Source organism: Triticum dicoccoides, chromosome 6A (assembly GCF_002162155.2).
Source record: "Triticum dicoccoides isolate Atlit2015 ecotype Zavitan chromosome 6A, WEW_v2.0, whole genome shotgun sequence".
Classification (NCBI taxonomy): Eukaryota; Viridiplantae; Streptophyta; class Magnoliopsida; order Poales; family Poaceae; genus Triticum; species Triticum dicoccoides.
In genome coordinates, this window is record NC_041390.1 from 490,091,682 (window position 1) to 490,163,770 (window position 72,089).

Here is a 72,089-nt window from a genome sequence, read left to right on the forward strand (position 1 = left end):
GGCTGCCAAAAATAAAACCTCGGACGGGAGGTCCATAGGCCGGTCGATACATGACGGCCCTAAGAAAATACAAACAGGCCTATGGACCTCCCATCCGAGGACGTGGGCTGCGCATGTTAAAAATGAAAGCCTAGACAGGGCAGCCCAAAACCACGTCCAACACTTGCCAAAACTTCGTCCCTTGTTTTCTCTGTGTTTCGCACACTCGACATTGTGTGGGCATTTTGAATGTGCATCATATGAAGATGTGCTATGCATGAATGTTGATCAACATGATGTTAACTGGCTGGTAGTTCCATTTTCGACCATGAATAAAACTTCCAACATGATGTTAACCCTGTTTGAAAAGGCCGTGTTAATATAAATGCTCTGCCTCTGAAAGTTGTAGTTTCTTATCTGAAACTGAACTTGCAGTTTCTTATCTGAAACTGAAACTTGCAGTTTCTTCTCTGAGAATCACATTGTCTGCACTTTTATACTCCTATGAAACTACATTTTAAGTGTTAAAAATAGATATCTAGAATTCATAAAATACTTCATATGCTCAATACTGCAAATCTGAAGTTCAAAAGACATACATATCTGAAAGTACTCTCAAAATACACAACACAAAACACAATTCACAACCTGCAAATACTGACAACCCTAAGCTCCTCCTGACAATTCACAACCTGCCCGACTATTGGGCTGGGGGGCAGCCCCCTCCTATTCCTCGGTGGCAGATAGCCGCCCTGTGAGACGATGTGAACGGCGAGGGAGACGATGGCGGGGAAGCATCATCGGGCCAACTGTGTTTCTCCTCTTGCAGTTGGGTTCGGTCGACGAAGACTCCACCGGCTCGCTCTGGTAGGACACCCTCACAAACGACACCCTATAGATGCTCGATCCTTCAATCTCTGGTGGATGCTCCATCTGGGATCGATACTCCCACCACCGCTCCCTCACGAACGGATTCGGTGAATCTCTTTGCTCCATGGCCCAGAGGAGCAGCTCTATGTACTCCGGCGCGACTCCTTCCGGGAGTATCGCCGCCTTTTCGCTCTGTTGCAGATATTTGGCCATGGATGTCGCTGTCACCGCTAGTTGGTTCTTGTTGTCAAACCAAGACTATATCTCCAACATCCTAGCTAGCTTCACGGGGTCGCCGTCTGCGATCCTCACGTATCGGTTGTACTCCTCCATCGATCTACTTCTCCACAGCACCTTCACTCGCAGGCGGTGGTTTTTGAATGGAAGAGGAGAGGAGCAGCGCTGGTTTTGGATTAGAACGGGAGAGGAGCGACGCTGGTTTTGGAGTGGAACAGGAGAGGAGGGGCGGTGGTTTTGAAATGGAAGAGGAGAGGAGCGGCGGTGGTTTAAGAGGAGAAGAGCGGAAGAGCGGCGCTGGTCTTGGAAGTATTTTTTGTTGTTTCACGTATTTTGGGTCAAAGTTTGACCACATACTATATTTGACAAGCAAAATGTGAATGCATGTCACCAAATTGATTTTGATTTTGATCCAGTCAGAGCGCGCCGGCCCTCTCGTCCAATCCTAAATCGCTGCCGCACGCTCCTCTCCTCTTCTCCATTGCAAAACCACCTCCTCTCCTCTCCATCATCTTCATTCCAAAACCACCATCTCGCCTCTCCCTCTTCTCTATTGCAAGACCATCGTCTCTCCTCCGTTTTCTAGACACTTTGCTCCATGGTGCGGGTGTAATCCATGGATACAAAATTAGTATACTGTATACTATTTAAAAGTCAAGGGCGGGGCTTTTCCTGCGCGGTAGGCGGTGGGGCAGTTCCGCCTAGTCGATTCGACAGAGACACGAGAAGACGAGGGAGTAGGCTGCTACAAATGTAGGGCTGTGTGATTTGACAGCGAGTTACTGCTGGACAGGCGGGGCCCCGTGATTTGACTTGCCATTATCATTTTAACTGCGACGCTACGACCGGCGTGAGTCTCCCAGATTCCTGACCACCTCCATACATGTGCCTCTCCCAATGCTCCACCATGTAGTAGAGGATGGCTCTTGCATGAGAGCCCACTTCTCCACTTTTTCCTTGCCTCTCTTTCCTCCACATATGCAAAATGCCATGTAAAGCGCACTATTGTACTTAGTTTTACTTGCTCCTACAGGTGCTTAAGCTTGCCACATAAGCATAAAGTCTGATGTGGCAGTTAATCAAGAAGAGAGAGACTAGTTTGGTGACCCAAGGAATAAATGGTGCTAAGCGCGTGTACCTAGGTGAAAAGACAATTTTGAGTCTATAGCTAATTAAATGAAGCAAACTTAGCAACACCATTTCATTGGAAGAGGTCACTCCTTGGCAAATGCAATAAATACACACGCTTAGCACCGTTTGTTCCTTGAGTACGAAGAACGAGATAGAGAGGAGTAAAAAAATACACTTATAGCTAACCTTGTGTAGTATGAGTGACTAAGCGATGACTATGTATGACATGCCAACATCAGATAACCTAACGCACCGTGTTAAATCTCCAAGGGTGCGACCGCGCGAGCGACACGACGGTCGTGGTAGGCGCTACCATGATACGGGCTGCTGGCAGCCCTTGGATCTGAGATCAAACGGTCACATGCTAAGTTGCTGAAAATTTGCAGAATAACCCTCCAAGATAGGATATTCACCCATAGGTCTAGAATCACGCCATGCAACCGTTCGATCTCAGATCCAAGGGCTCTCGGAAGCCCGTATCATGGGAGAATGGAAAGCCACTACCCTGCCGTTCGCACGCTGGTAGTTCGCTCCTACTCGTCCCCGCACGTCCTTCAATACTATGGTGGTTCGCTCCTAGTCGTCCCGTCCATTCACATTACGGAAGTTCCACTAATCCTAACCCTCCTCCCAAATCCATGGCGTCCCAAATCTCCACGATCGGCGGTGAGTACAAGGTTAGAACCATCACCAGCGATGAGTTCGACGTCATCGACACCCGTTCTTCCGCGACGGTGAAAGGATGCCTTTCTCGCTTCAAACGCATGTTCGAAGACTCAGATGATGAGTGGGTCGCTGGGCTAGATGTTGAGTACACCACAGTCCTGGGATGAGAGAAGGATCTAAAGGACGAAGAGAGGAAGAAGCCCGCCGTGATCTAGGTTTGCGTGCATGACTTATGCTTGGTCTACCACATATGCCATGCCGACATTGAGTGCTAGGATTTTAAGGACTTCCTCGAGAGCAACCTAGTCAAATTCATTACTGCAGACTTTGGTAATGACAAAGAAGTCCTGCATCGGATAGGCCTCGTTGTAGGCAACACCTTCGACCTCCAGAAGAATCGGCTGGTCTCCTCTTGTCAGTCTTCAATGCTAACCTTGGCAGGAGCCATGGTTCATCCTTCGTACGGTAAACTAGAGAAACCTCAATACACGTTTCATCGTCATGCATGGCAGCGGAATGTACTAGATATAGACCACATCCACTACGCTGCAATGGATGGCTACCTTTGCTTCAATATCTACAAGGGTTGGATGAATAGCAACAACCAAGTGTGCGGTTCAAGCAAAGAAGTATCGGCCAAGAGGAACAGGGACAAGGACGAAGTCAAGGATGTGGACGAGGACTCCGAGTAAGGTGGCAGTGTCATTGCTCATGGTGGTTCTAATGCAGTGTCTACCGGAATAGTTGCAAAGTTTAATTTCAGGTGTGCTTAATTTAATTTGAGGGGTGTGTTGTGCTGATCCCCCAGCAGAACTATGTTATGTTTCTTCTCGTTACTTTAACTCTTCAGTACGTACATACTAGTATTTCTTACATTTCATCTTTTAGTGGTATAGTACTACCACTCATTTCTTCACATTATATACGTACAATATATATGGCCAACATCATATAGCCAGCAATTTAGTTGTCAAAGAATTTCAGGGTGCTTAGTCTTGTCAAAGAATTCCAGGATTCTTAGAGGGTGCTTGGATCCAAGGGACTTATTTTAGTCTGACTAAAAATAGTCTCTTTAAGAGGCTAAAGTTCCAAGCACCCCTGACTAAAGAGGGGCTAAAACTAGTCTTGAGACTAATTTTTTTTTTAGTCAGGGGTACCCCTACTAAAATGTGGATTAGTCCTCTACTCATTTAACTCCTCTCCTTTAACACAGGCGAGTTCTGGATTGGAGGGTTTGGAGGATAATAAATGCTCATTAACTTGATTTTAGCCTTTTTAGTATTTGGATCCAAGCATGGGTGAGACTAGCATGTTTTAGTCCCACTACTTTTAGTCATGGGACTAAAACGTATCCAAGCACCCTCTTAGTTTTATTTGAGGGGTGGGTTGTGCTGGACACCATTATTGTGACTAGCCTTTTTAATAGTACTATATGCATAAATTGGCGACGAGCGCTCTCTATATGTACCACCTTTTTTTAATTTCAAGTTTTGCTCCATGGCGCAATTCATCGATACTACTGTTGTACAAAAGTATACATTTTTTAAAAGGCTAGAGGGCGGGGCAATCTAGCTTGGTCGGTTTCATGAGAGGCGAGGGCCTTTGTGATTTGACGGCTCATTACTGCTGGAAGGCGGGGCCTTGTGATTTGACTGCTCGTATAAATGCGCCGACGACCTGATCGAGGAGGAGCAAAGAACCGTGCGGTATACTCAAGTTTTCCACTGGAGTAGTACTGCGACAGAGGAGCACGAAACACGGCAGCCCAGTGCCATATGGCGATAAAAATGATCTAATTTGCTAGTCATCTCATTGTTAGAATTCTTCTATTCATTCCCTCAAAAAAACATTGTTCTATTCATGCCTCACAGAGAACGTGACACGTGCGGCGAAACACCCGAAGCAAAAGATGAAACACAAGAGCAAAAGAAGAAGGAAGATTATCACCCCAAATGATCTAATTCGCCGCGGAGTCGTAACTGCTTCTTCATCGCCTCCACGACCTCCATCTCCTTGCGCGTCTCCTCCGGCATCTTCATCATTGTGTCCATGACGCAGCATTTCTCGACGCGAGCCTTCATCATCTGTTCCACGGCCATATTACGTACCTTGACAGCAGCCGGGTGCTCGATGCGGAGCTTCGCCAACTCTTCCTTCTGTTCCATGGCGAGGGCCTGCAGCATCTTCATCGAGGAACTACTATTCTCATGCAGCTTCTTCCAGCCGGCGTTCTTCTCCTTCAACAGGTCGATCTCGTGGCAGAGCTTCGCATTGTCCTCCCGAAGTCGCAGGATTTCGCCGGACGACTTCTTCTCCGAGGCAATGCTCTTCTTCAGCAGCATCACCAAGCCGGCGGTCAACTCCCCCTGCTGATTGAGCTCAGCGGGCATGTCGTCGAGGCTCTCCTTCAAGAACTCCATCAAGCCTTGGATGAACTCCTTCTGCTTATTGAGCTGACCGGGCATGCTGTCGAGGGATAATGACTCCAGCTCCGCCGGCTCGGCATGTTCGCCTCCGCGGCTAGGGCCCTCCTGGGAGCCATCGCCTTCCCGTGAGAGATCTTTCAAGGTCTCTGCGTGGCGGCGAGCCCTCTTTTTTCCCCGCAGCCTTGGTTGCCGCTCCCTTGTTACGAGTAGTTCTCGACCTAGAGCTCTGCTCACCGGCCATGGCAACGACGGACGAAGAAGAGGCACTTATGAGGAGGAAAGGTTGAGTGATTTTCGGTTAGGTAGTTCCCGTTTTTATAACCTAGTACTAGCACTAGTACTAATACCTGCATAGTGGGAACACGTTCAGGTTTGGTACATACTACTAGTAGGTGTGAGCAGGCTTTCGAATGTGATGGGAACAAGGTAAAGATTAATTGATGGTTTTGGTTTCGAGGCCCGAAACGGCTCCCGATGAGTTTAGCGAAACATAAATTTCAAGTACTACACTGCTCAAATGCGTAAATATTATCTTACTGTCAAAAATTGGCACAAAATACGAAGGAGACCAATGGAAGTACTACTAGCAACCCACGATTTAACTACTCGCATGCGCGTAGTGGAGTAATAATGTCTTTCTTCCGCCCTCACGTCCACTCAATTTGCATGCGCTGTATTAATTGACCATCAATGAAGTGAACGACTTTACACGCGTCAAATTATCACATGGGGTGGATCTTGGTACAAAATTGCGTCCGCCCATGTACCCGTGTGTGCATGCGAGGAATGAGTGCGTGCATGGCGTGCGTGACATCTTCGCTTCGTGCATGTACCGCCAGTATGGCTCAGGGAGGACGAGTACATTCTTATGGAACCAGCAGCACGTCACTGTGATCAATCCATGCAAGGAGGTCGCGACAACGCCTACACATGTGCCACGTGGCCTCATGAACTGTAAGAGAGACACTGTGTAGCGTGCCATTGGTATTCTAATTTACGTGTTTTGCACATACTTGAAGTACTAGTAAGGTACACGTGCATTGCACGCATCAGATTTTGCAACCAAATTATGAATAAATACCACACTATAGCATGTAAGCTCTGAGTCATATATGCCTGATGTAGCCCTTTGTTTAATTCTTATAGTTCATCTCATTCAAAATCAATTAGTTTTTATAAAAAAGCTAAGAATGCGGGAATAGGGAAAACATGGGATTATAGTGGAATGTCGTCTTGAATCCTACAGGATTGTACGAGTGTTTGATTGTGCATAAAAAAACATAGAATTCTTTCAAAGAGGTTTGAGTGGATGGGATGTTTCCTATGAAATCTAGTGCAAATGAATCATATGGAAAAATTCCTATGGTTTACAATCCTACGAATCAAACAACTAAGATAGGAAAAATTCCTAATGATTAGAATCCTCCAAAATTCCTTTGAGAATCCTTTGAATCAAAGAAGACCTTAATCTATTTTATGATTCATGGAATTGTGCGTTGTAAAGCATAAATTAAAAACAAATAATGGAAATTCAACGAGAAAAAAGTTTGGGCAGTTATGATACGGAAGATTCTAGAACAAAAGAGAACCACCGTTGTTTTGAGCTTTGTGCATTATGCTTAAGTTCAACCATGGAGTCTGCTAGATTGTACATGTGGCAAAATCCGGTGGGGGGCTAGAAGATGATGCGAGGGGCCGAGTGGAGGGAGACTATGAAGGAATGCACAAGTGCGAGATCGATATTTAGAGAGAGAGAGAGGGCGAACATGTGCGCTGATGCGCGCAGTGGCGGAGCCATGAAAAATAAATGAGCTATGGGGCCAAGCATTGCTAATCCTTTACGAGGGTCAATTCATGAACTTAAACCATTTTTAGCAGCAATTGTCTAATGATCACGTTCATATTAGGCTTGATATATAGTGATGCTAGGGGGAGGGGGCAGGGCCCTTACTGCCCCCTGTCTTCGCCATTGTGCACGCGTCTGAGAGATGAAGCGGAAGGCATGGATGATGAGAGGGGGACGTTGGGTACATAATTAATGTGGGTGTATTAGCTATATATGTTAATCCTATATAGAGAGGTATAGATTGATCGATGTGGACGTGGGAAAGAGGGTGAGATCTCACTGGATATATCGATTGATCGGTTTGTGTGGAAAACTATGAAAGACCTAGCTATATACACACATACATAGAGGAACATCGATCGTTGCGCCTGCACGCGTGAGAGATAAAGAATGCCCGATATGATGGAGAGGGGGATGTGTGTTGGTGTGTGCCTTCATGGGAGACCGACCTGAAGAAAAAGATTGCATGCGTGCGATGGATAATGCCGACTGGTAGTGTGTGTGCATGCATGCACGAGAGAAGGTTAGTGGTGCAATTATAAAGAGAAGACTATTGTGTGGGTGTAAAAGAATAGCTGAATAGGTGAGGTCACAATCAATGTAAAGTTGAATTCAAATATTTGAATAAGAGATCCTGATGTTTGAAACCCATGCATGCATGAATATAACGGAGATCTGTGCGGTGTGGTTTGGAAACGAGCATGTTGTAATGTATACACATTGAACAAGGTCAGACTAATTTGAATTTGAGATACCGATGGCAGACATCATTTGGGCACGTCGCATCCGTGCATGGACACACTATTCTAATTGGAGATGATGGGCGGCTTTTGCATCACATATATATCTATACCCCTATATATATTATATTTTATATGTTTTTTATATTGTGTGCGGGTAACTTTAACTTTGAAAGATGGTCGTTGGATGAGGCGAATCCGATGGTCCAAAGATGGCAAATTTGAGCACTACTGGCCGTTGGATATCATCTAGATTCCACCAGATTTCACCACATGTATAATCTAGAAGACTCCATGGTTGAACTTAAGCATAATACACAAACATCAAAACACAAGCACTTCTTATTTGTTCTAGAATCTTCCGTATCAGAATTGCCCAAATGTTTTCTACATGATTTGCCATTATTTGTTTTTACTTTATGTCTTACGACGCACAATTCCATGAATCTTAAAATAGATTAGCTTTCTTATAAAAACTAGATGATTTTGAATGAAATGAACTATAAGAATTAAATGAACATCTACATCATGCATATATGATTCAAATCTTGTATGCTATAATGTGGTATTTATTCATAATTTGGTTGCCAAATCTCATGCGTGCAATGCACGTGTACCTTACTCTAGTCTAAATGGTGTTTGTGTGTGTGTTGTGCGTGTTGAGGTGCAAATTGTCTTTTTTTGGGTACACGTTAAGCTCGTTCTTCCGAAATTTCAAGTCGTGCCTTGTTATGCCGAAACTTCAAGCTAGCGTCTCTGTCTATCGTGCTGGGAAACTCCCGCCTCTTTAACCCGCGCCTTGTTAGCCCGAAATATTTAAGATATATCTTTGTCTCGTTGTGCTCCGACAACTCCCTCCATCTCAACCCGCGCCTTGCTATTCCGAAATTACAACGCGCGCGAAAACTCCCACCTCTTGTGAAATCCCGACACGCGAAATGCCCGTGGTACCCCTGAACCGAAAGAACCACCTCAAATCGGTGGGGGTACTTTTGTAACTTACCCCACATTTCGGACAAGCGCGTCTCTAAGCCATGGTTCCCCACTGGCATCCCATCCGCCCACCCATTCATACACCGAGGCCGCAAAAACCCACGACGAAACCCCACACCAAGCTCTGTCCACCACCCAGCCGGAGCCTCTTCCCCGATGACGTTGTCCACAGCAACACCTCGACGTCCCTCATGCACCGTACCGGATGAGGATCCTTCGTCGATCTCATCGTCCCGCCGGTTTCGCCACCCCGTCCTCCACCTTCAAGGAGCTGCCCCGATGTTCCCCTCGTCTTTCGCGCCACCTCCATTCCCACACCATCGTCTTCACCTGCACCATTGGAAGAGCATCATCATCACCGTTTCCTCGGATGAAGCTACGGCCTAATCGGCGCCACCAAAGAGGTTGTACACTAATCGCTGCATTTTGTTCTTGATTCGATCTCACGGTGCTGCCGGCGCTCGGTCCCGAGCCGACACAGCGCGGCTCCATCCACAGCGGCGTCCCCGGCCACTTCCTCCACGACATCACTCCCTCGGCGGCGGCGTCCACATCAGTGGGACCTGCGGCTGCTTTAGTTCTCGCTCACGCTGCTGCTCTGCTCTTGCTCTCGGTCCCCTGCCTGGTCTGCTCTTGCTATTGCTCTTGCTCGCGCTGCTGCTCTCGCTCTTGCTCTTGCTTGCGATGCTGCTCCGATTTAGCTACACTTCACTCCGATGCCGCCGGGGTGAAGGAAGAACCAGCCGCAGCGGGGATGGGGGCTCGCCGAAGAGGTACCCACTATCTATCTTAGGGTTCAGGATGGGGCGGTGGTCGCCGACGGTGGCGGGGCGTTGGTGGGGCGGTGGCGTGGGGATCGCCGGAGAAAAAGCTCGGCACGGGGGGCCTAGAGGGATGGCCGGGGTGGCGGCAGACTGGCGGTGGGGAGTGTTTTTGGGGCGGGCGAGGTGGCGCACCGCCGGCTGCGGGCGGCGGGGGGTTGCTGTTTGGCCGGCTCAGGGGGGTGGAGGTTGAAGATGAACCGCAGGCCCTTGATTTCGTATCCAATGACTGCAAAATCGACTGACCAGAGATGAAAAAGTTAGTCGACCGACGTGTAGCCTCACCTTGCTAGTGCGTTCAGTTTCGACAGCAAAATTCAGTTTTGACAGCAAAATTCAGTTTCGACAGTTAAGTTCAGTTTCGATAGTTAAGTTCAGTTTCGACAGTTAAATTCAGTTTCGACAGTTAAGTTCAGAGATGAGCGGCTGATGTATTTTACATCTAGCACTTTGTGTTTATGTATTTTACGTCATGTATTGGAGATGCTATTAGAATTCCACTCTGGTTAACGTTGTTCGTTGTCTCTCTTGTCCTGCTTCAGCCTCGGCGTCGTACAACTCACTGGAGCTGCTCCAACGATGAAACCATCCATCACAGCGGAGCAGTACCTCGAGCTCCATCTCCAGACGCCTAAGATCTTCTTTCACTTCACAGCTAAGTGATGCGACTCCTTTGGTGCCGCTTGAAATTGAGCACACATGCAAACACTAAGCATAATATCTGGCCTAGATGCACATAGATAAAGTAAAGAACCAATCATGGAGCGGTATACCTTTTGATCGAACTCTTTACCATTGTCGTCGGGACCCAGATGATGTTTGGCTGGCATTGGTGTCGTGAAGCCTTTGCAGTCTTGCATATCAAACTTCTTCAGGCAGTCTTTGCGATACTTTTCTTGAGATATGAAGATGCCGTTATGTTGTTGTCGTATTTGAGGACCGAGGAAGAACTTCAGCTCTCCCTTCATAGACATCTGATATTGCTCTTGCATCATATATCCAAACTCTTCACTGTACTTCTGATTGGTGCAGCCGAAGATAATGTCATCCACATATATTTGGCACACAAACAGTTCACCATCATATGTCTTCGTGAAGAGAGTGGGGTCTAGGGAACCAGGTATGAAGCCTTTGCTCTTCAGGAAGTATTTGAGTGTGTCATACCAGGCCCAAGGGGCTTGTTTGAGGCCATACAGTGCCTTGTTGAGCTTGTATACCATGTCAGGATGTTTTGGATCTTCAAAGCCAGGCGGTTGTGCAACATACACTTCTTCTTCAATCTTGCCATTGAGAAAAGCACTCTTCACATCCATTTGATATAGAAGTATGTTATGATGATTTGCATAGGCCAGCAGTATGCATATGGCTTCAAGTCTAGCCACAGGAGCAAATGTTTCATCGAAGTCAATGCCTTCCACTTGAGTATATCCTTGAGCAACGAGACAAGCTTTGTTTCTGACAACTTGACCATGCTCATCTTGCTTGTTGCCGTATATCCGTTTGGTGCCTATTATATTGTGCTTCCGTGGATCAGGACGCTTAACCAGTTCCCATACATTATTCAGCTCAAACTGTTGAAGCTCTTCTTGCATAGCTTGAATCCATTCAGGTTCCATGAAGGCTTCTTCAACTTTCTTGGGTTCTGTTATTGAGACGAATGCAAAGTGCCCACAGAAATTTGCTAGCTGAGTTGCCCTTGAACGAGTGAGTGGACCAGGAGCATTGATGCTATCAATTATTCTTTCAATCTGCACTTCATTGGCAACGCGAGGATGTACAGGGCGAAGATTTTGCTCTTGCTGATCATTGTCGTTGTTAGAAGGAATGTCTTCAGGCTGAGCATTGTCTTCATGTTGATCAGGTGCTGAGATGATAAGTTCTTCTTCAGGATGAGCTTTAGAAGGTATAATTTCTCCAGTTCCCATTAGCTTGATTGACTCACTGGATGGAAATTCATCTAGTACATTTGGCAGTTGCTCTCTTTGTGAACCGTTGGTCTCATCGAACCGCACATCCACTGTTTCAACCACTTTGTAATGAAAGAGATTGAAGACTCTGTAGGAGTGCGAATCCTTTCCATATCCAAGCATAAAACCCTCATGAGCTTTTGGTGCAAACTTTGAGGTGTGATGTGGGTCCTTGATCCAGCACCTTGCGCCAAATACTCTGAAGTAACTGACATTTGGCTTCTTGCCAGTAAGGAGCTCATAAGATGTCTTGTTCAGAAGCTTGTGAAGATAAACACGATTGATTGTATGACATGCAGTATCAATGGCTTCAGGCCAGAATTTTCTTGGGGTCTTGTATTCATCTAGCATCGTTCTGGCCATCTCAATGAGTGTTCTATTCTTGCGTTCGACGACGCCATTCTGCTTTGGCGTGTACGGGGTTGAGAATTCATGTGTGATGCCCAAGGTATCAAGATATGTATCAAGGCTAGTGTTCTTGAATTCAGTGCCATTGTCACTTCTGATGTGCTTTATCTTGGCGCCATAATTGTTCATAGCTCGATTGGCGAAGCGTCTGAAGACATCCTGCACTTCAGTCTTGTAAAGGATTATGTGCACCCAAGTATATCTAGAATAATCATCAACAATGACAAAGCCATAGAGACAAGCAGTAGTAGTAAGAGTTGAGTAATGAGTGGGACCGAAAAGATCCATGTGAAGCAGTTCGAAGGGTCGAGTAGTGGTCATGATTGTCTTCGAGGGATGTTTGGCCCTTGTCATCTTCCCTGCTTCACAGGCACCGCATAAGTGATCTTTCTTGAACTTGACGCCCTCGATGCCTATGACATGCTTCTTCTTTGCCAGGGTGTGGAGGTTCCTCATGCCAGCATGCCCAAGCCTCCGATGCCAGAGCCAGCATTCTGAAGCTTTTGCTAGAAGACATACGGCAAGCTGTGGTCCTGCTGAGAAATCTACCACATACAAGTCATCTTTTCGATACCCTTCAAATACTAGAGACTTGTCAGATTCCATTAGTACAAGGCAATGATATTTTCCAAATATTACGATCATGTTCAAATAGCAAAGCATTGAGACAGACATTAAGTTGAAGCCAAGGGATTCAACAAGCATGACTTTATCCATGTGTTGATCCCTTGAGATTGCAACTCTACCTAGACCCAATACCTTACTTTTACCAGTGTCAGCAAATGTGATGTGGCTCTTGTCGGATGGACGTAAGGTTGAGTCCATAAGAAGGCTTCTTTTTCCAGTCATGTGATTAGTACACCCACTATCAATAATCCATTCTGAAGACGCTGGTGTCGTACCCTACAGTGCAGTTAGGGGGATAGGCTTCACCAAGAGCATTGTGAAGCAAAAACATTTGATGAACCAATGGGTTATGAAAGCTTAGATCCAGATTAGGACAAATAGGGAGAGTAGCAAGCGATTCAGGAACGAAGTACATAGTAAGACCATTCGGGCATTTGATCTTGCGCCCTACAAGATGTTTAAGGTCCCCAGCAATAGCGTCAGACGATTTTGGTTTTCTGCTGGAGACCTTTCCCTGCAAAAGAGAGTTAAGATTTCTTAGCCACCCACATCTTCAAGGGTGGCTCACAAGCAATAAGTCTAAGTGCAGCATCTGAGAATTTTGGCTTTGGAGCCCTAGCAAATAGTCTTGCAGGCGGACAATAGTACTCATAAGAATAAGCAGAATAGTTCTTGGTCTTATGAACATGGCGGTTTGTTGTACTGCTCTCATATTCATATGCCTGAGTATGGTTTCCCTACAAAACATTTGTGTTAGTGCGACTCAGGTGAGTCCTCTGTCTGTATGAAGCCTTTGGACCGTATGAAGCCTTTGGTCTGAGGATTGTCTTCTTGACGTGAGGTGTCATGATGACATTCACAGGAAGATCCTCCAGACACCTTTTCAGAACCTAGATCTTCTTCATAGGCGGTCCATTCCTGCAGTTAGTACCAATGTACCTGGCAAACACTTCACCATTCTGATTCTTAAACAGTATATAGTTTGCATCAAAGGATTCATCAATGATAATGGGGTTAGCACAAGTGAAGCCAGATAGATTGGATGGATCTGCTGAAGGTTCCTTTGCAGCAACCCACATGGTTTTGGGGTACTGCTCAGGTTTCCAGTAAGAGCCATCAGCATTCATTTTCCTTATGAACCCAACACCCTCTTTCCTCGGGTTTCGGTTCAGAATCTGCTTTTTGAGGACATCACATAGTGTCTGATGCCCTTTAAGACTTTTGTACATCCCTGTTTCAAGCAATGTCTTCAACCTAGCATTCTCATCAGCAATAGCAGTGGTATCCTCAGCAGAGGGGTTAGTTACCACATCAACAGTTGAAGATATTGCAACAGTAGTAGCAGTAGAACATTTAGCAACAGAAGTAGCATTATCACGCTCAATGCATTTAAGACATGGTGGTTCAAATCCTTCCTGAGCGCAACTGATCTGTTTGGTGCGAAGTGACTCGTTTTCCTTTTGAAGATCTTCATGAGCCGCTCTCAATTTCTCAAGATCTTGCTTTCTTTGAAGATAATCATAGGAAAGCTTTTCATGAGTTGTTGAGAGAGTTTCATGACGACTTTCAAGTTCCTGATACTTAACGTGAAGATTTTTTATGTCTTCAATTAAGGATTCAGATCGAGTCATTTCAGCACCTAACAGATCATCGCTTTTGTCTAACAGTTTTTGAATATGTTCCATAGCTTTCTGTTGTTCAGTTGCAATTTTAGCAAGTGTTTTGTAGCTGGGTTTTGAACCACAATTAGAGTCATCGTCACTAGATGTTTGATAGTGAGTAGTGCGTGTGTTTACCTTGGCACCGCGTGGCATGAAGCAGTAGGTAGAAGCGGAGTAGTCCTTGTCATTTGCATCGGTGTCAGTGATGAAGTCATTGTCTTCAGTGTTGAAGATGGACTTGGCAACGTATGCTGTAGCCAGACTTGCGACGCCTGAATCGGACTCCTCCTCAGACTCTACCTCCGCCTCCTCAGAAGCGGACTCCTCCTCTAAATCCATTTCCTTGCCAACAAACACACGTGCCTTGCCAGATGAGCTCTTCTTGTGTGATGAAGACTTTAAGGAAGACTTGGAAGAAGACTTTGAGTATTTATTCTTCTTCTTGTCGTCAGAGTCATATTCCTTGCTCTTCTTCTTCTTTTTGTTCTCATTGTCCCACTGTGGACACTCAGAGATGAAGTGGCCAAGTTTCTTGCACTTGTGACATGTTTTCTTCTTGTAGTCATGAGCAGAAGCTTCATCATTCCTTGAGCTTGATCGGGAAGACTTTCTGAAGCCTTTCTTCTTGGTGAATTTTTGGAACTTCTTGACAAGCATAGCAAGTTCCCTTCCAATGTCTTCAGGATCATCAGAACTGCTGTCAGATTCTTCTTCAGATGAGGAGACAACTTTTGCCTTCAAGGCACGAGTTCGCCCATAGTTTGGACCGTAGATATCTCTTTTCTCAGAAATCTGAAACTCATGTGTGTTGAGCCTCTCAAGTATGTCAGACGGATCGAGAGTCTTGAAATCAGGACGTTCTTGAATCATCAGGGCTAGGGTGTCAAACGAACTATCAAGTGATCTCAGTAGTGTCTTGACGACTTCATGTTTGGTGATCTCAGTAGCACCGAGGGCTTGAAGCTCATTTGTGATGTCAGTGAGTTGGTCAAATGTGAGCTGGACATTCTCATTGTCATTTCGCTTGAAGCGGTTGCGAAGGATACTGATTCTCTGATCTCTCTGGGTTGAGACGCCTTTGTTGACCATGGAGAGCCAGTCCCAGACCAGCTTAGATGTTTTCAAAGCACTCACATGGCCATACTGTCCTTTGGTCATATGACCACAGATGATATTCTTGGCAGTAGAGTCCAGTTGAACGAATTTCTTGACATCAGCAGCAGTGACACCTTCTCCAGCCTTGGGAACGCCGTTCTCGACGACATACCATAGGTCGACGTCAATGGCTTCAAGATGCATGCGCATCTTATTCTTCCAGTAGGGATATTCAGTTCCATCGAAGATGGGGCACACAGCGGAGACTTTAATTATCCCTGCAGTCGACATAACTAAAACTCCAGGTGGTTAAACCGAATCACACAGAACAAGGGAGCACCTTGCTCTGATACCAATTGAAAGTGCATTATATCGACTAGAGGGGGGGGGGTGAATAGGCGATTTTTATGAAAGTCTTCAAAACGTGGAAGTTATGAAGACAAACGATAGAAGTAAACCTATTATCCTGCAGCGGAAGGTAGACTACACTTGGCAAGCCATAGTCAAGTATTCAATAGAGTGAAAGCACAATGACAAATAGCAGTAGTGTAGTAAGGATCAGGTAGGAAGATATTGTGAAGCCACACAGAACACGCAGTCACTCAGTGAAGACAAAAGATAGTGCGAACATACAATGACTTCACAAGGAGACAATGATTTGTTGGACCAGTTCCAGTTGCTATGACAACTGTACGTCTGGTTAGGGCGGCTAGGTATTTAAACCTTAGGACACGCAGTCCCGGACACCCAGTCCTAAACACGCAGCTCAGGACACCCAGTCCTCACCGTATTCCCCTTGAGCTAAGGTCACACAGACCTCGCCCAATCACTCTGGTAAGTCTTCAAGGTAGAATCCCAAACCTTCACAGACTTCGTTCACCGGCAATCCACAATGTCTCTTGGATGCTCAGAACGCGACGCCTAACCGGCTGGAGGATGCACAGTCCTCAAGTGTAATAAGTCTTCAGATCACACAGACAAGAAGACTTAAGTGATGCCTAATTCTCTTTGGCTCTGGGTGGTTAGGGCTTTATCCTCGCAAGGAATTCTCTCTCAAAGGCTTCGAGGTGGGTTGCTCTCAAACGACAAAAGCCGTGCTCTCAATCTGAGCAGCCAACCGTTTATGGTTGTAGGGGGTGGGCTATTTATAGCCACTTGGCAACCCGACCTGATTTGTCCAAAATGACCCTGGGTCACTAAGGAACTGACACGTGTTCCAACGGTCAGCTTTCAAACTCACACGGCAACTTTACTTGGGCTGCAAGCAAAGCTGACTTGTCCGACTCTGGACAAGATTCGCTCTCATAGTCTTCACTCGAAGACATAGGTTTTTGGTTAGGCATCACTTCAGTCATTCTGACTGGTTCTCTTGGACCCCACTTAACAGTACGGTGGTTCCTATGACTCAACACAAAAGAAAAAGAACTACGAAAGATCTAAGTCTTCGAGCTCCATAGGCTTCATGTGGTGTCTTCTCTTGTCATAGTCTTCAATGTGAATATCTTCATATACCACCTTTGACTTCAATGTCTTCATACATTTTTAGGGGTCATCTCTGGTAGGAAAACCGAATCAATGAGGGACTTCTACCTGTGTTATCCTGCAATTCTCACAAACACATTAGTCCCTCAACTAGGTTTGTCGTCAATACTCCAAAACCAACTAGGGGTGGCACTAGATGCACTTACATAGGATTCAGAGACAGATGACAAGTCATATTCCCCCCCGAGGTGCATGCCCTAACTTGGCAGGGTTATGTTGCTCATATCGTGCGTATGGTATCTTGCATTTTCTTAGTTTAGACATGCTTTGTGTGAATACCACCTGTTTAGTGTCTAATTACCATATATGTGAATTATGCAATGCCATCTTGTTGCAAGACATTATATATGTGAATTATGCAATGTTATCTTGTTGCAAGGCATTATGTATGTGAATTATGCAATGCCATGTTGTTTAGGCAAGCTTCATATATGTGAATTATGTCATGCCGTCCTTTTTTTGCATTTCTCATTGCTTTTGTTGACAATGTTTGTATATTCAAGTGCTCTTCCTGTGCATCAGCCATTAGAATTGGTGATGGAGAAATCTGGAGTGAAAACAAGGTCTTCAGAGCAGACAATGCTACCTGCTGAAGCAGATATCTTGCTGGTTACAGATAGCTCTTCAGAGGAGGATTCAGAGGCAGATAACCAATCCTAGTATCCCCCTGAGGTGTATGCTCAAACTTGGCAGGGTTATATTACTCATATAATGCATATGTTGTATTGCAATGCTTAGTTTTTACATCATATACACAATATTAAATGCCATCTCCTTAGTTGACACATCATATATGTGATTGCCCTCTGCTCACTTCCTTAGTATATAAATCATATATTTGAATTATGTCATGCCATATGTTTACATAGACAGCATGTATCTGAATTATGGCATGCCAACCCATTTTCTAAAGACATAATATAGTTATATCATCTCATCCTGTTTACATAGTCATCATATTTAAATTATGTCATTCTATCCGTGAATTATATCATGCCATCATGTTTCCATCGACGGCATGTTTGTGATTTATGGCATGCCAACCACTTTAATAGACACATCGTATAGTTATATCATGTCATCCTGTTTACATAGTCATCATATTTTGAAGTATGTCATTCTATCCTGTTTCGTTAGCCATCATACATGTGAAATTGTGTCATGCTATCCTGTTTAATTAGCCATCATATATGTGAAATTATGTCCTGCTATTCTATTTGCTTAGACAACATAAATGTGAATTATTTCATGACCTGTTTTCTTCCCTACTATCCATTGCACCTGTCTATCTTACAATGTCTGTACATTCAATTACTTTTCTTGTTTATCAGCCATTTAAATTGGAGGGAGTGATGGCAGTATCTGTGGGAGTAAAAACACGGTCTTCAGAAAAGATCGTGCTACCTGTTGATGCAGATAGAACCACGGTTGTACTTGCCCAAGAACCAGCCCCACCACGCATAACCCACACTCATGCAGATTGTACCCCTACCCAGTTGGACAGAGAACCAGCTACACCCCTTCTAACCCCAACCCTAGCAGATAGACACCCAGTTCCCGTTGACACAGCACCATCTCCACCATAGAGCACCCAAATATGAGCAGTTAGTAAGGCAACTGCAGTGCCCAAATCACGAGGACCACCACTCCGAACCCGAAGTCAACGCTTAAAGCAGAAGAAGAATTGTTCTCAGGTCAGGTTCCGTAGCTATGGTTCATACTACTTTGCTCTTGCATCACTGTATTTACTGATACCAACTAATTTCAAATTTGAAGGATGCAATTGAAACTCCAATGGTGCAACAGGTATGTTTTAAACCTGTTTCTTCAACGTGTTTGGCTGTTTGCTGTTGTAACTTGCTCTATGTTGATTTCAGTTTCAATTGAATAAATAGTTATGTTCTCATGCCATGCACATTACAAGTGTTGTTATTGCTGTGTAGTTTCCCACACTTATATTCGGTATATGCTACTTTGTCTTAAATAGATATGATTCGAACTGTATCTATGTTGATTTGGCAACATAAACTAGAATGATATAGACCATACAGTGACCATAGTACATAGATATATGTTTGTTTCATGCTGTTATCCTGTCCACCTTACTACTGAACTGGTTTACCAAAATGAGTTTCATATACTACATTGTAAACCTGAGATGTGTTTGTTTGTCTCTCTTTTAGAACGCGGATAAAATATTGGAGAAGAGTACCCTGTTATGCAATGGTAAAGGAAGTAATGCAGATAAGGTTCAAGATAGTGAGACATCCCTGTTGGTCTCCAAGAAAGCTGATAAAAACTATATTGAAGACACTGAGACAACCCCAAAGTCCTGTCTTGATGTAGTGTCCGAGTTACTTGCTACCACTGCTGGCACCAGCTCTTCGAACTCATTGCCTGAATCAGTTCGGCTTTTTGAGTCTCAACTTCAAGTTGAAAGACATCGATCAGATGTTATGCGACAGGAAGCCGAAGGACTGAGGAAGTCCCTGCAGAATTCAGATGCATACTTTCTGGTGCAACAGCAAGCGTTGGAGGACTTAAGCGCCAAACAAGAGAAACTTAATAAGCTTGCTAAGCATCTTGCCAGCATTATGGGTACCCAGGATATTGTTTCTTGAGGTCTTCTGAAGTGGTTTCAGTTCTAGACTTGTTTTGCTGCGGCGTTTATATGCTGCTGTGTTCCCTATATTTGCACTGGTGGCGAACTTTGATGCCCAGTGGATGTAATATGTGTAATAGCCGTGATAGCCTAGTGTAAGTTGCTTGCTTATTTATTTCCTTGTTGTCTTGTTTATTTGTTTGCTTGTAGTCAGTGCAGTTCTTTTTCTGCGGTTTGCTAGTGGCTGCAATAACCTATTTTTTAAAACTAGGCCACAATAACCATGGGCTAATATTTATTGTAGTGACACTGGGCCTCCTACGGGCCGTAGAAACAGTGGGCCTTCTACGGGCCGTAGAAACAGTGGGCCTTCTACAGGCCATAGAAATAGTGGGCCTTCTACAGGCCATAGAAATAATGGGCCTTCTACGGGCCATATCATCAATGGGCCTTCTACGGGTCGTATCATCAATGGGCCTTATACGGGCCGTATGATCGATTGGCCAAACATGGGCCAAACAGACCGCATTCTGGCCGTAAACAGGCTAGAGTTGGAATCGTCCGTTCATGGGCCGACCATAACAGGCCATCGTTAATAGGCCGTATTTGATGACGCTATGAAAATGGCCCAACGTATTAATGGACCACAAACGGGCCGACTGTAACCACGGGCTGAATTTGGCCCATAAGCAGAAAATGACAGTAATGGGCTGTAAGTAAACGAATGCTGGAAATGAGCCCAAGAATAAATGGGCTCTGAGAAGGCCGAAAGATAACATGGCCTGGAGATGGCCCAATGGAATAACGGGCCGTTAATGGGTATAAAGTGATACACTGTTCATTACGGGCCAGTTTCACCACGGGCCGTTAATGGGTGTAAAGTGATACACTATTCATTACGGGCCAGTTTCAGCACGGGCCACTAATGAGCCAAGAGTTACAAAGGGCCTCATATGGGCCGAAAGACGCCATGGGCTATACATGGGCCACAAGTGAAAAATAGGCTAGAATCATATTGGACGCCCGGATGACGCTACTGGGCCTAATTCGGATAGGGCGTAACAGGCCTTGGGTTAGCGGGTTGTAAATGGGCTATATGTGAACATGCCGTTAACATGCTTTCCATGGGCCGGCCCGCCAGCTTTTGACCAAGTCAAATGGGCCGGACTTTTCACAGGAATGGGCCACTGTTGGGCCGTGCTACGTGTCGACGTATCATAGGCGCCTTCTGTCCAGTGAGTGGATGACATCTGTCCCAACGATGAGCCGACACGTGTTTCCTCTAGCCAATGATGATTTTACACATGGAAAATCCCCATTGGTCGGGGCTGTTAACGGATTATCGGATCCAAAACCCGACCCGATAGCTTAACATCGTTTCGTTACGGTGGATGCCACATGTCGGCCACCCTTCACGAAAGCACTTCTGTGATGCGCGGTTTATTGTCATGGAAGTGGACACTTCCGTGATGATAATTTTAGTAATGTCATGGAACACTTCTACGACAACACATGTATGACTATCTTGATTCTGTCATAAATTTGTCATGGATGTACATGCATGACAAAAAAGCGACCTACTGTGACAAACACGTATTATCACGGAAGTGTATTTTTTTGTAGTGTCTCCCTCCACTCCACCACCTCTAGACGCCTCCTACTCCACATAGAAGCCGCCCCGATACCCCTCCTCCTTCCCCGGTAGCTCTAGTCCTCGGGTTTGCCGGAGCCCGTAGACCCCTTCCACCGGCGCCCGTGTTGCCATCGACCTGGACCACCCCATAGTCCGTGGATGAGCCCTGGAGATGCGCTGGAGCCCGCTGAGCTCACCCATATGCGGAGCCTCGCCGGAGATGCCCCATTGCTCTGGAAGGCCTCGTTGGGGCTGGCTCTGTCGCGGACAGGCGCGGGCGAGAGGAGGGAGATGACGCTACCGACGCCAGCTCACCAGTGGGCCCGTGACCCCACCCGTCAGCCGCATAGGGGGTTGACCCGACGAAGCTGACGTGGATAAATGGACGCGGGATTTGGCTGTATGCGCTTTCCCCTTACAAAAGCGTACTCTGGTATTCTTCGTGCCAAAATGCATTTTCCATTCTAGAAAATGTATTTTCTAAGAATGCTCTTTCGGTTTTTCTGGCTGAGGGTTTGTTTGTGATGATTTCATTATAGATAGGTCCCTGGCAGAAAAACTCTTATAACTTTTTGCGTGTAACTCCGATTGAGGTGAAACCAATGCCCACGTCTTCGTATCTTTGAGCCCAAACTTTTGGTACCATTTTCACTATGTTTCAACATTCTTAAAATGACCATTTTGCCCTTGACCCTAATCAGCCTCCTCCAAGAGCGAACCCTTTCCAGCGAATCTTTCTGCGGCTTCACCGCACTTCTTCCCAGAGTCTTCTTCATCCCCAGGCAATCCACAACTACCATTTGCATGATAGCCATGCCGAAGCATTGGTTTTCAACTTGAATCTTTACTAACGGTCTGTTTGTTTTGCTACTGCTGACGGTATTCCGGTTATGCTTATGGATCAGTGCTTACCGTCATGCTATGTTTTCTTGCACTCTGTTATCATGTTCCTCATGCTAGTATTACTTTAATATTGGCAATGTTTGGTACTAGTACATGTTGGTGATGGTCTTTGGTGCATGACTATCATCTGTTCCGAGTACCGCCGTTATGCATGTTCCTTTGCATCCAGTTGATTAAATACTTGCATGGTAGTTTTATCAGTATATTCTTGCATGATGTTATTGTTGATGCTAGTGGTCATGTTATGCTATGAGTAGTGTTATACTTGTGATATTCATGCTCGCCATTATGCCATGCTCAGTTGGATATGATTTATTGTTGATATGGTTAATAGTTATGTTGCACCCCATGCTTATGTTGATATCATGTTTATGCATTGTAGTTGCATCCTATTATTTTTGTCATGGCTCAGCATATTGCATTCAAGTTTAACCGGTTTAAATTGAACCTGAACAACTGTTGTTTGAGTCATGGTGCCACCATATCGATCTTACCAGTGCAACCACGCTTACCCTATGGGAGGGTCCTAGCTGGGTCTATTGTCATGCCTCTCACCGGTGCCTCCCACGAGGGAAGGTTATGCGCGGGCGCTACCTTGGCCAGGTAGGACGGCATAAGCCTTGTGTAACCGTTGTTTTTGTATGGATCCTTGTCCCCGTTTGCGACCATTTTGCCACGACGGTGGCCGTTGGTGCCTTTGGTAGGCACGGGGCCACCTAGGACTTAGTCCAAAGGGGAGTTGGTCGGAGTGGCCGGGAGGGTGTCATGGCAGTAGGACGGTTTTGTCAGAACGCTTTGGTCCACCCGAATGGGAGTGCGAGGCCAGGGTTCCGTGGTGTGGGTACAGTGTGCTAACCTCTGCAGAGAGTGTGTGTTTAATCTATTGATAGCTGTGCCCACTAATAAGGGCCTAGTTCGTGTCGGTCACACTATGGGTCAATAATAATAATAATAATAATAATAATAATAATAATAATAATAATAATAATAATAATAATAATAATAATAATTTACTTAATAACAAGCCCGGTTCGATGATGAAAGAAGTTGGTTGATCTTTATTGTGATCATGAGAGGATCACTGTGGTATCGTGGATACCGAGTTGTGGATATTTGTGGTGTTATGCGATAGTCAAGGGTAAAGGTCAAGCTCCTTGTGGTCATAAATGATTACTATGGTATTGTTAATACCAAGCTTGATTGGATCCTGAGATGAATGTGTGATGTCCGTGATGGTAAGTGATACATGTGGTGGTTACGATGTAACCTGAACAGAGTAAGTTGGTGCATGATAGTTCATCATGTTGCATGCTAGTATCATCATGTTCATATGTTTATGCCATGCTCGTATTGTTCTAGCTGTATCATCTTGTTCATGCTATGATTGATCTGATAGTACCATGTTAAACCTTGTTAACCTATAATTGCCATCCTATTGTTTGTCTTGATTGCTTTGGTTGTTGTGAGCTTGCAAGTACATTCAATGTACTGACTTGGCGTGTCATGCCAGTTTGCGGGTCATGTCGGATATGATTGCTTGTTTGCTGTGGATCCCTTGTTTGCATGCTAGGATAAGCGTTCCAGCCAGCGTCCCCGCGGAGTGGAGTTCATCACCGCCGTCGTTGTTCCGCTGCCAGTAGTCATTCCGCTGCGTCGAGTTGTTCTGCTGCTTGCATAGAGCAACCGTGGTAGGTTTAGTGTCACCGTGCCGATGTACTCCCCTTGTACCCAATATAGCTTGCAATAAAGAGCTGGTTTGTTCTATGCTAAGCAGTGCCGTATTCCAGAAGACTTCTCCTCCATTTCTGGGCTGGAATACGGGGCATTCCGGTTTCTCTAAGCCGGGGTGCCACAGGCTAGGGTTGTCCGCCCTATTCCATGGAGGCCACATGGCATCACACCGACGGCATCGCCGCCGAATTCGTCTTTGTCGCTGCCCCAGGATCGTCAGGTTCTCTCTCCTGTAGGGACTTGACCCCAACTACCAGCGCCCTGACCGACCATTCCGCGAGCTCCCACGTGGGACTCACCACCCAGGCCACCATCCATCGTCCCACGAAGGCTGTTCCGAGGGGCAGAAATGGATGACGTGAAGCGTCCTACAGAGCCGGTGGTCGATGAAGGAGGTGCTGATCCTACCGACCACCATCATGGTTGCTGGATGCGGCCGCCCCTCCCACCTACGGACCAACCAAGAAGAAGACGAATCAAGGAGCACGGGAGAGACTGGCTAGGAGGGATATGCGGGGAGCAAGGACGCAGAGGAGGGGCAGCGGCGGTGAATATATTTCTTGAGCTGGGGACAACAGAAGAGGAGAGGTCAGCGCAAGTAATTTTGGTGGAAGGGGAAAATAGAAAGTATACATGAGCGAGATGTGCGAGAGGTTTGACCGTCGGTTGCTTAGGATGACAACCGGGACTCGCTCGTTCCACAAATCCTCGATTCACCAGGGAGCTTTTTTTCCTGGGAGCTTAGTAAGTAGAGAGATATATGAGCCATAGGCTCTAGCTTGCGGTCATTTTTTCCTTCTTTCTTATTTAAGCTCGTAGTTCTACCATGGGCACCCATACCCGCTGCTCGAGGTTGCAGCCGCCACCACCGCAACAGAGTTTTTGGTCCCCTCATCTCCTGCTGCCATCTTGGCGCTGAGCGGTGGGGGACCTCTCTTCAAGAATCCTATGTTCTTCTCATCATTTATAGATCATCGTACTTTGTGAGAATAAATTTACTTTTGTTTTTCTGGCAGTGCCATGAGATTGGAGAGTTTTCTATCCTAGAAGATTCGATTATTCAGATGTAATGACTTTATATTGGTGTGTCAATTTTTTTGTTGGTTTGATTTTTGTGGAGTTGAAATCTTTCGTCGACACAATGGTGAAGATATTTATGATTCGACGGCCTGGACTTCTCATCTTTGTGGATGAACGACTCAAAGTGCTTTAAGAAATCATTATTGGTAATGTTCGTGCGGGTGAAAGAGTGACAACACTGTTGCTCCAGTCCAATTGCAGTCTCTTTATCAAAATCTTTGGAGTATTTCTTCTAGTAGAGGTTGATACAAAGAAGGTGTTTCCAAGAGATTTCATTATAATTCTTAGTCATAAGAGTTACGTTGTATTTTTCTTGGATCTTAGATTCACACCAGTGTACCTATAATTGTTATGAGTATAAATAAAATTATTGGTGTTTATAAAAAAGGGTGATCCTTATTTATTTAGTTCGATGGGATGGGCAATCCTCTTTATGAGACGTCCTAGTCCCCGTCACATATGGCAGACAAGAGGGTAGCAAACGCGTACCTTCCCCATGCTTTGGGCCGGCCCAGTGCGGGGCGCAAACGTCTGTTTTCTGTTTGTTTTTGTTTTTAGATCATTTCTTTTTTACTCTTCAAAAAAATTATTTTTAAAGAATTTCGAAAAATGGTCATGAATATGAGATAAATCTAAAAAATGTTTGAGAAACCAAGAACTATTGAAGAATGTTTAAAATTGTTTATGAATTTTAAAAACGGTTAACAAATTTAGAAAATGTTTTGTCACATCAGAAAATTTTGCGTAATTTTGGAATGTAACTAATTAAATTAGAGTCAATTAAAAAAATCACTTGGGGCTAAATTGCAAAAATTAGCGCTTGGGGATAATGTTTCCCACCGCCCCAACGAAACAGAATTGACAACAAAGGAGAGAAGAGGTAGAGGTGGCGCCCACCGAGCAAAGATCCACCCGGTGCGGGTAGTCCTCTCTTCCCTGCCCTCCTCCTCATATTCTTTCTCTTTTGCATCCCCGCCTCTCCTTCGTGTCCTAGCCTCCTCCGTCGAATCACCATCACCTTCACTTGCATGCTCACCACATCCTCCTCTGTCTCACGCCTCCTCCGTCGCGTCCATTGCCCCCCTTTCGCTTCTTCCTCCGCCCCGTCGGCCAGCACGACCACCACATACTCCTCTCCTACTCCAATTATCCCCCTTCCACCGCTCCCCTTCCTCCCTGTTCGCCGCTACACGACCCTCCTCCAGTGCCGCTACCCAGCCCCCTCTACCTACGCAGTCACTACTTCTTCCCTACCTTGGCGCTCTTACTCCCCTTCCTCCTCCACCTTCATAGATCACTTCTCTGATAATGATTCATCCTTCTCTAAATCTGTGTGATGATGTTGTGAATAGTGATGCTCTGAATCTAGTTGAAGTGTGATATTTTTGTAATTTAGTGATGCTCTGAATCTAGTGGGGGAGTGGTGTTGGACTTAGTAAGAGGAGGTGGTAGCCAGAGAAGGGAGGGGAGGCACATAGGTCCCTTCTCCAATCATTGCATGGTTGACTTCCTTCTAAACTATATATGAGAAATGAGTGTATATGCGGATGTGGTGTTTTGAAACCCAGGCTCACATGAGCTTGGGGATGAAAAGTAAAATCAAATAAAACATAAAAATGAACAAAATTTTAAAAATTGTGGTGCAAGATGCCCTTATGTGTGAACTTCATGCAATTTTTTGTGAGGTTTGGACATTCAGAGAGCTCGTGACAAAAAGAAATTTTCTGGGTGTCTAAGGAACTTTTGAAAATGGCACTATTAGCGCATGATTTTGTCTTTTTGGCCAGGTGCTCCATGAATGTCCAAACTTCACAAAATTTTGCATGGAGTTGAAACACGGGAGTATCTTGCACCAGGAAGACCGGAAACATGGCCTCTCTATGAATTGCAGGTGTATAGGCTTCACAATCTGGCAACGCTTTGCTGTCTAGAGCTAATCATCTCCAGCGAGTTAGAGGGGGAAGAAGAGAACCCCACATGGCCTCTCTATTATGAGCATTAGAGAGATCTATATCTAGCTCTAATTAGATCAACTCCAAATTAGAACTAGAACTAGAGGAGGCTCCAAAACTTGTGTGTCCCAAGGGGCAAAAACCTCTAGTACATATAGGTTGTAGGGGAGAGGAGTGGCGCCACAAGGGGAGGAGAGCTCCTCCCCCTTGTGCCAGCCCTACGGGTGGAGGAGTCCTTCTCCACCTCCAATTCGGCCCCCTTCTAGCTTGTCATACCAGCTAGTGGAGCGCCACATATTGTTGTTGGGCCCTAGGGCCAAATAACTCTCCAGCACTTGGCCTTTTTATATTTCCTTTGGCCCGTTGATATTAAATTAATTCTAATAGCCTCCTTATCACTATTAGAACCTTTTATTATTAATTTGACATCTCCGGAAACACTTTCCACCTATGTATCAATTCCCAGTATTACCCGCTAAACACTAAAACTCTTCCGGTAACTCCAAAACGCTTCTGGTTTCTCTCAAAACTATTTCTCAAATATTTTCTCATAACTATTACTCCACTAGCACTCAACATATCATGATTCCCTTAAGCATGTGACCCTATAGGTTCGGTAAAACATAGACATGAACAAAACTCATTTCGTTCCATGACCAATAGCGGAACTGTGGACATCCATATTGATCCCTATGGATACATGAATGATATTCAAGTGAACCTTTGATCATCATTTGCTATTCCCTTTGCTTCATGATACTTTACAAAACCTGAGGTGAGATATATATAGCTGGTCTATTCTGCTAATATTAGGAGAATAATATTCTGCACACACTTTCGAACTACACGCTCAACGCAAGTGCATGTCATTTTTGAAGTAAGAGTACTGCAGTACTGAGATGAGTGAACTTCTTGTTGCAAAAAACTGCATGCAATTTTTTCAGTACTGTTTTCGATCCAATTTTTAAACCATTTGTCGAAACGAGGAGTGCAATATACATTGGAAAGCTATGGATGAGGCGCAACTTTGCCATGTTGAACACTTTTCAAGGTTCTTCATGGTTTAAGAGCAGTTTTGAAAATTGTGCGGCACACGATGAGTGGTAGCGAGCATATTTTCACAATTTTTTCTAGATTGCTCGTCGAAATGAAGCAAATGATACACCCTTGGAAAGATATCGTCGAGACACAAATTTTTCATATAGAACAACCTCTCTAATTCCTTACGGCTTAAGAGCAATTTCAAATTTACCAAATTGCGGAAATTCTGTTTTTCAAATTGTGTTTTTAGGTACTTTTTACGCTGTAGTTTTTTAACCATTTGTCAAAATGAGGTGTGTTATACACCATTGGAAAGCTATGGAAGAGGCGCAAATTTCATATGTAGAACATCTTTTGAGATTCCTTACGGTTTAAAATTAATTTTGAATATAGTGCGGCAGCTGGCGAGTGACAACAACCGTTTTTCATATTTTTTCCAAATCGCTCGTCAAAATGATGCAAATGAAAAGTTGTTGGAAATATATCAACGAGGTACAATTTTTTCATGTAGAACACTCTCTTTAATACCTTACAGTTTCGGAGCAGTTTTGATTTTACCCAAATACGGACATTGTTTTCCGGACACCAAAATCGACGAGTGAACCGCATGAGATAGAAAACTGCACTACTTCAGATGGAAAACAACATTGCATTAGACGGGCAAACAAACTGCATCATTTCTTTTGTCAGACGTAAATTTTCCCAGTCGAGGAAGTGAACCGCATCACTTTTTTGTCATTTCCGTAACAATTTTTTTGCACTTCACATTTGGTAGTAAGTGTGTTGGGATCTACGGTAGGGTGCATCGACTGCAAATTAAAATTTCCTATGCGCAGAATAACCAAGAACATGCTACAGGAGATGGATCACAGTTCGTCACCACTAGACGCGCAGTGCCGTGCAGCAGAAGAAGAGTTGGGGCAGCGCGTCCGCGTGGATCGTCTCCTCCTCGTCCGATCTCCCTCGTACAACCGGTGGTCGGTTCCCACGTACAGGTTCGCCAGAGCAGCGCAAGTGCACCGCCTCTAACGGTATCCACGCGTGCAGGAGGAACGTCGTGCGGCAGACTGTTAGGTCCGATCACACAATCGGCGGCGAGTGGAGGTGTCTATTCACAACACATGCAAACCCTAGTGACAACGCCGAAGCGATCATCCCATGAGTGTGCCACACCTCCACTATATATATAGGCGTCTGTCACGGGCTCAACACTTGGGCCTCGCACGGACCCTAAAGCCCATAAGTCTACTCGGCCACAATCCGAATACAGTTCGGATCACATCCGACCAGTGTCCTCGGATCCGACCTCGTAGGTTCCTTCCCTTAAGCGCGCGACCCCTTAGGTTCAAGTCGGCTTGGTCGCAGTTCGGATCACCTCTGAACTGCACGGTTGGTAGCGGCCTCTAGCAAGGCATGCCGAACACCAAGCAAACTATGAAGCTGGTTAGCGAACCTGTACATCACACTTCCATTCCTTTTGCCACATGATATATGTTGTCGAGCTCAAGGCGAGTCTGTCATCCTTGTGCTAGCCCGACCTCTTTATCGTTCCAGTGATGCCGACCACAAATCGGATTATCTCATAATCCTTGTCGCATGGCCATGCTTATCCCGGTCAGATCACACGAGGGGCCGAGAGTATATCTCTCCTGATCGAAGGGGCAAATCCCATCTTGCTCGACCACGTCTCGCAGCATGGTTCTGGGCAAACCCGAAACCTACCTTTATAACTACCCAGTTACGGAGTAGTGTTTGGTCGGCCCAAAGCAAGTCTATCACCATCCCGAGTACATGCGTCAGCTCAGGTCTTAGGACATAGAACATATGTTGTACTAGAGGCTCACAGATGACATATCGCTGCGTCTCATAGTTAGGTCTGTCCGACTTGGACCTTATCTCGACTCGGATCCGACTACGTCGAATCCGACCAGAACCTTCCAAGTCCATATTATCCGGTTAGCATCCAATGCTCCATGGCTAGTGAGACCAAGACATCGACCGTGTCATATGCTAGTCTTGTTGGCTACGCGTCCATACAGCCCTTTTGACTAGGGACCTTTTAGGACAGTCATCATACAATGCATAGTCCCACAAACAAGTCACGTACTTGCTGATAGACATCATTGATAATGTCCAAGGACTATCTTTATTCATAAACACATAGAAAATATCATCACACATGATTGCCTCTAGGGCATATCTCCAACAAAGTGAACCGCGACACTACCGAAAATGAACCGCATGAGTTTTGTTGTATTTTTTCTAACTTTTTTATTAACGAGAGTGGACCGCAGAGATAAAGGCAAGTGAATCGCAACATGTATCGAAGTGAACTACATAAAAAATTTGTCGTATACTAACTTGTTTTTGTTTTTTAACTTTTTTTTGTAAATGCATCTGCACTACATGGTCATTTTTTGGTGAGGCGCATCTTCATTTTTTCTGGGTTGCATGAACGGGGCGAGTGGACTGCATTCAACATTGGCTTGGACTAGGAGGTAGGTTGAGGTCATCAAGAGGAGTTTTTGTATTGGTGCACCAGATGTGAATGAAATCGAGCAATTTCTTCGGCTCCAGCAGCATAGGAATAGAAGAATTCTTGGCAATTGCACCCTGCTCTTGTTTTCTTTTGAGCAACTCAGCGAGCTCATCTTCGTCAGCGAGCCCATGTTCATCAACCTGATACACAACAACCTTGCTCTTGGGGCTTGGCCTAGCTCCATGGCCAGCAGTTGCTTTTTGCTTCAACTTTGGAGTTGAGGACATTGGTTGCGCACTAGCTAAGGCACTTGATGCAGCAATTGAGGCTATTGAAAAGCCCTCGGTGCGCTGGCAAGATGCGAGCACGACCGGTGTTGAATCTCTTACTGCTGCCACTGAGGAACTTGATGAAGGAGGAGGCACTGAAGATTTTGAAGCCTTGGGAGCAGAAGCCTTTGAAGCTTTAGGCTTGGCCACTAAGGGCATTGGTTCAGACGGCCTTGGCTTGTGTGCATGATTCTTTTGCATAGCCTTGTTAGGGGCACTTGCACTGCCACTTGCTTTAGCTGAAGCCTTTGAGGCACGGTTGAATTCATCAACGGCCTTTTAGCTTGTTTGGCTAACTTGGCCTGATATTTCTTCCATTCCTCATGGAATTCTTCACCCCTTCGGACACTTGTGGAATTAGCCGTTTGACCAGGAGCAAGCAGCGGTCTTTTGTAGGGAGGGTTAAAAGCAAATTCCTTCACGTACTTGGGAGTGACATATCTGTAAGCCCTCCATTCATAAGCCCATCGGCATTTTATCCTCTGCATACGAGTCTTGCGTTGTTTGTCAGTTTCTGGGCCATGAACATTTTCATCAAGCGTGCAGTATCCAGCATACAAGTCGTCAGGGATTTCAAAAGCAGTATGTTCTTCCTTTCTTTTGCCACCTTTCTGTGGTTTCTTTCCATAAGCCATTTTCTTCAACTGAGGGTTTTGAACCTATGAGGACTCTGATGAAGTTTAAAGTTTTTCCTCAAACTATGCTGCAAATGAATTAAGTTGATGAGAACATAGAGATTCATCGGCAGACATTGTACCTATGAACAAATTATGGTTGCAAGGAAATAGGGAAGAGTTACATGTGTTCCCAGAGATTTTCAAAATAAACCAGTTGAGGAAATTAACCCTTATCATCTTGAAGAATTTCATCAAATGTTCTTGACTTAGGTTCCAGAGTTGTATAGATTTAGCAATTTGTACAATTGATGAATCTAGATGTTAAGCATAACAATGATGAAACACACAAGATTGGCCAAATGGAAGGTGCCGAAGAATTGGAAGAGAGGTAAAAATAGCACTTGAAGAAGTTTAAGAAAAGTGGACATCAAAGAGGGAGCAGTAAATAAGCATTTAATTACCCCAGTGATGAACTCGATGAACTAGACGACGAGGCGAAGGAAATTGTCAGCTCAGATCTTCCATGCCCTGACTTGGCAACAAAAAACGTCTACAACAGAGGCTGACATGAAGAAATCCGCATCCAGCGTTAGTACGTCAACAAAGAAGCTGATGCGGTGAAGCTCTTCTTCTCCGGCAACTATGAGATCCAGTGGCGGTGCTAGGGTTTGAGGACTGAGAGCGAAGGGAGAGAAGGGGCGGAGTGAACTAACATTGATAGGGTCAAGGCTATTTATAGCCGCAGTGAAAACTAAAGGGTCCAAAATTTTTGGACGGATAAGCCCTTGACCATTCACATCTCGGTGACACATGTCATGCATGCATTTTCGCACTTATCCACGCAACCGCCAGAAAAAACTTTGAGAATTTTTAATGTGTGTTCACAATTTCTTCAGCCATCAAGGACAGAGTGAAGACTTTGAACAATGTCAATTAGAATGCATATGAAGAATTTGTGAACAGAGTGGGTTGAGCTTAGCATAGAGGGGAGCGGGTCCAATCACATCCACATAGATGAGGAAATCAAACTAAAGAAATAGCAATATGTGGATGCTTTTGAGGACATGAAAAGCTCGAATAAACATATATATACATATATCAGTGAAGAATAACCTCAAATGGTGAATTTGAAAAGTTTGACGAAATTGCAATGACGAAAAACTCAAATTTGAAGAATGTCATAGAGAGGTGGTGGCGTTACCCACCGTATAAGAACTTTGATGACTTCAGACACCGTGTACAATTGTTGTAGGGTACTGAGAGTCAAGTTCTTCATTAATTTCTTCACACTTAGAGGGTTAGTCTTCATTTATTGAAGAAAAATGTTACTTTGTGTGTTCTACATCAAAGTCATCAAAAATGCATAAGCATTAGGATGTGTGTCCATTTCACAGGACATTCGAAGATTCTAGAATGTTTAGCTCACACCACAACTTGCAGAACATCTTTTCATCCAAGGGCTTAGTGAAGATATCAGCAAGATAGTCTTTAGTCTTCACATGGTCGATAATGATGTCTCCCTTCACCACATGATCACGAAGAAAATGGTGACGAATCTGAATATGCTTCGTCTTGTAATGTTGGACAGGGTTGTGGGCGATCTTGGTAGCGCTCTTGTTGTCACAGAATAGGGGGACTTTCTTCAAGTTGATGTCGTAGTATATGAGGGTTTGCTTCGTCCATAGCAACTGTGAGCAGCAGGCAGCAGTAGCAATGTATTCAGCCTCAGCTGTGGAAAGAGCCACACTAGTCTGCTTCTTTGAGGACCAACATACAATAGATCGTCCGAGGAAATTACACGTGCCTGATGTAGACTTGCGATCCACACAATCTCCAGCGTAATCAGAATCAGAAAATCTAGCTAGATCAAAAGATGAGCCCTTGGGATACCATAATCCAAGCGTTGGTGTGTGAGCTAAATATCAAAGAATTCATTTCAAAGCCTGGTGGTGTGATTCATTCAGTGTTTCCTGAAATCGGGCACATATGCAAACGCTAAGCATAATATCTGGCCTAGATGCACACAACTAAAGAAGTGAACCAATGATGGAGCGATATACCTTCTGATCGAAATCTTTACCATTTCCATCATTGCCGAGTTAACCATTAGTAGGCATTAGAATTTTGAGGCCTTTGTAGTCTTGCATGCCGAATTTCTTCTCACAATCTTTGAGGTATTTCTCTTGAGAAATGAAGATGCCATTGGATTGTTGACGAATTTGAAGACCAAGGAAGAATTTCAATTCTCCCATCATAGACATCTGATATTCTTCATGCATCATGTATGCAAATTCGTCACTAGAACGCTTGTTAGTGTTGGGGGACGTAGTAATTTCAAAAAAAATCCTACACACATTAAAGATCATGGTTATGCATAGCAACGAGAGGGGAAGAGTGTTGTCCACGTACCCTCATAGACCGTAAGTGGAAGCGTTATGACAACGCGGTTGATGTACTCGTACGTCTTCATGATCGACTGATCCTAGTACCGAAACTACGACACCTCCGCGATCTGCACACGTTTGGCTTGGTGACGTCCCACAAACTCTCGATCCAGCTGAGTGTCGAGGGAGAGCTTCGTCAGCACGACGGCGTGATGACGATGATGATGATGCTACCGTCCAGGGCTTCACCTAAGAACTACGATGATATGACCGAGGAGGATTATGGTGGAGGGGGGCACCGCACACGGCTAAGGGATCAATGATCAACTTGTGTGTCTATGGGGTGCCCCCTCCCCCATATATAAAGGAATCGAGGAGGGGGAGGGCCAGCCCTCTATGGCGCGCCCTATGGGAGTCCTACTCACACCGGGAGTAGGATTCCCCCCTTCCAAGTAGTAGGAGTAGGAGAGATGGAAGGGAAGGAGAGGGGAAAGGAAAGGGGGCACCCATTTCGGATTGGGATAGGGGGCGCGCCTCCCACCTTTTCCTTTCCTCTCCTCTATTCCGCCAAGGCCCAATAAGGCCCATATACTCCCCTGGGGGTTCCGGTAACCTGCTGGTACAATGGAAAATGCCCGAACTAATCCGGAACCATTCAGATGTCCAAACATAGGCTTCCAATATATCGATATTTACGTCTTGACCATTTCGAGACTCCTCGTCTTGTCCCTGATCAAATCCGGGACTCTGAACTACCTTCGGTACATCAAAACACATAAACTCATAATACCGATCGTCACCGAACGCTAAGCGTGCGGACCCTACGGGTTAGAGGACTATGTAGACATGACCGAGACACGTCTCTGGTCAATAACCAATAGTGGAACCTGGATGTTCATATTGGCTCCCACATATTCTACGAAGATCTTTATCGGTCAAACCGCATAATGATATACGTTGTTCCCTTTGTCATCGGTATGTTACTTGCCCGAGATTCGATCGTCGGTATCTCAATACCTAGTTCAATCTCGTTACCGGCAAGTCTCTTTACTCATTATGTAATGCATCATCCCGCAACTAACTCATTAGTCACATTGCTTGCAAGGCTTATATTGATGTGCATTACCGAGAGGGCCCAGAGATACCTCTCCGACAATCGGAGGGACAAATCCTAATCTCGATCTATGCCAAATCAATAAACACCATCGGAGACACCTGTAGAGCACCTTTCTAATCACCCAGTTACGTTGTGATGTTTGGTAGCACACAAAGTATTCCTCCATTATTTGGGAGTTGCATGATCTCATAGTCATAGGAACATGTATAAATTATGGAGAAAGCAATAACAACAAACTAAACGATCATCGTGCTAAGCTAACAGATGGGTCAAGTCAATCACATCATTCTCTAATGATGTGATCCCGTTAATTAAATGACAAATTATGTCTATGGTCAGGAAACATAACCATCATTGATTCAACGAGCTAGTCAAGTAGAGGCATAGTAATGACACTCTGTTTGTCTATGTATTCACACATGTACTAAGTTTCTGGTTAATACAATTCTAGCATGAATAATAAACATTTATGATATAAGGAAATGTAAATAACAACTTTATTATTGCCTCTAGGAATATTTCCTTTAGTCTCCCACTTGCACTAGAGTCAATAATCTAGATTACATTGTAATGATTCTAACACCCATGGAGTCTTGGTGCTGATCATGTTTTGCTCGTGAGAGAGGCTTAGTTAACGGGTCTGCAACATTCAGATCAGTATGGATCTAGCAAATCTCTATGTCTCCCACCTTGACTTGATCGTAGATGGAATTGAAGCGTCTCTTGATGTGCTTGGTTCTTTTGTGAAATATGGATTCCTTTGCCAGGGCAATTGCACCAGTATTGTCACAAAAGATTTTCATTGGACCCGATGCACTAGGTATGACACCTAGATCAGATATGAACTCCTTCATCCAGACTCCTTCATTTCCTGCTTCGGAAGCAGCTATGTACTCCGCTTCACACGTAGATCCCACCACGACGCTTTGCTTGGAACTGCACCAACTGACAGCTCCACCATTTAATAAAACACGTATCCGGTTTGTAACTTAGAGTCATCCGGATCAGTGTCAAAGCTTGCATCGACGTAACCGTTTACGACGAGCGCTTTGTCACCTCCATATACGAGAAACATATCCTTAGTCCTTTTCAGGTATTTTAGTATGTTCTTGACCGCAGTCCACTGATCCACTCCTGGATTACTTTTGTACCTCCCTGCTAAACCATAGCAAGGCACACATCAGGTCTGGTACATAGCATTGTGTAACGCCCTCGATGCGGCTATATCTCCCACGTGTTGAAGCACGACTTAGAGGCATAACCGCATTGAAAGCAATGTCGCAAGTGAGTTAATCTTCACACAACCCATCTAATACATAAGGGAAAGAGATACATAGTTGGCTTACAATCGCCACTTCACACAATACATGAATAAAACATTACATCATCCAGATACAATCAAGGTCCGACTACGGAACCAAAATGAAAAAAGACTACCCCAAACGCTACACAGATCCCCAATCGTCCCAACTGGGCTCCACTACTGATCAACTGGAACGAAACAACACAACGGACAATGTCTTCATCGAGCTCCTCCGGAGCTCAGTTGCGTCACCTGCTTGGTAACATCGGCACCTGCAAAATGGTTTTGGAAGTATCTGTGAGTCACGGGGACTCAGCAATCTCACACCCTCGCGATCAAGACTATTTAAGCTTATGGGTAAGGTAAAAGGTATGAGGTGGAGCTGCAGCAAGCGACTAGCATATATGGTGGCTAACATATTCACAAAAGAGAGCGAGAAGAGAAGGCAAAGCACGATCGAACAACTATGATCAAGAAGTGATCCTAGAACAACCTACGTCAAGCATTACTCCAACACCGTGTTCACTTCCCAGACTCCACCGGAAAGAGACCATCACGGTTACACACGTGGTTGATGGGTTTAAATTAAGATAAACTTTAAGTTTTCTACAACCGGACATTAACAAATTCCCATCTGCCCATAACCGCGGGCACGACTTTCGAAAGTTCAAATCCCTGCAGGGGTGTCCCAACTTAGCCCATCACAAGCTCTCACGGTCAAGAAGGATATTCCTTCTAGCGGGAAGACCCGATCAGACTCGGAATCCCAGTTACAAGACATTTCGACAATGGTAAAACAAGACCAGCAAAGCCACCCAGATGTGTCGACAAATCCTGATAGGAGCTGCACATATCTCGTTCTCGGGGCACACCGGATGAGCCAGACGTTGGGTGGGCCGGCCCAGAGTTGCCCCTGGTAGCTTCGGACATCGCTCAGTTGGACCAACACTTAGAGAAGCACTGGCCCGGGGGGGGGGGGGTTAAAATAAAGATGACCCTCGGGATGCACGACTCCCAAGGGAAAAAAGGCTAGGTGGCGAATGGTAAAACCAATGTTGGGCCTTGCTGGAGGAGTTTTATTCAAGGCAAACTGTCAAGAGGTTCCCATTATAACCCAACCGCATAAGGAACGCAAAATCCGGGAACATAACACCGATATGACGGAAACTAGGGCGGCAAGAGTGGAACAAAACACCAGGCATAAGGCCGAGCCTTCCACCCTTTACCAAATTATAGATGCATTAATTAAGTAAGAGATATTGTGATATCCCAACCAAAAATCCATGTTCCAAACATGGAACAAGCTCCAATCTTCACCTGCAACTAACAACGCTATAAGAGGGGCTGAGCAAAGTGGTAACATAGCCAAACAACGGTTTGCTAGGACAAGGTGGTTAGCGGCTTGGTTTAACAATATGGGAGGCATGATAGGCAAGTGGTAGGTATCGCAGCATAGGCATAGCAAAAGAGCGAGCAACTAGCAAACAAAGATAGAAGTGATTTCGAGGGTATGGTCATCTTGCCTGAAATCCTGCAAGGAAGAAGAACGAGTCCATGAAGAAGACAAACGGACGTAGTCGAACGGTTCCTCACAAACGCGGCGTAGTTGGAACCACCCCGAAGAAGCAACACCGGAAAGAAGCACACAACATAGTAAACAACCACCACATAACATGGCATGATGCACAAACAAGTATGATGCATGTCCGGTTTAATGAGGCATGGCCTGGCAAAGTGCACAAGCAATTCTACAAATTAAGTGGGGCTCAATATGCAACGAGTTGCATATTGACAAAACACCACAACAAGTTATTTAGTTCGATCTCGTTTATGTACCCAACAATATTAAATGTTGTTAAACATGGCAAGAGGGTGAAGCAAAAGTAAACTAAACATTTAGGCATGTTTAAATGAAGCCGGGACAACAAAACAACAAGTCTGGAAACTCCTCATGTGCATATTTATGGATTTGGTATTGTTCTTCCCTAAACCAAATTTTATAGTTGTTAAACATGCAAGATGAGTGCACCATGATAAACTAGGCATTTTCCAACCCATTTACATATAAAGTTTATTAAATTCGGAGTTACGGTTATTTCGTTATGAATTAAACCGTTTTAACAAGTTATTTAAGCAAATTTAAACAAACAACAATTTAATCACTTAGAACATGGATGAAAATGACATATTATGAAACTAGATGAAATTTTAAGCAAGTTTCATATATAATGTTTTTACTTATGATGTATGGTTTGAGAGTTATTATATGCATGATCAAGAGGGACCTTTCTGTAAAACAGCGCAAAACGGGATAATAGGGAAAAAATCGTTCAGGCAGAAAAATATAGAGCTGGGCCGAAATCAGGAGCGCTGCTCACATTGGGCTGGCCCGGTTGGTGGAAGAGGCCTGCTGGCATGCGGCTGGACAGGCCGGATCTGGCTGGGCCTTCCACGCGCTGGAGCTGGGCCGGGCCACCTTGGTGCTGGATGGATCGAACGAGGGAGGGGGAGCGGTCAACGCGAGCGGTCGGCTCGCTCGACCACCAGCGAAACAGAGGACGGCAGAGTCGCGATGCGGGGAAGGGGCGTGAACTCCGGCTCCTCGACCGAAGACCACCGGCGGCGACTCCGGCGGGCGATGCGGTCAATGCGGACTAGCTTGGGGCGCAGGGAAGGTCTATGAGTGGGACGACAGACTAATGCAGGGCAGCAGCAGGTTAAGTACAGGGGCGCAGCGGCGGCGTGGGACTTGCCGCGGCGGGCACTGCGCTGGAGAGGAAGCAGGCTTGGCGCGGCAGGAGGTGGGGACACGTCTCGTGGTCCTGCTGGAAGAGGAAGCAGAGGGACGGTGTCATGGCGTGGTTTCTGCGACGAGAAAGGTCGGGCGAGGCAGGGAAGCTTGGCACGCGGCCTCTGTCGCTTGTCTCCCGCGCAGATGAGGATGAGGCAGGAGGTCGCGCAAGGTGGTCGGGGCGGTGGCTTCGACAGGATTCGCCGGGAAGACGGCAGCGGGCGGCGGACTTGATGGAGCTCGGCGAGGGGATCCGTCATGGTGGCACCGGGCTTGAGAGGAGGCCGTCAGGAGGTGGCTTCATGCAGAACGGGAGGGAGAGAGAGAGGTGAGCTCGGGAGAGATAGCAGGAAAAGGTGAGGAGGAAGAACGAGGGAAGAAATAAAAGAAGGGCGGCGCTCATCTGTTGGTTGTAGCTGCCGGCGACGGCCGGACCTGGAGGCTTCGGTGGTGGTGGTTGAGGTCGCTAGCGGCAGCGATGGGCAGTTGGCTTGGGCGCTGGTTGGCCATCGGGAGTGGGGAGAAGGAGACAGGGAGCAGGGGGGCTCTGGTTGGTGTGGCGGTGAAAGCGAGGAGGGGCTTTTGGATCGGAGAGGAAGCAGATTGGATCTGGATCCCGAGGAAGATACGGTAGGTGGCGGCGGCTCGGCGGGACAAAGTCCCTAGATTTTAGGGTTGGACCTATATATATATATAGCAGGGGATTTTTGGGTAGGGTCTAATCCGTCCCTCTGATCGTAATCGGACGGTCGAGAAAAATAGGCTAGGGAGCCCAAATAAGAAAACACAGACGTTTTGTAGATGTTTGGGGATGATCCGGACACAACGGTGGCGACAGTCCGGGTCGGGTTCGGGACAACTTTCGGACGCGCGCGAGGGGTTCGATGCACTGTGCAGAGAGGGTAGGCATGGGCCTAGGTGGACTGTGGCGAGGCTGAGAGAAGAGAAGAGAGAGAGAGGGCCCGACAGCAGTTTCTGGAGGCCGAAAACGTCCGACGTTAGACCGGCTATATTGCCGCTATAGTTAATCGTTGGGGCGTCAAACGAACTCCGAATGCGATGAAACTTGACAGGCAGTCTATCTACACTATAATAAGACCACACGCCAACTTTCATCCCATTCCGAGAACATTTTCCGGCCACTTATAAAATAATATTTCGGACATGCCGCGGGCGCGTGCAAGTGTGGTTGGGCTCAGAACGGACAACGGACGGAATTGGGGGAACCCGGACAGATGCAAGTTTCGAAAACATGATGATGCAAAGCACATGATGACATGACATGAAATGCATGACACGCAAGCAAAGACAAGGCAACAACAACGGATAACTGGAGGAGACCTGGCACATCAGTCTCAGGGCGTTATACATTGCATACATGATAGAGCCTATGGCTGAAGCATAGGGAAAACCTTTCATTTTCTCTCTATCTTTTGCAGTGGTCGGGCACTGAGTCTGACTCAACTTCACACCTTGTAACACATGCAAGAACCCTTTCTTTGCTTGATCCATTTTGAACTTCTTCAAAACTTTATCAAGGTATGTGCTTTGTGAAAGTCCAATTAAGCGTCTTGATCTATCTTTATAGATCTTGATGCCCAATATATAAGCAGCTTCACCGAGGTCTTTCATTGAAAAATTCTTATTCACGTATCCTTTTATGCTATTCAGAAATTCAGTATCATTTCCGATCAATAGTATGTCATCTACATATAATATCATAAATGCTACAGAGCTCCCACTCACTTTCTTGTAAATACAGGCTTCTCCAAAAGTCTGTATAAAACCATATGCTTGGATCACACTATCAAAGCGTATATTCCAACTCCGAGAGGCTTCCACCAGTCCATAAATGGATCGCTGTAGCTTGCACACTTTGTTAGCACCTTTTGGATCGACAAAACCTTCTGGTTGCATCATATACAACTCTTCTTTAAGATATCCATTAAGGAATGTAGTTTTGACATCCATTTGCCAAATTTCATAATCATAAAATGCGGCAATTGCTAACATGATTTGGATGGACTTTAGCATCGCTACGGGTGAGAAGGTCTCATCGTAGTCAACTCCTTGAACTTGTCGAAAACCTTTTGCAACAAGTCGAGCTTTGTAGAAAGTAACATTACCATCAACTTCAATCTTGTTCTTGAAGATCCATTCATTCTCTATGGCCTGCTGATCATCGGGCAAGTCAACCAAAGTCCATACTTTGTTCTCATACATGGATCCCATCTGAGATTTCATGGCCTCAAGCCATTTTGTGGAATCTGGGCTCATCACCGCTTCCACATAGTTTGTAGGTTCGTCATGGTCAAGTAACATGACCTCCAGAACAGGATTACCGTACCACTCTAGTGCGGATCTCACTCTGGTTGACCTACGAGGTTCGGTAGTAACTTGATCAGAAGTTTCATGATCATCATCATTAGCTTCCTCACTTACTGGTGTAGGAATCACTGGAACTGATTTCAATGATGAACTACTTTCCAATAAGGGAGTAGGTACAATTACCTCATCAAGTTCTACTTTCCTCCCACTCGCTTCTTTCGAGAGAAACTCCTTGTCTAGAAAGGATCCATTCTTAGCAACAAATATCTTGTCTTCGGATCTGTGATAGAAGATGTACCCAACAGTCTCCTTTGGGTATCCTATGAAGACACATTTCTCCGATTTGGGTTCGAGCTTATCAGATTGATGTTTTTTCACATAAGCATCGCAGCCCCAAACTTTAAGAAATGACAACTTGGGTTTCTTGCCAAACCACAGTTCATAAGGTGTCGTCTCAATAGATTTAGATGGTGCCCTATTTAACGTGAATGCAGCCGTCTCTAAAGCATACCCCAAAACGATAGCAGTAAATCAGTGAGAGACATCATAGATCGCACCATATCTAATAAAGTGCGGTTACGACATTCGGACACACCATTACGTTGTGGTTTTCCACGTGGCGTGAGTTGTGAAACTATTCCGCATTGCTTCAAATGAATTCCAAACCCATAACTCAAATATTCACCTCCACGATCAGATCGTAGAAACTTGATTTTCTTGTTATGATGATTTTCCACTTCACTCTGAAATTCTTTAAACTTTTCAAATGTTTTAGACTTATGTTTCATTAAGTAGATATACCCATATCTGCTCAAATCATCTGTGAAGGTGAGAAAATAACGATATCCACCGCAAGCTTCAATGTTCATTGGACCACATACATCTGTATGTATGATTTCCAATAACTTTGTTGCTCGCTCCGTTGTTCCGGAGAACGGAGTTTTAGTCATCTTACCCATGAGGCATGGTTCACAAGTACCAAGTGATTCATAATCAAGTGATTCCAGAACTCCATCAGAATGGAGTTTCTTCATGCGCTTTACACCAATATGACCTAAACGGCAGTGCCACAAATAAGTTGCACTATCATTATCAACTCTGCATCTTTTGGCTTCAATACTATGAACATGTGTATCACTACTTTCAAGATTTAGTAAAAATAGACCACTCTTCAAGGGTGCATGACCATAAAAGATATTACTCATATAAATAGAACAACCATTATTCTCTGATTTAAATGAATAACCATCTCACATCAAACAAGATCCAGATATAATGTTCATGCTCAACGCTGGCACCAAATAACAATTATTTAGGTATAAAACTAATCCCGAAGGTAGATGTAGAGGTAGCGTGCCGACGGCGATCACATCGACTTTGGAACCATTTCCCACGCGCATCGTCACCTCGTCCTTAGCCAATCTCCGCTTAATCCGTAGCCCCTGTTTCGAGTTGCAAATATTGGCAACAGAACCAGTATCAAATACCCAGGCGCTACTGTAAGTGCATCTAGTGCCCCTTAGTGATTTTGGTGTATTGAAGACTTATAGGTTAAGGGACTAATGCGTTTGTGAGTGTACACAGGTCTATAAGTCTATGAGGAGTTTGATATTTACAGAGAAAGTCGACCCCTAAAAGTGAAGTTCTTCGACTGAAGACTTTGGATTTCTGAAGACTTTCTGAAGACTTTGAAAGTGAAGAAATTGGTGTGACCTTGAAGACTTGGTATTCATTCGAGGAACATGAAGCGTGAAGACTTTTGTTTTAGTAGTTTCATTTTCTCTTTCTTGAGTCATAGGAAACACCGTACTGTTAAAGGGGGTTGAGGAAATACTTAGAAAAAATTTCCATGTGATGCTCAACTCAAAATCCTACACCTACCAATCCCTTTGAGTGAAGCCATTGGAAATCTCATACAGTCCAGTCATATTCTTCAGTGACAGAGACGAAGTTCTTCTGGTCTCTAAGGAATTTGTTCCGACTGAGGAGTTAGGAATTCGCCAGTGCGGATTGCCTACACAGTGAGGAACATGATAGCCCTGAGGATTTTGCTACTCAAAATTCCGACTGTTGCTGTGCTATGCGCCAGTTGTCCCAAAATATCTATCCACCTAACGATCATATCATTGAAGGGCATTTATGTCTTATCATGTCGGGCTGCTCCCTAGGCTATAAATAGCCGCCCCCTACAACCACTAGCTGGTTGGCTGCTCCGAGAGAAACTAACACTTGTCATTTGAGAGCAACCCATCCTTCGAGGACTTTGAGCGAAAATCATCAAGTGAGGAAAAACCCAAACCCAAACACCTACAAACCCCAAGTGATTGAGCATCACTGAAGAGATTGATCCTGCATGGATCCGACGCTTGTTACCTTTGAAGACTGTGCTTCTTCCAGACGGTTAGGCGTCATGGTCTAGAGCATCCAAGAGGAATTGTGGATCGCCGGGTGACCAAGTTTGTGAAGGTTCAGAAGTCACCTGAAGACTTACCATGAGTGATTGGACGAGGTCTGTGTGACCTTAGTTCAAGGAGAATACGGTGAGGACTTGGTGTCCTGAGCTGCGTGTTCAGGACTGGGTGTCCGGGACTGTGTGTCCTTGAGTTTAAATACTCAGCCGCTCCAACCAGACGTACAACTGAGACAGCAGTTGGAACTGGTCTACCAAATCATTGTCTTCACCAAGCTTACTGGTTCTATTCCCTCAACTCTTTTATTTCCTCATAACTGTGTTGTGTGTTCGTTCATATCTGTGTTTGAAGACTTCCTCAATTTCCTCAGTTCAATTTCTTCAGTCTGTTTGTCTTCATCCTGTGTTATCATGTGCTTACGCTTCCTGTACTCTGTGCTTGTCTTCATTTCATCATGATGACTATGCTTGTATTCTTTTATGTTTACTTTTGAGTACTTATTCTGCTGCTAGTAGTTCTTCGCTAAGGAATTTCCTCACAGGTAAATTCCTCAATGAAGAATTTCATAAAAATCGCCTATTCACCCCTCTCTAGTTGATATAACACACTTTCAATTGGTATCAGAGCAAGGTACTCCCTTGTTCTGTGTGATTTTGGTTTAACCGCCTGGAGTTTTAGTTATGTCGACCACAGGTATGATCAAGGTCTCTGCTAGGTGTCCTACCTTCGATGGGACGGACTACCCCTATTGGAAGAATAAGATGCGAATGCATCTTGAGGCAATTGATAACGATCTCTGGTATGTTGTGGAAAATGGTGTTCCCTCAGTCACACCTTCTCTGAATGCTGGTGATGTGAAGAGATTCAAGCAACTCGACTCTCAAGCGAAGAATATCATATGTGGCCATCTAAGCAAAGGACAGTATGGCAGAGTGAGTGCTTTGGAGACAGCGAAGCTTATCTGGGACAGGTTGTCCAAAGTGAATGAAGGAGTCTCAACACAGCATGACTCTCGAGTTGATGTTCTTCGCAATCTCTTCAACCGCTTCAAAAGACTCGACAATGAAAATGTTCAACAAACCTTCGATCGCCTCACTGACATCTCAAATGAGCTTCAAGCACTTGGTGCCATTGACATCACCGACCATGAGGTGGTGAAGAAATTGCTGAGATCGCTTGATTCCTCATTTGACACTCTGGCATTGTTGATACAAGAATGTGCTGATTACAAGTCACTTGATCCCGCTGATATTCTCGAGAGGCTAAATACTCATGAGTTCCAACTTGCTGAAAAAAGAGATCTCTATGGTTCGAGCTATGGCAGATCACACACACTGAAGGCCAAGGCAGTATCTGAGTCTGAAGATGAAGACTCTAGTAGCAGCCTTGGTGATCCTAAAGAACTAAGCCATGATCTGGCTCTGCTTGTGAAGAAGTTCCAAAAGTTCTCAAGACGTGGTCGCCTTGGAAGACCCTCAAGGAGCAATGATTCCTCATCCAGTGACTACAAGAGGAGGCTCTGCACAAATGCAAGAAACCTGGACATTACATTCAAGATTGTCCTTAGTGGGAAAAGGAATCAAAGAAGAAGAAATACAAAAATTACAGTTCTGATGATGTGAAGAAAAAGAAGAAATCCACAAAATCTTCATCATCAAAATCCTCAAAGCCTTCATATCACAAGAAGAGCAGCTCCAAGAAGGCTAGGGCATTCATTGGTAAGGAAATGGACTCTAAGGCTGAATCTAAAGAAAATGAGGAAGAGGAGACATCTGAGGAGTCTGAATCTGGAGTGGCGAGCCTAGCTCTCGCTACTGCATTCGTCAGCAAGTCTATCTTCAACACTGAAGAAAATGACCTCACCAACAAGGCTGATGAAGGCGATGATGACTACACTCCCACCTATTGCTTCATGGCAAAGGGTGCCAAGGTACTCAAATATACCTCCTCTGAATCAAGTGAGAATGAATCTGATGAAAACCTTAAGCCCAGCTATTCTAAACTTGCTAAGATTGCTGTAAAACAACAAAGGGATCTTGAAAAGGTTCAAAACATGCTAGACAAAAGTGATGATATGTTGGGTGAAGAAATGGATCGCACTAAAGCCTCGACTGAAAATCTTCAGAGACTTCAGACTAGGTTTGACAATCTTCAAGGTCATTGTCGGTGTCAAAACCGGCAGATCTCGGGTAGGGGGTCCCGAACTGTGCGTCTAGGCCGGATGGTAACAGGAGGCAAGGGACACGAAGTTTTACCCAGGTTCGGGCCTTCTCGATGGAGGTAAAACCCTACATCCTGCTTGATTAATATTGATGATATGGGTAGTATAAGAGTAGATCTACCACGAGATCAAAGAGGCTAAACCCTAGAAGCTAGCCTATGGTATGATTGGTGTTGTGTATGTTGTCCTACGGACTAAAACCCTCCGGTTTATATAGACACTGGAGTGGGTTAGGGTTACACAAAGTCGGTTACAATGGTAGGAGATCTGCATATCCGTATCACCAAGCTTGCCTTCCACGCCAAGGAAAGTCCCTTCCGGACACGGGACGAAGTCTTCAATCTTGTATCTTCATAGTCCAGGAGTCCGGCTGAAGGTATAGTCCGGCTATTCGAACACCCCCTAATCCAGGACTCCCTCAGTAGCCCCTGAACCAGGCTTCAATGACGACGAGTCCGGCGCGCAGATTGTCTTCGGCGTTGCAAGGCGGGTTCCTCCTCCAAGTACTTCATAGAAGATTTTGAACACAAAGATAGTGTCCGGCTCTGCAAAATAAGTTTCCACATATTGCCATAGAGAGAATAATATTTACACCAATCTAATCTGCCGACGTATTCCGTAGCGTGACACACCACAGCCAAGCCTTTATCCGAGTCGTTTCATTATCCCACCTCAGCGCGTTATGCGAGGCGGTTTCCTTTGCACGTCTTGTTAAAGCAGAGATCGTGTCCCCTTATCCCGGGATTCTCATCAATACGGGCATGGGTAACCCAACCGCGCCATTGATTACGGCGCTTGGAGATAAGCGAGTTTTACCAGGCTAGTGGGAACATGTAGTTGCGTCCACCCATATAAGGGGATAAGGATCCACCTTTTCACCTACGCCTTCTTCCTCCTTCGCCTATCCATTCTTGCGCACTCGAGCTCAAGCGCCAAAGTCCGCACTCCCCACCTCAAGCTTCTCCAGCCATGTCCGGAGCGGGAGGCAAGTGGATGGTCTCCTCCGTCATGGAGGGACACATCAAAAAGCTGAGGAAGGCCGGATACCTATCTAACGACATCACGTACCGGCTTCCCGAAAAGGGGAAGCTCATCCCCACCCCTAGGCCCCATGAGAGGGTGGTGTTCCTCCCCCATTTCCTTCGCGGACTGGGCTTCCCTCTCCACCCATTTGTCCGGGGGCTCATGTTCTACTACGGCCTGGATTTCCACGATCTGGCCCCAAACTTTGTCCTCAACATCTCGGCGTTTATCGTCGTGTGCGAGGCTTTCCTCCGCATCCGCCCCCATTTCGGCCTATGGCTAAAGACTTTCAATGTCAAGCCGAAGGTGGTGCGCGGCAACCAGGTGGAGTGCGGAGGCGCCATGGTGGGAAAGATGGCCAACGTCCTATGGCTCGAGGGCTCCTTTGTGGAGACCCTGAAGGGGTGGCAATCGGGGTGGTTTTACATCACCGAGCCGCGCGACCCCGAATGGGTCGCAGCCCCCGTGTTTCAATCCGGACCCCCTACGCGGCTTACCTCCTGGAAGGAGATGGGCCTGTCGTGGGGTAAGAAAGGAGAGTTGACCGGATTCCAAACATGCATCCAAACCCTGGTGGACAAGAAGCTCAAACTTGTCAACGTAGTCCAGGTTATGCTCATCCGCCTGATCCTCCCGTGTCAACAACGGGCTTTCAACCTGTGGGAGTTCGACCCGGTGCGGCACCAAACTCTGAGTAGGATCTTCGACACGACGTACGAAGATGCCTGGAAGGTGCTTTTCAAGGGTGCCGAGGCCCCCGCATCCGCTACCGAGGATCGCGGATTCAGTACGCAGCGTCATGCTCATGCGGTAAGCTGTTTTTTTTTCTTTTACAGGGTATCAGTTTTTCATAGTTTGACTCCATGCGGGATCTAAGCTCCCTTACCTTTAACAGGACTGGCAGGTGACTTCCGAACAGATCAACTGTCCGGCTCCTTTGCTTGAAGGCCCAACGGACGCTCGCTTGGCGAAGCTGCTGGTTCCGGCACCCTATGTGGTCCCGGAGAAGAAGGCCGCGAAAAAGGCCATGGGGACTCGAAAGAGTGTCCGGCGCCAGGAGGTGTCGGATCCATCATCCGATGGTTCCGAGGCGCATTCCTCCCGTGAAGACGAGGAGGAAGAAGAAGAGACCTCTCCGCCTCCAGTGGGAGGAGAGAAGAAAAGGAAGGCCGCCCTCTCTGGGGAGGCCGGAGGGTCCAAGAAGGGGAAAACCCTTCCTCCGGACTACTCCACCGATGCCGAAGACGGCGGAGAGGACTGGCAGCCCAGGGCCAAGCCCCTGGCAAAATCGTTAGTATCCGGATACCAGAGTAATTCATAGTATTCATTTATTGCACAGCTTTCCCTTACGTCGAATATGTTTATGCAGCCCACCCAAAGACCGGCTCGACGCGTTGTCGAGCGGTTCACTGGACTCGTCGGATGTGAACTCGGTTCCGACAGCTTCCTCCCCCTGCCCAACCGGAGTGTTGTCCCAACAGGTTCCCAGCCGGGAGGAGGTGGTCCTGGAGGCGCCGCAAGGCGACCTCCCGGACTCCAGGAGTAAAGGGGATGAAACCCCCCAGGGCTCCAAGTCCGGCTCTAGGCTGGACACCGCTCCGGAACCTTCAAGGGTTCCAGAGTCCAGCGAGGGACCTCCTTCCAAGGAGCAAGCCCACCGTGCCGGTGGCCCCCGTCCAACCGGAGGCACCGGACAATATGTTGGAGGCGCTCCAAGGCGCCTCCATCGACGAGGAGCACCGCACTATTATGAGTGCGGTGGTCCAGAAGGTTCAGTCCGCCAAGAACGGACTGACTGAAGCTTGTACTAGCCTTTTAACAGGCTTTGAGGTAAGTAAAGAATGTGTAAATAATATTACCGCATAGAAAGTAGCCCCTGATGCTCTGTTTGGCATTCGGGAAGAAAAGCCGAATAGAGGATCAAATAGAATTCGTAGGAGTCTAACAAAAATGAGTCAATATGCGTATGCAGGCTTCTCTGCTTGCGTCCACCGCACTGACTGCGGAAGTGGACACGCTAAAGCAGAACCTCGAGCGGTCCGAGCAAGGGCTCGGGCGTGCGAAGAAGCAGCTCGAGGACAATGAAGGTAAGAAATACCTTGTTTTTAAATATATATAAAAAGGTGCAATTGCAAAGAATGACAGGATTGTCGTGGCTATTGTAGGGGCCACGTCTGAGGTGGCGACCCTTAAGCAAGCGCTCGTCGAGGCCGAGAAGAGGGCGGCCTCGGAGCGCACCGAGCGGGCGAAGTATGAGGCTGAGGTTGGCAAGGTACGACAAGAGCTCCAGGCTCTCGTGAAAAACATGAGAGTTTGGATCTTGACTCAAAGACGCAAGCGTCCGAGCTCGCGGTGGCTATTGAAAAGGCCAAGTCTACCAAGGCCGAATCCCAGAAGACCCTCTAGGAGTTGGATGAGGTGAAGAAGATAGCGGCGGGTAAGGCATTCTTTATGCAAAGCAAACACATAATCGTGAGTTACTTGTTACTTACCCGAATCCGGAGCTCTCCAGGAGCGTTCGCAGATCTTCCCTGGAGTGTGTCCGATGTCGCCGCATTCTATCAAGCCGAGGAGGGCAGCTCGACAGAGAAGGTGTTCTGGTCTCAGTATGCTGAGGCCGGACACCCCGTGCCCCTGAGCGACCAGCTGAAGCAACTGGTCGAGCTCCACAAGGCGGCCGAACAGGCCATGAAGGGCCTCATTGTTCGGCTGTGGCCTGGAGCGGCTCTGCCTGGGAGCTATTTCGGGCTGGTGCGGCGGCTAGTGTAGGCCTGTCCAAGACTCGAAGACATCAAGCACTCCGTCTGCATTGAAGGTGCCTGTAGGGCCCTTGCCCGTGCTAAGGTGCACTGGGGCAAGCTGGATGCTGAGAAGCTTGTGAAGGATGGGCCACCGCCGGGGAAAGAGCATCGGAACCACGAGAATTACTATAAGGATGTTCTGAAGGGTGCCTGCCTTGTGGCGGATGAATGTTCTAGGGATGTAATTTTTGAGTGAAACTTGCTCGTTTTGTCCTATGCGCTGAAAACTTGTTCATATGCGCTAAGCAATGCTGTTGGAATTTAAAATATTACCTTCTGTGCGGCTGTTTATCAATTCTGAGAGATGGCGAGTCATCGGCTTCTGCCCCCGTGCCGCTAGTGCTGGGGTGTTCGGGGATAAACTTGATAACTCTTTTTCCCATGTTTGGGTCCTTCGAGGGAGGCGCTCAGCCCAACAAACAAGGCAATCAGACTATAATGCGTGAACACTCTCACTTAGCCATAGAATTCTATAATTTTAAATTTCGGCGAAGCCCCTGGTATTCGGAAGACCGAGTTCGGGGTGCTATCCACGCCTTGGCCGGACAGAGCCGGCTCCTCGCCCTAAGCGGCGTAAGTCTTTAGGGACTCGAAAAACCTCTCGAACAGCGACCAACTCTCGCTTCATCATGACAGTCAGTTTTAGCTTTCTCCACTGAGGTGCTTGACCCAGCTCAACTGGGGCACAATCGCAGTGGTTCTCCTTGTTGGGGAACGTAGCAGAAATTCAAAAATTTTCCTACGAATCACCAAGATCTATCTATGGAGAGACCAGCAACGAGTAGAAAGGAGAGTGCATCTACATACCCTTGTAGATCGCTAAGCGGAAGCGTTCAAGTGAACGGGGTTGATGGAGTCGTACTCGTCGTGATTCAGATCACCGATGATCAAGTGCCGAACGGACGGCACCTCCGCGTTCAACACACGTACAGCCCGGTGACGTCTCCCACGCCTTGATCCAGCAAGGAGAGAGGGAGAGGTTGAGGAAGACTCCATCCAGCAGCAGCACAACAGCGTGGTGGTGATGGAGGAGCGTGGCAATCCTGCAGGGCTTCGCCAAGCACCTACGGGAGAGGAGGAGGTGTCACGGGAGGGAGGGAGGCGCCAACGGCTCAGGTATGGATGCCCTCCCTCCCCTCCACTATATATAGGGGCAGGGGAGAAGGGGGAGGCGCAGCCTTGCCCCCTACTCCAAGAAAGGGGTGCGGCTAATGAGGGGGGAGGAGTCCATCCTCCCCAAGGCACCTCGGAGGTGCCTTCCCCCTTTAGGACTCTCCCCTTTTTCCTTTATCTTGGCGCATGGGCCTCTAGGGGCTGGTGCCCTTGGCCCATGTAGGCCAAGGCGCACCCCCTACAGCCCATGTGCCCCCCCGGGGCAGGTGGCCCCACCCGGTGGGCCCCCGGGACCCTTCCGGTGGTCCCGGTACAATAACGATGACCCCGAAACTTGTCCCGATGGCCGAAACAGGACTTCCTATATATAAATCTTTACCTCCGGACCATTCCGGAACTCCTCGTGACGTCCGGGATCTCATCCGGGACTCCGAACAACATTCGGTTACCACATACAAGCTTCCTTTATAACCCTAGCGTCATCGAACCTTAAGTGTGTAGACCCTACGGGTTCGGGAGACATGCAGACATGACCGAGACGTTCTCCGGTCAATAACCAACAGCGGGATCTGGATACCCATGTTGGCTCCCACATGTTCCACGATGATCTCATCGGATGAACCACGATGTCAAGGACTCAATCGATCCCGTATACAATTCCCTTTGTCTATCGGTATGTTACTTGCCCAAGATTCGATCGTCGGTATCCAATACCTTGTTCAATCTCGTTACCGGCAAGTCACTTTACTCGTTCCGTAACACATCATCCCGTGATCAACTCCTTGGTCACATTGCGCATATGATGATGTCCTACCGAGTGGGCCCAGAGATACCTCTCCGTTTACACGGAGTGACAAATCCCAGTCTCGATCCGCATAAAACAATAGATACTTTCGGAGATACCCGTAGTGCACCTTTATAGTCACCCAGTTACGTTGTGACGTTTGATACACCCAAAGCACTCCTACGGTATCCAGGAGTTACACGATCTCATGGTCAAAGGAAGAGATACTTGACATTGGCAAAGCTTTAGCATACGAACTACACGATCTTTGTGCTAGGCTTAGGATTGGGTCTTGTCCATCACATCATTCTCCTAATGATGTGATCCCGTTATCAACGACATCCAATGTCCATAGCCAGGAAACCATGACTATCCGTTGATCACAACGAGCTAGTCAACTAGAGGCTCACTAGGGACATATTGTGGTCTATGTATTCACACGTGTATTACGATTTCCGGATAATACAGTTATAGCATGAATAAAAGACAATTATCATGAACAAGGAAGTATAATAATAATACTTTTATTATTGCCTCTAGGGCATATTTCCAACAGTCTCCCACTTGCACTAGAGTCAATAATCTAGTTCACATCGCCATGTGATTAACACTCACAGGTCACATCGCCATGTGACTAATACCCAAGAGTTTACTAGAGTCAGTAGTCTAGTTCACATCACTATGTGATTGACACTCAATGAGTTTTTATGTTTGATCATGTTTCTTGTGAGAGAGGTTTTAGTCAACGGGTCTGAACCTTTCAGATTCGTGTGTGCTTTACAAATCTCTATGTCATCTCCTAGATGCAGCTACCACGCTCTATTTGGAGCTATTCCAAATAACTGTTCTACTTGGAGCTATTCAAAATTGTTGCTCCATTATATGTATCCGGTCTCTCTACTCAGAGCTATCCGGATAGGTGTCAAGCTTGCATCGTCGTAACCTTTACGACGAACTCTTTTACCACCTCCATAATCGAGAAAATTCCTTAGTCCACTAGTTACTAAGGATAACTTTGACCGCTGTCCTATGAGCCATTCTTGGATCACTCTTGTACCCCTTGACTGACTCATGGCAAGGCACACTTCAGGTGCGGTACACAGCATAGCATACTGAAGAGCCTACGTCTTAAGCATAGGGTACGACCTTCGTCCTTTCTCTCTATTCTGCCGTGGTCGAGCTTTAAGTCTTAACTTCGTACCTTACAACTCAGGCAAGAACTCCTTCTTTGACTGGTCCATCTTGAACACCTTCAAGATCATGTCAAGGTATGTGCTCATTTGAAAGTATTATTAAGCATTTTGATCTATCCTTATAGATCTTGATGCTCAATGTTCAAGTAGCTTAATCCAGGCTTTCCATTGAAAAACACTTTCAAAATAACCCTATATGCTTTCTAGAAATTCTACATCATCTCTGATCATCAATATGTTAACAACATATACTCATCAGAAATTTTATAGTGCTCCCACTCACTTCTTTGGAAATACAAGTTTCTTATAAACTTTGTATAAATCCAAAATCTTTGATCATCATCAAAGCATACATTCCAACTCCGAGATGCTCACTCCAGTCCTTAGAAGGATCGCTGGAGCTAGCATACCTTTTAGCATCCTTAGGATCGACAAAAAACTTTCTGATTGTATTACATACAACCTTTCCTCACGAAAACTGGTAAGGAAACTCGTTTTGATATCCATCTGCCAGATTTCATAAATACAGCTAATGCTAACATGAATCCGACGGACTTAAGCATCGCTACGGATGAGAAAATCTCATCGTAGTCAACTCCTTGAACTTGTGAAAAACTTTTTGCCACAAGTCGAGCTTCATGGATGGTGACATTACCATCCACGTCCGTCTTCTTCTTAAAGATCCATTTATCTTAATGGCTTGCCGATCATCGGGCAAGTCCACCAAAGTCCATGGATCCGTTCTCGGATTTTATGGCCTCGAGCCATTTATCGGAATCTGGGCCCACCATCGCTTCTCCATAGCTCGTAGGTTCATTGTTGTCTAGCAACATGACCTTCAAGACAGGATCACCTTACCACTCCGAAGTAGTACGTGTCCTTGTCGTCCTACGAGGTTTGGTAGTGACTTGATCCGAAGTTTCATGATCAATATCATAAGCTTCCACTTCAATTGGTGTAGGTGCCACAGGAACAACTTCCTGTGCCCTGCCACACACTAGTTGAAGAGACGGTTCAATAACCTCATCAAGTCTCCACCATCCTCCCACTCAACTCTTTCGAGAGAAACCTTTCCTCGAGAAAGGACCCGATTCAAGAAACAATCCATATTGCTTTCGGATCTGAATTAGGAGGTATACCCAACTGTTTTGGGTTTCCTATGAAGATGCATTTTATCCGCTTTGGGTTTGAGCTTATCAACCTGAAACTTTTCCATATAAGCGTCGCAGCCCCAAACTTTTAAGAAACGACAACTTAGGTTTCTTTAAACCATAATTCATACGGTGTCATCTCAACGGAATTACGCGGTGCCCTATTTAAAGTGAATGTGGTTGTCTCTAATGTCTAACCCATGAACGATAGTGGTAATTCGATAAGAGACATCATGGTACGCACCATATCCAATAGGGTGCAACTATGATGTTCGGACACACCATCACACTATGGTGTTCCAGGCGGTATTAATTGCGAAACAATTTCCACAATGTCTTAATTGTGTGCCAAAACTCGTAACTCAGATATTCATCTCTATGATTATATCATAGACATTTTATCCTCTTGTCACAATGATCTTCTACTTCACTCTGAAATTATTTGAACCATTCAATAATTCAGACTTGTGTTTCATCAACTAAATATTCTCAACATCTACTCAAATCATCTGTGAAGTAAGAACATAACGATATTCACTTCATGCCTCAGCACTCATTGGACTGCACACATCAAAATGTGTTACTTCCAATAAGTTGCTATCTTGTTCCATCTTACTGAAAACGAGGCTTTTCAGTCATCTTGCCTATGTGGTATGATTTGCATATCTCAAGTGATTCAAAATCAAGTGAGTCCGAACGGTCCATTTGCATGGAGCTTCTTCATGCATATATACCAATAGACATGGTTCGCATGTCTCAAACTTTTCAAAATTGAGTGAGTCCAAAGATCCATCAACATGGAGCTTCTTCATGCGTTTTATACCATTATGACTTACATGGCAGTGCCACAAGTAAGTGATACTATAATTACTATCTTATATCTTTTGGCATGAAAATGTGTATCACTACGATCGAGATTCAATAAACCATTTATTTAGGTGCAAGACCATCGAAGGTATTATTCAAAATAGAGTAACCATTATTCTCCTTAAATGAATAACCGTATTGCGATAGACATAATCCAATCATGTCTATGCTCAACGCAAACACCAATCTCGGTGGTAGAGGGAGCGTGCGATGCTTGATCACATCAACCTTGGAAACACTTCCAACACATATCGTCAGCTCACCTTTAGCTAGTCTCCGTTTATTCCGTAGCCTTTTATTTCGAGTTACTAACACTTAGCAACCGAACCGGTATCTAATACCCTGGTGCTACTAGGAGTACTAGTAAAGTACACATTAACATAATGTATATCCAATATACTTCTATCGACCTTGCCAGCCTTCTTATCTACCAAGTATCTAGGGTAATGCTGCTCCAGTAGCTGTTCCCCTTATTACAGAAGCACTTAGTCTCGGGTTTGGGTTCAACCTTGGGTTTCTTCACTAGTTCAGCAGCCGATTTGCCGTTTCATGAAGTATCCCTTCTTGCCCTTGCCCTTCTTGAAACTAGTGGTTTCACCAACCATCAACAATTGATGCTCCTTCTTGATTTCTACTTTCGCGGTGTCAAACATCGTGAATACCTCAAGGATCATCTTATTTATCCCTGATATGTTATAGTTCATCACGAAGCTCTAGCAGCTCGGTGGCAATGACTTTGGGGAAACATCACTATCTCATCTGGAAGATTAACTCCCACTTGATTCAAGTGATTGTTGCACTCAGACAATCTGAGCACAAGCTCAACGATTGAGCTTTTCTCCCTTAGTTTGCAGGCTAAGAAAATCGCCAGAGGTCTCATACCTCTTGACGTGGGCACGAGCCTGAAATCCCAATTTCAGCCCTCGAAACATCTCATATGTTCCGCGACGTTTCGAAAACGTCTTTGGTGCCTCTACTTAAACCATTTAACTGAACTATCACGTAGTTATCAAAACGTGTATGTCCGATGTTCGCAACATCCACAAACGACGTTTGGGGTTCAGCACACTAAGCGGTGCATTAAGGACATAAGCTTTCTACTGATCGCATAATCGCCACTATCAACTTTCAACTATAATTTCTCTAGGAACATATCTAAAACAGTAGAACTATAGCGCGAGCTACGACATAATTTGCAAAAGGTCTTTTGACTATGTTCAAGATAATTAAGTTCATCTTATGAACTCCCACTCAGATAGACATCCCTCTAGTCATCTAAGTGATTACATGATCCGAGTCAACTAGGCCGTGTCCGATCATCACGTGAGACGGACTAGTCATCATCGGTGAACATCTTCATGTTGATCGTATCTACTATACGACTCATGCTCGACCTTTCGGTCTCCGTGTTCCAAGGCCATGTCTGCACATGCTAGGCTCGTCAAGTTAACCCTAAGTGTTTTCGCTGTGTAAAACTGTCTTACACCCGTTGTATGTGAACGTAAGAATCCATCACACCCGATCATCACGTGGTGCTTAGAAGCGACGAACTGTAGCAACGGTGCACAGTTAGGGGAGAACACTTCTTGAAATTTTGTAAGGGATCATCTTATTTACTACCGTCGTCCTAAGTAAACAAGATGCTTAAACATGATAAACATCACATGCAATCAAATAGAGTAGTGACATGATATGGCCAATATCATATAGCTCCTTTGATCTTCATCTTCGGGGCTCCATGATCATCTTGTCACCGGCTTGACACCATGATCTCCATCATCATGATCTCCATCATCGTGTCTTCATGAAGTTGTCACGCCAACGACTACTTCTACTTCTATGACTAACACGTTTAGCAATAAAGTAAAGTAGTTTACATGGCGTTCTTCAATGACACGCAGGTCATACAAAAAATAAAGACAACTCCTATGGCTCCTGCCGGTTGTCATACTCATCGACATGCAAGTCGTGAATCCTATTACAAGAACATGATCAATCTCATACATCACATATCATTCATCACATTCTTCTGGCCATATCACATCACAAAGCATACCCTGCAAAAACAAGTTAGACGTCCTCTAATTGTTGTTTGCATGTTTTACGTGGCTGCTATGGGTTTCTAGCAAGAACGTTTCTTACCTACGCAATACCACAACGTGATATGCCAATTGCTATTTACCCTTCATAAGGACCCTTTTCATCGAATCCGTTCCGACTAAAGTGGGAGAGACTGGCACCCGCTAGCCACCTTATGCACCAAGTGCATGTCAATCGGTGGAACCTGTCTCACGTAAGAGTACGTGTAAGGTCGGTCCGGGCCGCTTCATCCCACAATACCGTCGAAACAAGATTGGACTAGTAACGGTAAGCATATTGAACAACATAAACGCCCACAACTACTTTGTGTTCTACTCGTGCAAAGAATCTACGCAATAGACCTAGCTCATGATGCCACTGTTGGGGAACGTAGCAGAAATTCAAAAATTTTCCTACGAATCACCAAGATCTATCTATGGAGAGACCAGCAACGAGTAGAAAGGAGAGTGCATCTACATACCCTTGTAGATCGCTAAGCGGAAGCGTTCAAGTGAACGGGGTTGATGGAGTCGTACTCGTCGTGATTCAGATCACCGATGATCAAGTGCCGAACGGACGGCACCTCCGCGTTCAACACACGTACAGCCCGGTGACGTCTCCCACGCCTTGATCCAGCAAGGAGAGAGGGAGAGGTTGAGGAAGACTCCATCCAGCAGCAGCACAACAGCGTGGTGGTGATGGAGGAGCGTGGCAATCCTGCAGGGCTTCGCCAAGCACCTACGGGAGAGGAGGAGGTGTCACGGGAGGGAGGGAGGCGCCAACGGCTCAGGTATGGATGCCCTCCCTCCCCTCCACTATATATAGGGGCAGGGGAGAAGGGGGAGGCGCAGCCTTGCCCCCTACTCCAAGAAAGGGGTGCGGCTAATGAGGGGGGAGGAGTCCATCCTCCCCAAGGCACCTCGGAGGTGCCTTCCCCCTTTAGGACTCTCCCCTTTTTCCTTTATCTTGGCGCATGGGCCTCTAGGGGCTGGTGCCCTTGGCCCATGTAGGCCAAGGCGCACCCCCTACAGCCCATGTGCCCCCCCGGGGCAGGTGGCCCCACCCGGTGGGCCCCCGGGACCCTTCCGGTGGTCCCGGTACAATAACGATGACCCCGAAACTTGTCCCGATGGCCGAAACAGGACTTCCTATATATAAATCTTTACCTCCGGACCATTCCGGAACTCCTCGTGACGTCCGGGATCTCATCCGGGACTCCGAACAACATTCGGTTACCACATACAAGCTTCCTTTATAACCCTAGCGTCATCGAACCTTAAGTGTGTAGACCCTACGGGTTCGGGAGACATGCAGACATGACCGAGACGTTCTCCGGTCAATAACCAACAGCGGGATCTGGATACCCATGTTGGCTCCCACATGTTCCACGATGATCTCATCGGATGAACCACGATGTCAAGGACTCAATCGATCCCGTATACAATTCCCTTTGTCTATCGGTATGTTACTTGCCCGAGATTCGATCGTCGGTATCCAATACCTTGTTCAATCTCGTTACCGGCAAGTCACTTTACTCGTTCCGTAACACATCATCCCGTGATCAACTCCTTGGTCACATTGCGCATATGATGATGTCCTACCGAGTGGTCCCAGAGATACCTCTCCGTTTACACGGAGTGACAAATCCCAGTCTCGATCCGCATAAAACAATAGATACTTTCGGAGATACCCGTAGTGCACCTTTATAGTCACCCAGTTACGTTGTGACGTTTGATACACCCAAAGCACTCCTACGGTATCCAGGAGTTACACGATCTCATGGTCAAAGGAAGAGATACTTGACATTGGCAAAGCTTTAGCATACGAACTACACGATCTTTGTGCTAGGCTTAGGATTGGGTCTTGTCCATCACATCATTCTCCTAATGATGTGATCCCGTTATCAACGACATCCAATGTCCATAGCCAGGAAACCATGACTATCCGTTGATCACAACGAGCTAGTCAACTAGAGGCTCACTAGGGACATATTGTGGTCTATGTATTCACACGTGTATTACGATTTCCGGATAATACAGTTATAGCATGAATAAAAGACAATTATCATGAACAAGGAAATATAATAATAATACTTTTATTATTGCCTCTAGGGCATATTTCCAACACTCCTAGTGCTACCTTAGCCGATAAAGTGGAACGTAAGGCACCAAAACATAGGAGCCAGGCAAACCCAACTGTCGACCCAAGACATGATTCGGAGCCAATGCATATAATGCTATAAGTTCGGGTTGCCTCACTTGTTAAAGTGTTCGGACTTCTCACACCATATTGAGGGGTACTAAAGCCCCTGGCGTATTTTGGCCGTACCAACATGTACGGGTGCAACATGTCGTTAAGGAACATATATAAATAAAAAAGGTAATGCAAAAATAGACAAAAGCTATGCATTGTTTATTAAAAAGGGCTGCGATCAAAGCAAAACGATACAAATAATGCGATAAGTGAAAGGTTGGACTAGTTAACATGTCCGTTCCAGGGGCAAGCTGCGGAATAGTATGCGGAACAGGTATACTGCACATGATAGAGACCACCTGGGAGTTCCGTAATGCAGCGTGGCTTGTCTGCTTCCCTGGTTCTTGCATCGTTTGTGCGGCAATTGAACTGCCGAACAGGCCTTCTGAAGGATGGAGTCCTAAAAGTAAGATAAAATTTAAAAAATCGGCAGCCCCCGGTACGGTTTAAGCCGTGTTTTGGGCGTGCCGTGATGGTGCCCCTCCCCCTGTACCCATGGTATCTCTAGAGCGTAGTTATGTACGCGAAGTACTGGCATCGCCTTTTTGCGAGGGTTGGGGTTGGGGCCGCATTGCTATGCCTGCTCAGATCGTGCCAGGCGGTCTTGTTGTAGGTTACTCCAGGCGCGCTTGACGGTGTCCGGCTGTTTAGTGGCCGGACTGGGGAACTACCTGGAGAGGCTGCTTTGTACTTCTGCTGCAAGGGCCGCCGTGTGCTCCTCCGTTCGGAGGGAGCGTTCGGTGTTTCCATTGACCGTAATCAGTCCTCGAGGGCCTGGCATCTTGAGCTTAAGGTATGCGTAGTGCGGTACCGCATTGAACTTGGCGAATGCGGTTTGCCCGAGCAGTGCGTGATAACCACTGCGGAACGGGACTATGTCGAAGATTAACTCCTCGCTTCGGAAATTATCCGAAGATCCGAAGACCACTTCAAGTGTGACTGCGCCTGTACAGTTGGCCTCTACACCTGGTATTACGCCTTTAAAGGTCGTTTTGGTGGGCTTAATCCTCGAGGGATCTATGCCCATTTTCCGCATTGTATCCTGGCAAAGCAGGTTCAGGCTGCTGCCGCCGTCCATAAGGACTCTAGTGAGATGAAATCTATCAATAATCGGGTCTAGAACCAATGCGGCGAATCCGCCATGACGGATGCTAGTGGGATGGTCCCTTCGATCAAAGGTGATCGGGCAGGAGGACCATGGGTTGAACTTTGGGGCGACTGGCTCTACCGCGTATACGTCCCTTAATGCGCGCTTCCGCTCCCTTTTGGGGACGTGGGTTGCGTATATCATGTTCACCGTCCGCACTTGTGAGGGAAAACCCTTCTGTCCACTGTTGTTCGGCGGCCGGGGCTCCTCGTCATCATCACTATGCATCCCCTTGTCTTCATTTTCGGCATTTAACTTGCCTGCCTACTTGAACACCCAACAATCCCTGTTGGTGTGATTGGCCGGCTTTTCGGGGGTGCCATGTATCTGGCACATGCGGTTGAGTATTTGGTCCAAACTGGACGGGCCCCTAGGATTCCTTTTGAATGGCTTTTTCCGCTGACCGGATTTAGAGCCTCTGAATCTGGCATTAATTGCCGTATCCTCAGCATTGTCGCCGTTAATGCGGCGCTTCTGCTTGTTGCGACGCGACCTGCCACTACTGTCCCTGGTGTCCGAATTACCAGGGTTCTTGGTCATATTGTTGCTACGAGCAAGCCAGCTATCTTCTCCCGCGCAAAAGCGGGTCATGAGTGTCGTGAGTGCTGCCATAGATTTCGGCTTTTCCTGTCCAAGGTGCCGGGCCAGCCACTCGTCACGGATATTGTGCTTGAAGGCTGCTAGGGCCTCAGTGTCCGGACAGTCGACTATTTGATTTTTCTTTGTTAGGAACCGTGTCCAGAATTGCCTGGCCGATTCCTCTGGCTGCTGAATTACGTGACTTAGGTCATCGGCGTCTGGGGGTCGCACATAAGTGCCCTAGAAATTGTCGAGGAATGCGGCTTCTAGGTCCTCCCAACAACTGATTGATCCTGTTGGCAAGTTGTTAAGCCAATGCCGAGCTGGTCCTTTAAGCTTGAGTGGGAGGTATTTGATGGCGTGGAAATCATCGCCGCAGGCCATGTGGATATGAAGGAGATAATCCTCGATCCATGCCGTAGGATCTGTTGTGCCATCATATGATTCGATGTTTACGGGTTTGAAACCCTCGGGGATTTGATGATCCATTATTTCGTCTGTGAAGCATAGTGGGTGTGCGGCGCCTCTGTACTGGGCTATATCATGACGTAGCTCCAATGAGCTTTGTCTACTGTGTTCGGCCCTGCCGAATTTGTGGCCGGCGTGACGGTTGCCGTCTCGAGCCATGGGGCACCCCCGCGATCCGTAGATCGATCTTGTTTGCCTTGCCTTGTCCTCCAACATATCTCGTAAGTCCGGCGCATATTCCCGTGCCATGGTACGGGGTGCGGCTTGAGTGGAGGGCCGAGAGGCCTCTCTGTCGTGGCCACGAGGTGGCCGGTCGGCCGCATCAAGTGCTTCCTCCTCTAATCAGGGTAGCAACCTGCGCTTTGGGTAGCTCTTGGAGGGGCGTTCGAGTTTATGCTCTTCGGCCGCAAGGACTTCAGTCCATGTGTCGACTAGCAAATCTTGATCAGCTCTAAGCTATTGCTATTTTTTCTTGAGGCTTCTTGCCGTGGCCATAAGCCTGCGTTGAAAACGCTCTTGCTCGACGGGATCCTCTGGCACGACGAATTCGTCATCGTCGAGGCTTGCCTCGTCTTCGGAGGGAGGCATATAATTATCGTCCTCGACCTCTCTGTCTGCCGCTCTCTCATGAGGGCTGGTTTCTCCATCCTCCTGTGCTAAATCTTGCTGGAGGGGGTTTTCTTCAGCACTTTCTGGAGTATTATTATCTCCTGTGCTTGAATCACCGTATTTGTTTTGGCAGGATTTTGAGCGGCACCGTTGATGCCGGCGCTTAGGCTGTTTCTTGGAGGGGTCGTCCTCCGCTGTTCCATCGCCATATCCTTCTTTTGGGGTGTCCACCATGTATATGTCATATGACGAGGTGGCTTTCCAGGGCCTAGTAGGCGCTGGTTCTTCATCATCTCCTTCATCGGCGTCCATACCGTCGATGTCTTCGGAGTCGAAGTCGATCATGTCAGTTAAGTCGTCGACAGTGGCTACCAAGTGGGTGGTGGGTGGGCTTTGAATTTCTTCATCGTCCGTACCCCAACCTTGCTGACCGTAGTCCGGCTAGGGCTCTCCTGATAAAGAGAGAGACTTCAGTGTCTTCAGGATATCGCCGAAAGGCGAGTGCTGAAAGATATCCGCGGCAGTAAACTCCATGATCGGCGCCCAATCGGATTCGATCGGCAGGGGCGTAGAGGGTTTGGATTCCGGAGAGGAGTCCGCTCCTTGGAGTCACGAGTCTCGCAGAGTACGGGGCTGGTGTTCGGCTCAATCGCTGTTGGGATCACGGCCCCCGAGGTGGCGTCCAACCGCCCATCCTCGATCGGCATAGTTGGCTCCGAATTAAGGGTCGAAGCTGATGCGGGTGCGGCCTCCAGGGCACTGTTCGGCGGCAGAGCTAGATCATGCTCGTCGAGACAGTGCGGCGCGCTCGGCAGTGGCTCGAAATCATCGAAGATCAAGTCCCCGCGGATGTCAACCGTGTAGTTTAAACTTCCAAATCTGACCTGACGGCCAGGGGCGTAGCTTTCGATCTGCTCCAGACGGCCAAGTGAATTGGCCCGCAGAGCGAAGCCGCCGAAGACGAAGATCTGTCTAGGAAGTAAGGTCTCACCCTGGACTGCATCGCGATGACACAGAGGAACTCTCAATTAAAGCACCAATGTCGGTGTCAAAACCGGCGGATCTCGGGTAGGGGGTCCCAAACTGTGCGTCTAGGCCAGATGGTAACAGGAGGCAAGGGAAACGAAGTTTTACCCAGGTTCGGGCCCTCTCGATGGAGGTAAAACCCTACGTCCTGCTTGATTAATATTGATTATATGGGTAGTACAAGAGTAGATCTACCACAAGATCGAAGAGGCTAAACCCTAGAAGCTAGCCTAGGGTATGATTGTTGTTTTGTATGTTGTCCTACGGACTAAAACCCTCCGGTTTATATAGACACCGGAGAGGGTTAGGGTTACACAAAGTCGGTTACAATGGTAGGAGATCTGCATATCCGTATCGCCAAGCTTGCCTTCCACGCCAAGGAAAGTCCCTTCCGGACACGGGACGAAGTCTTCAATCTTGTATCTTCATAGTACAGGAGTCCGGCTGAAGGTATAGTCCGGCTATCCGAACACCCCCTAATCCAGGACTCCCTCCGTCATCATAACACTCTCTTATCTGATCATGAGAAGCTTTCTTATGAATTTCTTCAAAGAAAGGAAGACCTTGAGAAGCTAAGAGTGAGTTATGAAGATCTTCAGAAGGAGCACGATTCATTACTTGCTCAACAAATCAGCGCTTCTTAGGAAGAATTTGTTCCTCCTTGTCTGAAGTGCACTGAACGTGAATCTGCTAATTCTTCACCTGAATGTTCAAATGCTGCTAATGTTTCAAATTCTTCACATGCCTCTGCTATCACTAATTCCTCATCTGAGGACATTGCTAGTATCAATGACGATGCAGGGCTGAAGGAATTGTACATGACATGCATGTACAAAAGCCTCAAAGGGCATCAGACTCTTTTGTGATGTGCTTAAAAAGCATATCCTCAACAAGAACTCTAGGAAAGAGGGTACTGCTTTTGAGAGGAAACTCAATGCTGATGGTACATATTGGAAGCCTGAGCAGTACCCCAAAACTACATGGGATTGCTGCAAAGGGACCTCCAGTTGATCCATCTAACTTATCTGGATTTGCATGTGAATCTCCTCGTTCTGATGATGAGTCATTTGACTCCAACTATAAATTGTTCAAAAATCAGAATGGTGAAGTATTTGCTAGATATGTTGGCACTAACTACAGGTACGGTTCCCCTATGAAGAAAATCTGGGTTCCCAAAAGATGCCTTGAAAATCTTCAGGTGAATGTCATCATGACACCACCTGTGAAGAATAGGAACCCCAGATCAAATTCTTCATGTGGATCCAAGTCCTCATACGGACCAAACTCTTCACATGGATCATATTCCTCAAAAGGATCAAAGTCCTCATATGAACATCATCGTGCTAACCCGTCTGTTTCGTAGGGAAGATCTAATGATTATGGATATGTGCACTATTCTTCAAATCATTATGTCCATAAGTCCTCGAAGAATTTCTCTACCTACTCTTATGCTTACTCTAACCCCTCTTATGTGAAACGAAATGGACTCGTTTCTATGCCATCCTTCTCGTATGGAGCTCGCAGAGTGATGAACTCTTTGCCACCCCTTCAAATGTGGGTGGTGAAGAAAAAGAACTAATCTCTTCTGCAGGGTCAGGTCTCCAAACGTACGTAATCGTCTGAAGAATTTGCTGGAGACCTGAATAGGCCTGATAGGACGCAGGCTAATCATGAAGAAATGAACTTTCATTTCTCATGTCCTCATACTGCTTTATCTGTTCTGTTGCTTGATGAAATTGGTCTGATGAATGGATGTCATATTCTTCACCGATGAAGTATATGAGTTTGTAAGCTGCACTAATTCATCTGCAGGATGATCAACCCAAAGCCACCGAGTGGGTCCTCGATAGTGGATGTACAAATCACATGACTGGTGACAAGAATCTATTGATGGATGCTCCATTATCTCCGTCGCATCTGAAGCATATCATCTTTGCCGACAAAGGCAAAAATCAGGTATTGGGTCTAGGTAAGGTTGTGATCACAAAGGATCGACACATGGACAAAGTCATGCTTGTCGAGTCCTCAGGATACAACCTTATATCTGTCTCAATGCTTTGTGATCTTGATATGGTTGTTGTCTTTGGCAACTATCGTTGTGTTGTGGTTATGGAAAGTTGACAATTCCAAAGTCTTCGAAGGCTTTAGGAGAGGAGACATGTATATTGTTGATTTCTCTACAGGACCACAACCAGCCGTGTGCCTACTTGCAAAAGCTTCAGAAGGCTGGCTCTGGCATCAACGACTTGGTCATGCAGGCATGAGGAATTTGCACACGCTTGCGAAGAAGAAGCATGTCATTGGCATCGAGAATGTCAAATTCCTCAAGGATCACCTATGCGAAGCCTGTGAAGCTGGGAAGATGACAAAGGCGAAGCATCCAGCAAACACTATCATGACCACTACTCGCCCATTTGAATTGCTTCACATGCATCTCTTCGGTCCTAATCATTATTCTGCTGTTTCAAATGAAGCATCTCAATATGGCTTTGTTATTGTTGATGATTACTCTCGTTACACATGGGTACACCTTGTTACTTAAAAACATGAAGTGCAGGAAGTCTTCAAACGATTTTCCTCGAGGGCTTCAACCAACTTTGGTGTGAAGATCAAGCACATCAGAAGTGACAATGACACTGAGTTCAAGAATTCTGGTCTCGATGACTATCTTGATAAACTTGGTATTACTCATGAGTTATCTGCTCCTTATACTCCTCAGCAGAACGGCGTCGTGGAGCGCAAGAACAGGACTCTTGCTGAGATGGCTCGCACAATGCTTGATGAATACAGAACGCCTCATCGTTTCTGGACTGAGGCAATTGATACTGCATGCTACATCATCAACAGAGTATATCTTCACAAATTCTTCAAGAAGACTGCCTATGAACTCCTCACTGATAAAAAACCCAATGTAAGTTATTTCAAAGTCTTTGGTGCTAAATGTTGGATTAGAGATCCTCATCACAACTCAAAATTTGCACCAAAAGCACATGAAGGTTTTACGCTTGGTTACGGAAAGGACTCGCACACCTACAGAGTCTTCAACAACGTTCTTCACAAGGTTGTTGAAACTGTAGATGTGCGGTTCGATGAAACTAATGGCTCGCAAAGAGAGCACCTACCTACTGTGATAGATGAACCAGCACCTGAGGAAACTATCAAGTTCAAGGCTACTGAGGATGTCATTCCTACTGAAGAATCTGCTGAAGAATTCATTCCAGAACATGAAGAACGTCGAGCTAATGCACCTGAAGAAAATACTGAAGAAAATGCTGTTGAAGAGAATACTGATCAAATTCCTCAAGGACAACCAACTCATCCTCGCATTGCAAAAGAAGTGCAAGTTGAAAAGATCATCAATGACATCAAAGCGCCAGGTCCTCTCACACACTCAAAAACTTCACATTTATCTAACTTTTGTGGGCACTATGCTTTTGTCTCTATCACAGAGCCCACTAAGGTAGATGAAGCATTTCTGGAACCTGAGTGGATCCAGGCCATGCAAGAAGAATTACATCAGTCCGAGCTCAACAATGTCTGGGAAGTGGTCAAACGTCCAGATCCTCGCAAGCACAACATCATTGGCACAAAGTGGATCTACCGCAACAAGCAAGATGAAAATGGCCTTGTGGTGAGGAATAAGGCACGACTTGTAGCTCAAGGCTACACATAGGTTGAAGGAATTGATTTCGATGAAACTTTTGCACCTGTTGCTAGACTTGAGGCTATTCTCATATTACTTGCTTATGCTAACCATCACGATATCACTTTGTGTCAAATGGATGTGAAAAGTGCATTCCTCAATGGTAAGCTTGAGGAACAAGTATATGTTGCTCAACCCCCAGGTTTTGAAGATCCAAAGAATCCTGACAAAGTCTTCAGACTCAACAAGGCCCTCTATGGCCTCAAGCAGGCCCCTTGGGCGTGGTGTGATACCTTGAAGGAATTCTTCATGAAGAAAGGCTTCAAACACGGTTCACTCGACCCTACTCTTTTCACTAAATCTTATGATGGTGAATTGTTTGTGTGCCAAATATATGTTGATGATATTATCTTTGGCTGTACTGACCAACGTTATAGTGATGAATTTGCCTATATGATGAGTGAAGAATATCAAATGTCTATGATGGGAGAGTTGAAATTCTTCTTAGGTCTTCAAATTCATCAACAACGCAATGGCATATTCATATCTCAGGAGAAATACCTCAAGGATGTACTGAGGAAATTCAGCATGCAAGATTGCAAAGGCGTCAAAATTCCTATGCCCACAAATGGACATCTGTGCACTGATGAAAATGGTATTGACTTCGATCATAAGGTATACCGCTCCATGATTGGCTCTTTATTGTACTTATGTGCATCTAGGCCAGACATAATGCTTAGTGTTTGCATGTGTGCCCGATTTCAAGCTACACCGAAGGAATCACACCATAAGGTTGTGAAGCATATTCTTCGATATCTAGCTCACACACCAACACTTGGATTATGGTACCCCAAGGGCTCGGCTTTTGATCTCATTGGATATTCTGACTCTGACTATGCTGGTGATCATGTGGACCGCAAGTCAACATCTGGTACATGTCATTTCCTCGGACGATCTTTGGTCTGTTGGTCCTCGAAGAAACAGAACTGCATATCACTATCTACTGCTGAAGCTGAGTACATTGCCGCTAGTTCTTGCTGTGCTCAATTGCTATGGATGAAGCAAACTCTCAAGGACTACGGCGTCAACATGAAGAATGTGCCTCTCTTCTGTGACAATGAGAGTGCCATCAAGATTGCTCACAACCCAGTTCAACACTCAAAGACTAAGCACATTTAGATTCGTCATCATTTTCTTCGTGATCATGTGTTGAAGGGCGACATTTCTATTGAGAATGTGAAGACTGAAGAACAGCTAGCCGATATCTTCACAAAGCCCTTGGATGAGAAGAGATTTAGCAAGTTACGGTGTGAGCTAAATATCCTAGAATCTTCGAATGTTCTTTGAAAAGGACACTCATCTTAAAACTTATGCAAAATTGATGACTTAGATGTGCAACACATGAAGAAACATTTTTCTTCAATCAATGAAGAATAACACTCTTAGAGTGAAGAAATTAACGAAGAATTTGATTCTCAGAACCCTTTGATAATTGTACGCGGTGTCTAAAATCATCATTCTTATACGGTGGGTCACGCCACCACCAAAAGTTGAAATTCCTCAGTTGTTCATATTCTTCAACTTTGCATTGTCTTCTCTGTTTCCGTCATTTTTCTTCATTGGCTATATATATATATATATATATATATATATATATATATATATATATATATATATATATATATATATATATATATATATATATATATATATATATATATATATATATATATATGAGTTTATGTCCTCTACAACATTCACTTATTACTAATTCTTCAAGTTGGTTTTTCTGCTAAGTGAATGTGATCGGACCCTTTCCCCCTCTATGCTATACTCAACCCAATCTGTTCACAAATTCTTCATGTGCGTTCTATTTGAAACTCGTTCAAAATCTTCACTGTGTCCTTGTCAGCTGAAGAAATTGCGAACGGAACTTTAAAACCTATCTTATCTAGATTTTCGGCTTTGCCACTCAAACCGTTCCGCATCCCACGATACACTTATCCATTGACCCACAATCGTACACGATCTCCACCTGTCAGTACGTGGGTGACACATGTCATGCGAATGAGAAGGGTCAGGGGCACGTTCGTCCAATTTCTTCGGGCGAACAGTTTTTCACCGTGGCTATAAATACCCCTCTTTCCCCATCCTCACTTCTTTTACTCCACTCGACCTCTCTCCAGCTTGAGCTTCTCAAACCCTAGCGCTGCCGCTACTTCATCGTCGCCGGTGAGGAAGAGCTTCACTGCCTCGACCTCGTCACCGCCGTACTCGCGCCGTCCGCGGAAATCTTCACTCCGCCGCCGCCGTAGTCGTCTTCCTCCGCCAAGTTAGGGTGTGGAAGATCTACACAGACGAACTTCACCTCTCCACCTCACTGTTCGTCGTGTACTTCATCCAGGGTAACTAAAAGTTACTTTTACTGCCCTCGTTGATTCGAATGAATATATACAAAATCTTCAAAGGTGATTTTCTTCATATCTTCACACACTAAAACACCTCTCATCTATTCTTGATTCGTTTCTCTAAGCTATGTTTTTCTTCAAGATTTCTCAAATGTGTGGATTTTTGATCTACACATCTCTGGAACCTAAGACAAAGAACGCTTAGTGAAATTCTTCAAGACTCATTTGGTCAAATTCCTCAAACTTGTTCTTTATAAAACCTTCTGAGAACGCATATAACCTCTCCAAATTCCTCGCAACTATACTCTGTTCACAGGTACTCATGTCAGCTGCTGAATCACTAGGTTCTCATCAACTTAACTCATTTGCAGCGTTCCTCGAAGAAAAGTTGCATACTTCTTCAGAGAATTCAATTGTTCAAATTCCTCAACTAAAGAAAATGGCTGATGGTAAGAAGCCACAGAAAGGAGGAAAGAGGGTTGAGGTCAACACATCGTTTGAAATCCCTGATGACATATACAAGGATTACTGCTCTCCTGATGAGGCCAAGTTTGGAAAAGAGGACAAAAATCAGCGCAAGGTGCACATACAGAGGATAGAAAGGAGATGGGCAAGAGAGTGGAGGGAGTACAGGTATGTTACTCTCAAGTACATGAAGAAATTCGCACTCAACCCTCCATGCCCAAGACCTCCATTGGCAACTGGCCAAATAGCTGATCCCACCAGCCTCAAGCACGGTGAGGACTATCCTGATGAATGGGCCAAGCGCCAAGCCAAGTTTGCTAAGCAAGCCAAAGAAGCAGTGAGGAAATTAAATGAAGACTCTGCTGCTGTTGCTGCCTCTGCTGAGGCCTCTGCTGTCAAGCCGAAGAAGGCTATGTCAAAGAAGCCTGCGCACAAGCCAAGTGCTTCACCAACAGCGCCCTCAAGGCCAAGTTCCTCAGCAATGCCCTCACGGCCAGAATCATCAAAGCCCTCACGGCAAATTCCTCATGCTGCTCCTGTTCCTCAAAAGTGCTCAGCTCCTCTGCCAAAGTCTTCGACCGCTCCGACAAAGTCCTCTGCACCTGTGCATCTCACCACGTGCCAAAGGACTATTGACATCTCAATTGCCTTAGGAGCTTTAGCTAGTTCCTCAACTGCACCAAATTCCTCAACGGGACCCTCTCTACTGAAGACAAAGGCCACTGTTGGACGAGGTCCTCGCCCTAGTCCTCAGAAGAAGCAGGTCGCCTTCCAAGTGCCGTCTGAAGAAGACCAAGTTGATGATGATGAACTTGCTGAAATCATCAGAGATAGGCAAGTCAGGGCCGCTAGAGCCAAGGGAACAAATGTGCCACTGCTGTTGGATCCCAAGTTGATCCTCGAATACATTGACGTTTGGCACAAGGACCCCAACACTCCCATGCCTGACCTCAAGCTGACTCCTGGCCAAAGTCACATGCTGACCCACTTCATACAAGAAGAAAAATGGAAATTTGAGAAGGCCAGGCAGATCAAGAAAGCGCAGTACAAGAAGGAGCGCTATCTGAAGAAAAACATTGTCTCTGTGACAACTGAAGAACTTGTCACTACTCAATCTGAGATCAAGAAACTCAGTGATGAATTTGACGCATACCATGCTGATTGGCTTGGAGCCAAAGTTCGTTTTGAGAGACTCGCTGATAACTTCACCTCAAATGTTGCAGCCCCAACGCAACAGGAAGTTCCTCAGGCTGAAGCATCTGCTCAGCCGACTGAAGAACATGCCAGCACCGCTGATGAAAATCAGGCTGCTGAAGAAAATGTGAGTTCCAGGGCTGATGACTGCATTCACACCAGTAATAAGTGATGTGGCTGGCATTGAAGAAATGGAAGATGAAGATGTGGACGTTGGCTGCTCCACACCAGTAATAAGTGATGAATTCTAGGAAAGTCAGCATCCAAACTCTCCAATGTTCACACCGTTGCAGCAAATACCTCAGTCACCTGCACAAACTGTTCAAATGGGCTCTGAAGAAACTCACCCACTTCATCTGTGCGTGAAGAAATTCCAGCCACTAGTGCTGAAGAAACTGCTGCTACTGAACATCTGAAGACACAGACTGCCACTGAAGAGGAAGCAGAAATTCCTCAGCCCGAAGAACCTGAGATTGCGATTCCTGAGGTCGTGATGCAACTCACTGACACTCTCTGCCCAAGCCAAAGGATCCATTCTTACGCAAGCAAAAGTTCAAGGCTGATGATTTCTTCGACGAGCACGTATTCTTTGAAGAATACAACCCATATGATTATGCTCGTATAAGGAAGAGGCGTTTCTGGACTACTAGTCAAGCAAATTTCTATTCCTCAGTGCTGTTCAACAAAGAGAAAATCTTCTACCATGAGCAAATTCCTCACGTGGATATGGAATCTCTGTCGTGTTTCGTGCCAGTCCTCAGTGTTCTTCATGATGCTGGACTGTTAAATTTTTGCTCTGACATCTGTGATTGGAATGAAGAACTGATTCTTCAATTTTATGCAACACTGCACATCACAGGAGATTCTGAAGATGTGAATCCATGGGTGCTAGACTGGATGTCTGAAAACACTCACTACACCGCACCAGCGTCTCAATTGCTTCGTGCCTTACCACTCAGTCCTCCCCTTGAAGAAGCTCGTTGCATATATAGTGAACTTGAGCTTACAAATCACTACATGCAGGTTCTGATGAAACCTTTGAAGCCAGGTCAGGCCCCATGAACCAAATTCCACGTGAAGGAATTACTTTATGTGCCCAGAACTGTCTATCATATTCTTACGAGGACAATGACTCCTATCAAAGGCCACGACTCATCTGATGAGGAAATTGTTGGCATCATGAAGAATTTGGTATTCAACATCGTTCATGGCATTCCTGTCAATTATCACGATTTCTTCATGTGGACTCTGGCAAATGTTGCACTGTCTCCATTTGAGTTGAAGCCTTATGCACCTTGGATTATGAGATTCCTCAGGACAAGGTCTTCACTCAACTACAAAGATGATTTTCAGAA